This window comes from Diceros bicornis, chromosome 27, assembly GCF_020826845.1.
Source record: "Diceros bicornis minor isolate mBicDic1 chromosome 27, mDicBic1.mat.cur, whole genome shotgun sequence".
Lineage (NCBI taxonomy): Eukaryota > Metazoa > Chordata > Mammalia > Perissodactyla > Rhinocerotidae > Diceros > Diceros bicornis.
Genome location: NC_080766.1, coordinates 28158902 through 28230990, shown reverse-complemented (window position 1 = coordinate 28230990; position 72089 = coordinate 28158902). Strand labels below are relative to the sequence as shown.

General features: G+C 37.2%; 1 non-coding gene across 1 annotated transcript; it reads left to right on the top strand.

Annotated features, from left to right (window-relative positions):
- Positions 1-40627: 40627 nt before the first annotated feature.
- On the top strand, positions 40628-40734 carry LOC131393044 (U6 spliceosomal RNA). Its single transcript, XR_009215835.1, has one exon. It is a non-coding gene; the product is annotated as a U6 spliceosomal RNA (small nuclear RNA).
- Positions 40735-72089: the final 31355 nt, after the last annotated feature.

The following is a 72089-nucleotide window of genomic DNA, read 5'->3' as shown; positions in this document are numbered from 1 at the left end:
GGAAAGAAAATGTGGAGATGGCATATCTTCAAGCCACAAGTGACCCACACTTATTTCTGTTCACATTCCATTGGTAAGAATTAGTCACATGACCCCACCAAAATCCAAGGAAGCCTAGGAAATAAAACTCCTGGATAGGATGTATTTCCTACCAACAGCTATTGGGGGTTGAAAACTACAGTCTTGGGTCAAATCCAGCCTCTTGCCTATTTTTGCATAGTCTGCAAGCTAAGCATGTGTTTTACATTTTTAAATGGTTGTTACATAAGTAGCCACCTTGTGTCCTCTATTTGCATACCAGCCTGCAAAGCATCGCATATTTACCATTTGGAATTTGGCAGAAAAATTGGCTAATTCTTGTCTCCACTAAGGGAAAAAATCCTGCCTTGGGTTTTTTAGCCCTTCTAGCCTCAAAATTTCTATGTGTAGACTCCTTCCCACATAGAGAAGCCTCACGCTTCTCTCCAAGAGAACCACCTTAAGGGCCGTCCAATTACAGCATCTCATTCAAAGTCTAGGATCTCTACCTCCCAGTCCGGATACGGCTCCTCATGATCTGGGAAATCATAAAGTATAAGTTATCATCCCGCCTCCACTCATTTCCCCACAGTCAATCTAAAATGATGGGGCGGGGATAGCACAACAGCTATTATAACCCGTGACAAGGGAAAATAGGAGACTCAGCAGTAGCACACACAGAAATAATGGAAAGCCACCTGCAGGTATTAATGCTCTAGCAGTGGAAGCATTTCCTTGAGTAGACCCTGAGGAATGCCCTTGTCCATTGTTTTCTGCAGCCCTTTGCTCTGACCTCTGGGAAGTTCTTCCTTAAGAATATTCTCCATGGCCACATCTGAAGTGGGCATGAGGAAGTATTGCCTTCCTGCTAGGCTTCTCAGATTTTCCAGCTACTTCTTTCTCATGCAGTTTGGGGGGCCCAAGTGTTCAAAGGCTTTGACAGTCAAAGATTTATTTTTCATTTGGGCTCATGGCTTCTTCATAATATAGTATTCTTCAAAACACTGAAGCCCTCTGAATTAAGGTTGCCAGATAAAATATGAGACACTCAATTAAATTTGAATTTCAGATAAACAACAAATAATGTTTTAGTGTATGTCCCAAATAGCATATACTGTATTTATTATAGAAAATATTACAGGGGACATACTATAATATTTTCTATAATATAGTATATGCTATTTGGGACATACTTATACTGAAATGTTATTTGTTGTTTATCTGAAATTCAAATTTAGTTGAGTGTCTCATATTTTCACTTGCTAAATCTGGCAACTCTACCCCGAATTCTTTGCATCTATGTTTCAGTAATAATATCCAAAGTTCTTTCTGGATAGTATCCTCAAACCTGATTTATCTCTTCGTTGCTTATACCCAAGAGCTCTCCTTTTCAAGTGTGCCGTGGCTACATTGCTACCGTACCAATAGCATGGATGAGAAGATCTGCAATGAATATGATCTTTGACACAGTGCTGAGTCTTAATGGGTCCTTGAAACTAAATTCTTTTTAGGCCTTATCTCCACCCTTTTGGGCAATGGTGGCTTTTCTAATGCTGAGAGGTCTCAAATTCCTGCCCAATTTTTATTCTTTTCTATGTATGCTTTCAATCAAACCAATTATTTCCTGAGCTCATCTCTTTTCTTGTAATAACTTGCTAAACTCAGCAAAATGACAATCAACACAAGCTATTAATATCTGACTTTTCCCAAACTTTTCCCCTGGAAGCTTAGTAAACAAGTAGTTGGCGTTCAAATGTATTATGGGCAAAATTTAACCCAATGTTTTGCCACTACAGAACGTGTTTCCTTCTGCAGCGTAAGTTTTCCCTGACTGCTAAGCCAGTGCCATACACTGTAGGTTTTCACTACAGAAACACCCAGTGCATATAACAATTTGTTTACAACTTAGAATCATACTAGCTACTCTACAAATGAACCACATAATTTCAGTGGTTTAACACAGGAGTTGTTATTTCTCAATAAGTAGCAGTCCCCTGAAGATGTTTTACCAAGAAGGCTGCAGTGAATGACTGAAGTGTTTCTGCTTCATTCACTCACTTAGGGAGTCAGGTGGATAAAAGGGCCATGATCTTCAGTAAGAGGTTGCCTTGGGCTTTGACATCCAGGACCCAGAAGGGAAAAGAGAATGGAGAAGGCATACATGCATCTTCCATCTTTGGCCAGGAAGAGGTACCCCAGCATACTCTGACAAGGGGAAATAATCAAATGTCTCACTTAGATGCAAAGGGACTGGGACGTGTAGACTCTCACTAGGCAGCTATGGAAGATGACATATGAACTTTTGATGGGTATTTGGTGGTCTATACTACAAAGAGTGAAAACATTCTCCTTTCTCATGCCAAATAGTCATATGCAGCAACAGAACATTTATTGAACTTCTACAATTTGCAAAGTACTGCAATGGATGGTAGAAAAATCAACAATAAACAAAAAGCCATGGTCCAAGCTAAACACTAGTTATATGCTGTATTAGTTTGCTAGGGCTACCATAACAAGATACCACAGACTGGGTGGCTTAATCAACGGAAATTTATTTTCTCATAATTCTGGAGGCTAGAAGTCCAAGATCAAGGTGGCAGCAGGATTGGTTTCTTCTGAGGTCCATGAGGGAAGGATCCATTCTAGGTCTCCCTCCTTGGCTTGCAGATGTCCTTCTTCTCCCTGTGACTTCACATGGTCTTTCGTCTGTGTGTGTATGTGTCCTAATCTCTTCTTCTTGTAAGAACATCAGTCACGGTGGAGTAAGGCCCACTCTAAAGACCTCATTTTAACTACATTGCCTCTTTAAAGACTCTATCTCCAAATACAGTCATATTCGGTGTACTGGAGGTTAGGAATTCAACATATGGATTTTGGCAGAACACATCTTAGAAAATATATTTCATTTTTTCCTTATTCCTTTTCCTACAGGGAATGATTTCTATGACTTATCCCTCCAGTTTAACATCTTGTGATGGTTAATTTTGTGTGTCAACTTGACTGGACTGAGGGATTCCCAGATAGCTGGCAAAATATTATTTCTAGGTGTATCTGTGAGATTGTCTCCAGAAGACAGTAGCAGTTGAATCAGTAGACTGAGTGTAGAAGATTGCCTTCACCAATGTGCAATGTGGATGGATACTCAATCCCATGAGGGCGTGAGTAGAACAAAAGGCTGAGAAAGGGTGAATTCACTTTCTCTGCTTGAGCTGAGACATCCATCTTCTGCCTTCGGACATAGGTGCTCCTAATTCTTGGGACTTCAAACTCAGACTGGGAATTGTACCATTGCCCCCCCCCAGCACCCCCACATCACTCTCACCCTGATTCTTGGCAATTTGGACTCAAACTTACATCATTGGCTTCCCTGGTTCTCAGGCCTTCAGACTCAGACTGAATTACACGATCAGCTTTCCTGGTTCTCAAGCTTGCAGATGGCAGTTCAGACTGTGGGACTTTCCAGCCTTTGTAATGATGTGAGCCCATTCCTACAAGAAATCTCCTCTTGTATATATACCCTATTGGTTCTTTTTCTACAGAGAACCCTGACTAATACAATTCTGAAGTCATTCTTTTTAAATCATTGAGAAAAAATTTCTTAGAGAAGAGAGGAAGAATCTCCCTAGAAAGAATAATTGAATTATGACTAACTCAGAAAAAACATAACAGACCATAATGTAAGTTATTGTCACTATACCTTTAGGACGAAAAATATTATTAAAACAGTGTAAACATATAGAATGTTATTAGGAAACAAAGTTTGACTTGTCCACATAGAATAAATACAATTAAGTGATACATTAAAAGTATTCTATTTAACAGGATTGTTTTCATCCCTTTTAGTTTGTACTACATGTAAAGAGTAGACTTTCTAAGATGTTATCAGGGATAATAGGTGCTTCTGATGTGTAGAATATCTTTTATGTTAAACATTTCAGATGTTAAAGACCCTGAGAGATTCCAGATTTTGTGAACTTTCTCTGTGCTCTTGAGTTCCAGGATGTATATAAAACATGGTCATTATGACAATATCATGAAAATCACTTTTTAAAATTCAAATGGGATTACAAAGTCCATACAACCAATATGTAAACAATTTAAAAGCAGAGAAGTCAGGCAGAGAATCCAAGACTATATTTAAATTTCCCTCAGACATAATGTAATTTAATTGCAATTAATCCTTAAGTCTTTCCAGAAGAGTGATAAAGAACTCTTAGGCCAAGCGGGAAAAAACATCTGGGAGAGAAATGTAAAGGAAAATTCCATGTCTAAAATTAAAATTTAAAAACAACCGTGCTGGCTCTCTTGCCTAAATTGACTGTGATTGTCCCACAGTAATTAGGGCATGCATCTTATGTTTTTTTTCCAGTCATCTTAATGAGTCTATCCACTTCCCATCATCTGTTTCCTTTTTACGTCCCTGGTCATACATATCCGTGTTTCTGCCCTGACCCTTAGATGTAGGTGTCAGATCTGTGGCCATAAAATAGTTTCCTTGTGGCTGAAGCAACCTTGCCTACATAGGGAGGAAACCCACAATTCTGGTTCATGTAAAATAATCTCTAGTGTGCAAGGCTATTTGGCTCAATCTCTGTAATCAACAAAGACAAATGAACAAAAACAACAGAGCAGGTGGTTGACAAGGCCCTCTTTACATGGTACAGCATTTATTCCAAAAATCTTTAAGAAGACCCTACTTTATGCAGGGCAAATTGTTTTAACCAGTGAACGTAAAGGAGTGAGACATTTTCTCCAAGCTAATAGGAAACTGACTCAGAAGTGAACTATAGTAAGAAGCTTGATTTGGCACTTAAAAAAGAAACTTTTCTGACCACTCAGCCAGAATCCATCTTTTCACTGCCAGATTTAAAAAATAAGGATCATAAGAGGTACACAGGTGCTGCTGGTGGGCTAATTATAGGTGCCAAGTCACATGAGTCTTCTCTGACATCAAACTGGTACAACTTTATGGTACCTTGACTCAGTTATAAAAATACATCCTTCTATTAGCAGGCATGTTATGCAAAATGTGCAACTCAGTACTCTTTGGAGCTTAATTCGTCTGAAGTTTACCAATTAACTTTGCACCTTCCCAAATTAGGTAACAATCATATTGTCCAGAGATCCACAGACAAATCTGCCTTTAATAAAGCTGCCATTAAACTAAATGAAGATTTCTCAACCTTAGCACTATTGACATTTATGGACCAGATAATTTGTTGCTGTGAGAGGCTCGACTGTGGATTATAGGGTGTTTAGCAACATCCCTGGGCTCTATTCAATAGATGTCAGTGGCACGCCCTTAGTTATGACAATCTAAAATGACTCTAGATATTGCCAAGTGTCCACGTGGGGGAAAATCACGCTAGTTGAAAACTAATCATCTAAAACAGGCGTGCTACACAAGAATACCTACAAAATTTCTGGGGCCCAATGCAAAATAAATGTGTGGGCCTCTTGTTCAAAAATATTACAAATTCCGCGATGGCTACAGCAGAGCGTTAAACCAAGTACTGGGTCTTTCTAAGCATGACGTCCTGTGAAGGTCATAAGCTCATGATGTTAGACCTGATGCTATAATAGGCCACCTATTTTCAACATCACAATATTAATAACGCACATTTGTATAGTTTATAACTTACAGTGGCAGAGTTCACAGCAGTCAACTCCCCACGTGAGTCTTCCACGTATGCAGCAGATAGTTGCTTTCACCACCACCTTAGTTCCAAACCATTTATCTAGATTCTATTCTGTTTACCATCCCCCCAAGTATTCACCTCATTTCTTGCCCTCTCATTTCTTCACTCATGTGGTCATTGGAACAGGACAAGAGCTGCTTACTTAATGGCCAGTTCCCCTTCAACCAAGACTCTGCTGCCAACTTTCCAGCCATTACCAAACAAATAGATGAGCTGTCTTGGGCAACTTCTTATCCCCACTCCATGTCCCCCTATCTCCCACAAAAGGCTATGTGCATCCTTACATCCCTACTACATCCCAGGGGACTCCAAAATAACTCATCCCAATCAGCCTGATGAACACAATTCCACTAATGTGACCTGTTTGTTTTGACCGAAAGCTGCCACTTACTGAGTTCTTTCTATGGTGGTAGCCTTTAGCACTTGAAGTAATATTACATCAAAATTTTGCAGATGAAGAAACCAAGGCTTTGAAAAATTTAAAAGAAAATCTAAAACCTGCCCAAAAATCACACAGTAAAACTTAGGATTTGAGGCTATGTCTATTAAACTCCAAAACCCTTGACCTTAATCATCATCTTACCTCCCCCTAATGTTTCTCATCATGGAGTGAGTTTTATTATGGATTCCTCCTCATTACATCCATTACCTGTGAAGATGCTTTTCAAAACCAAAGGAACACCATTAGAAAATTTTTGGCATGGTATTAGTGAGTGACTATTCAACAGGAAGAAAATATTGTGCTAGGCAAGTCTGACATTGATGCTGTATTATTTTATCATTTCTCAGAATAGAAAACAAAAAACTCCAAGGAATCTCAAGGCTGGTTTTTTGAAGATATCAGCTTTCTTTAACAAAAAACTTCATTTGCTTCTATTCTACAATCAATAAGCATTAATAGTTGGTTTCCAAGTATATGTTATAATGAGCTCACCCAGGAATATAGAAGTAATTTTAAAAATGAAACATATTCTATTACTAGAGTAATCACAATTTCTAAGATATAACTTCCATTTATTTGATTTAAAATATTAGTTTATTCTATTTTTTCACTCTCAATTTTAGAACTTTTCTTAATAACTTTACCTCAAAAGTCTTTACACTGTCAAATGAGACATTTTCCTTTCTGAGGTATATACGTATCAACTTTCTGCTACAATTTATGATTCCCCTGTTTATACGTGAACTGTGTTTCAGAAGTCCATTCTGCTGAAATAAATCTCTGTACGCTGAGCTCCTGTGCCACCAATCATTTGTGGTAAATGCTAACTACTAAATTTAGCCGTTGTAAAACAATCCCACGAGAAGAGAAGGAAAAATGTAGAATAATGTAATAATGAACATCTTTGTACTTTTTTCAATTTATTGAATCTGCCACAGCCCTCTCTGGGTCACAGGCCCCGCACGGAAAAAACACTACATGTTCCAAGAATGTGTGAGAAAGTAAAGCCATTCAACGTCCAGTGTCACAGGAGTCATTTGTTTCGTGCATATAGCCATTCCAAAATCTTGAGCAGTCAGGAAAATCTAAGAGGAAAAGAAATTCTTTTGTCCATTGAAATTGTTAAAATGTGAGAAGAGTCTATAAGCATGTGAGGGAAAGATGTCAGCTCATAGATCTCTCCATTATAACAAAATGCATGGTTGTATGTAGAGAAATTAAACTTGGGAGACAACTGACTAAGCAATATTCAATTGTTTTGGATAAATCATTGTAAATAATGAAAATGCAGTCAGATATATCATCATTTATATGGTCAAGAATAATAAGAAAGAAAAAAGCAAGAAATAAAGTAACCAAAAGCTACTTTTTATCCTTTTAAACTTTCAAATAGAATTTGAATACAGAGGAAAAATTTAGTATCACTCTCATAGTAGGTGTGTTAAGCCATTCACTTTTTCTGTGAATTTCATCTACTTCTATTTTCCAGAAATTGTTAACGTCTCCCTCTGAACCAACTTCCCATTTCTTCAGCATATTAATTGCATTTTAGTTTGCATAATTCTGCTGTTCTAAAAAGGTAAATGAAAATTAAAGGCTTTTCTCTCTTTCTTTCCTTCTTTTTACAATAGAATTTCTACAAAGAATACTTGGATTATCACTTTTTTAAAACTCCCATTTTCTCCTCAACCAATTAAAATCTGGTTTTTGTCTCCATCATTTCTTAAGTATCAAATTCCTCTGTAATTCTTAACTTTTTTATTACCCTTATAGTTTCTGATCGATAGTCAATCACAAAGGCTTTAGCGGTAGTCCCCTAGAGTTAAAACCCTGGTACTGATACTTTCTGGTAATTTTCGACAATCATTTAATTTCTTGAAGCCTCAATTTAGAGGTAATAATAGCAAACTGCTAGGATGGTTATGAAGATTCAGTGAGGCAGTGTGAGTAAAACAGCCATCATAGTCCATAGCACAAAACTGCAAGAATTATTGATGGTTTTGTTAATATTATTATAGTTAATAGATTACTAGTAACCATTACTATTGAGACATTCTTGCTCCTCCCTTTCTAGGACAATAAACCTTCCTGGTTTTTTTCCTACTTCTCTAGTTATTTCTTCATTGTCTCCTTTGTTGCCTCCTCCCTCTGCTCCCTCTTAACATATTGGAATTTGTCAGGGCTCTGACCTTTGAGCATCTTCTTTCCACTCTGTCCACACCCTCCCTGGCCCCATATACCTCCTAAATGCCTCAACTACCTCCTAAAGGCTGATGACTGTCACATTAATATCCCAGCCTCAGTCTTTCTTCTGAAGTCTGGACCTATATATTCAACAGACTAAGGGAATCTCCACCTCAGAGTCCATGGGCTCCTTAAACTTAACACAGTCAGGACTGATCATATCCTCCTATTTCCCTGCCCAGGAGAAGATTATGCCTTGTCCCTAGCCCCTATTACAGAGAATGGCAGCATCGTTCTTCTGGTCTCTCCAAATAGAAATATGGCCCGGAGCAATAGCAGTCATCCAGAATTCCTCTCTCCTCTGCAAACCCCCAAACCAATAAATGATACAAACCACCCATCTCCCCTTTTGACGTGTCTCACCCCTCCTCCCAGTCCTGCTGCCTTTGCTCAGCTTTTCTTCAGCTTTACCCAGTTGAGAATTCCCTCACCTGTCTCTCTGTCTTTGGTCGAATTCCCATCCAATTCTGTTTCCCTGTTGCAGCCAGAGTTACTTTTCTAACACCCAAATCAGATCACAGAATTTGTCTTTTTAGAAGGTTCAGATATCTTCTTATCCCATAAGATGATATAGCAAATAAAGCTATTTCTGGCCTGGGCCCTATTAATCTGTCCTCCCTTATTTCCTCCCACCCTCCCAGCTCAAAGACAATCTCATCTGTGAAACGTGGTTCATCTTCACAGGCTTAGAACTGCTCGTATGTGCCATATCCCCCAGCTAAGATGGAAGTGGCTAAGAGGCTTCAGAATCTTGGCTGTAATACTTAGCAGCTATTTGGCCTTAAATGTTACTTAATCTATCTGTATCTTATTTCTCATTTGTAAAATTGATAGAAGTTGTATAATAATTATATATATAATTATATAAAATAACAGCATCTATCTCTAAATAGGTTCTGGTACCAATTCCAACGTAGGGGGTGGTTCCCTACACCAATCAGCAATTCTCGAGACACCAGCTGGGTGTCCTACAATTCAACTTAATTCTGACGCTATCTACCTGGAAATAACATCAGATCCCACAGGTTAAGGGTTCAGTCCTACGGGACTACCCCCCTCACCTCAGATGCCAGTCGTAAACCCAGGTTATTACCTGTGCTCGTAACTGACCAGCTATAGATAGGAGGTTCCAACAACCTCCTCCTTGGACTTCTGACCCCAGTCACAAGCCCAGATGTTACCCGTACTTCTGACTAACTGGCTATAAATCAGAGGTTCCCATAACCCCCTTCTCAGGTTCAATTAATTTGCTAGAGTGGCTCACAGAACTCAGAAAAATATTTTACTTGCTAGATTATTCATTTATTATAAAAAGATATAACTCAAGGACAGCCAGATGGATGAGATGCATAGGGCAAGATATGTGAGAAGGGGCTCAGAGCTTCCATGCCCTCTCTGAGTGTACCACTCACTCCTAATCTCCACATGTTCACCAACCAGGAAGCTCTCCTAACCCTATCCTTTTATGGAGGCTAAATTACATAAGCTTGATGATTGATTAAATCATTCGCCAATGGTGATTGGTGCAACCTCCCGCCAATCTCTCCACCCGGGAGGTCAAGGGTAAGGGACTGATAGATCCAATCCTCTAATCACATAGTTGGTTTCCTTAGCAACCAGCCCTCATCCTCATGCATCTTCCAAAAGTCATCTCATTAACATAACAAAAGACATCTTGATGTTCTCATCACTCAGGAAATTCCAGGGGTTTGGGGAGCTCTGTGCCAGACTGGGGTCTAAGACCAAATATATACTTCTTATTATCAATCATGATATCATAATCTTATAAAGTCATTCTGAGGTGTAAATAATGTAATTCATGTAAAAGAATTAGCACAATGCATAACACTTAATAAGAATTTATCAAATAAATATTAGTTGTGATAATTTTCATAATGTTTTGCCTATTCTCCGTGTGTCCTCTGCAAGTAACATACTGTCTGGCACATAATAGTGACTCATCAAATGTTTGTCGAGTATGTGAATGAGCAAACGGATAAATGAGTCAATATGTGAATTCACAAATTCTGGGTCAACAAGTAGAAATCAAATATTTGGTAGGTGTCCAATAAGTCTTTCATGTACTTCATTATTGACTGCTAAGATGTGTTTGAGTCCTAGTGTTTATACAGTTCTCCTGCCTCTCTGACACAAACCAAGAACATGAAAATGAGCGGTGGAAAAAGATAACCATTATCCTTCTCTCACTTAGGAATATGGTGACAGAATGAGAGTTTAATGAAGACCCGCCAAAATGTAAGGGGTCTTATTTCCAAAATCTGTATTAGTCAAGGTTCTCCAGAGAAACAAAGAGAGGGCAAGAAAGAATGATTTATTTTAGGCTCATGAAATTATGGAGTCTGGCAAATCCAAAATCTGCATGGTAGGCTGGCAGGTTTGGGACCCAGGGAAGAATCCATGTTGCAAGTTCAAGTTTGAAAGCCATCTGGCAGATGCTCAGAAGGACCCCGTTAGAAGGATTCTATTGGCCTCTTATTACAAACTGAGAACAATCACAAAGCCAGTCGGCAGCTGAGCTGGAATTCAGCCCCTCATCTCACTGATGACCAAACGTGGTCACTGTCCATGAAGCCACACAGCCATTCTCCAGCGATTTCTAAACTCTCCTGAAGAGAAAAATATACGCAAATAACTTTCACAAATAGTTTTATAAAAGTAAAGAGACCATGAGCTTTATTTCTTTTGTACTTTCTTTGTTCCTAAAGGAATGGCTATAAAATGCAAGCTATTTCTGGCATGTTAACTCCTTTGTGGAACTTGAGAAAAAAAGGAGAAGCAGAGGGAATTTTCTCTGCTCTGAAAGTGAAAAAAAGACATGTAATGAATGTCTCCGTGGTTTTGACTTGTAAGATGTAAAAAAATAAAATAGAATCCTGACCAAGAATCTCCTCAGCTTTGCCCCTGAGGCATCTTTTAGCATAAGAAAGAAGAAGAAATCTGTTCTTAATCTCCAAAAAATGATCAGGAGGAATAATATATTAAGTCTTTGGGGCCATCCAAATTTTAGCATGTCGATTACGGATCATGGTCTCTTGGTGATAGACAGCAGGGACGAGGCAAGCCCATTAGCAGAAGCAGTTGAAAAGTATGAGATCAAAAAGGTCTCTGCCTGAGCATTTTGCTTAAGGCTAGCCTTGCTTGTATTTTCCAATATCTTAACAAACTATGAGGTTTGTTTGTCCCAACTTTCAATAATGGCTTTAAACCACATTGTGCAAAGCACAGTTGAATCGCATTCCCTACGTCAGCCTGCCTTTCAGTCAAGTCAAATATTTCTGTCTCTGCAAGGGCTTCTATACGATTTGGAAATGCTGGATGGAGCAGAATATTTTGATTGATCTCTTACATACAATTATTCGCCTCTACCGATGACATTCTTGTCTCTTTCCTTGTATTTTTTATCTAGGATATTTGAGGGCTCAAGTGTTCAATCTTCCAGCCAGGTGACATTCTTTCAAAAGTCATTCACATCTTTGTTGATTTGGAGGGGAGAACAGTGTGAGGCTTAATCAATGAGGTGTAAACTAGAATTCAGACACTGAAGCTAATAGAGAACCAAAGAGAACTACCTTTATTAAATGATTAGTCTTTCTAGCAAAACCTTCCCTCTTGCTATTAATGAGTTCTGTAGTTAGGGTTGCTTCTTAGCCACTCAGCATCTGATTAAGACTAGCGATTGCAAAATAACTGAAACAAGCATGTAGGTCCAGAAAAGAATAATAAAAATACACTGCAAATACAAAAATACACACACTTAGCTGTTCTCACCAACTTTCAGCCAAAGTACGGAAATTTGTGCTGAGATTTGAAAACTGGAAGGACGTTAACCTAAGTTCCTTTCTCACTGATAGAAACTTAAAAGAACCTATTTACAGCTGACAGAAGGAAAACCAGAAGAGGAAGGGCCACCCAGGAGACAAGTTGATGTGTTCTGTATCACTATTGAAATAGCAAGTTAAAAGTTAGCATCATTAGAGTGAAGTTGTTTGTTTGGTTAACCAGCATAGGATGCCTGTCACAGTGAACAAAATGCACGTGCCACCTCCCCATCATGGTGTCACAGCAATAGACCTGTTAGCCTGTCACCAAACTGCATGACGAGATAGCAAAATCAGAAGGGAAGCGATTTCCAGGAAGTAAGATTAACTTCTTGAAAGTACCTCACTTCTTTTCTCAATAGTTGTGCTTAAAGCTTTAGCTAGATCTCATTCAATCAACGAAGTAAAATAATTATTGTGTTCAAATAATAGTGATATTAGGGTTTAACTCATTCATTCCGTTTTTCCTTTTATAATAATCATCTCATGGAACAAGTTCAATAATATTAATTAGGCATAAAACAAAAGATGTGATCTATATGCACTCTACAGGTCAGTAGACTAAACGCTAAAAACAAAAATGACTGAGAATTTCAAAAATAAGATTCTACTTTAGGATGTGGCAATGTGGCAGCTATCTCTCTTTAAGGAGAATTTGGAAACTGTAAGCAGGGAGGCCCAGATTCTGGGAAATGCCCTCTGGGACACAAGCAACTTCATTCCTTTTTAAGTATGTTTACTACTGAAGGGACGACAACAATCCATTTCCAAATATTTTAGGATATTTTTAGTTGAAAAACATCAAATATATTTTATGCCTGTCCTGGTGGATCCCTTCACAGAGACAAGCATTTATTGATCAATGATGTGGTACTACATGAATGCTAGGTGCTAAAAAACTCAAGGCAAATTAAGCGTGATTGTGTCTTGCTCTCCGAGAGATTGGACAGAAAAGATGTTTCCTCCAGAAGTGGACGCCAGGACAAGACCTTGACAAGTGTGATGGTGTGTATACTCCTAAATACGTGCTCTTTAGCTTCTCTTTAGCTTCCCTTTAGGAATTTTGAACAAATGTGGGTGGATGGATAGATAGATAGATAGATAGATAGATTGATAGATAGATAGATAGATAGATAAACATTCAAATGTATATTGTCGTTCAAAACATTGCCACGTGAGGTTGTATATATTTTAATAACAGTGTCTGCTCATCACACATTTGTAATTCTTCTTTGGGAACTGCCTTCCAAGCAAACTTATTAGCAACAAAACATACTTTCTATTCACAAATGTAATTTTGGACCCCAAAAATAACAGTATCCAAATTAATTATCAATTTAGTTTATCAAGCTTCACTCCAATTGACTTTTGTACGTTAAAGGAAAATCAAATCTATTCTTGAAGAACAAAATATCCGCTTGTTGAAAATATTCAAGAGCAATGTGAAAGGCGATTCTGAAATGGGAATTCATATATATTTTTATTATTGTTTGAACAATGGCAGAGGTATCAGTGTAGTAAATATAACACCTCTCAAAATGATTACTCAAAAATAAATCACCACTTATTTAGAAGTGCCATTACAGTACAGGGATTAAAAGCACATGTGGAACCTTGGGCAAATTCTTTTATATCTTGAGCCTTAATTTCTTCATCAATGAAGTATAAATAATTACACAGACATCTCATTTTATCTCATGTGAGTATTGAATGAGGAAATATCTTTTAGTGGTTCCTTCTCACCTACGAAGCATCCAATGATGCTCCCTATTATTATTTGATAATATGTACCTTGCAGCAGGTTTATTTTTAGGTCTACTCTATTGTTTTATAGTCATGCTTCACACAGACCATGTATCAAAATTCATGCAAATTATAAACTCTGTAAAAGGTCATAAAAGGCACATTCAGTTATTGAAAATGAATAAACAAAATTAAGCGAGGTGTTTTGGACCTCTACAGCTGAAGTTTGGGCAGAAAATCTGAGGATGGGGCTTCCTGTCACCGTGTTGGGACTGTTTGATCCATCAGGCACTGGCCTGTGCTGTGAACTGGACTTTGTCCATAGATTTTGTTTTGATTTAACTATGTATATATGCTCTAACTGTGCAGGGTTTCTGCACATGCATATGCACACACTTTGTTAATTAATCACATTTATTCATGCACATTGTCTTTTTTTTTTTTTTTTTTTTTGCTGAGGAAGATTCGCCCTCAGCTAATATCTGTTGCCAATCTTCCTCTCTTTTGTATGTGGGTCGCTGCCACAGCATGGCTGCTGACGAGTGGTGTAGGTCCTCACCTGGGATCCGAACCCAGGCCACTGAAGCGGAGCATGCTGAACTTAAACACTAAGCCACAGGGCCAGCCCCTTAAGTCATTTTTTAAAATTTTCAGAATTCTACAAGGCTAGTTATAAGAAAGAGTAAATGCTTTATATTTTCCAGAGACATGCATAATAAACTCTTTTAATGGATAATTTCTATATTTACACCTGTGGTGGTTAATTTTATGTTTCACCTCGACTAGGTCATGGAGTGCTCAGATTTTGGTTAAACATTATTTCTGGGTGTGTCTGTGAGGCTGTTTCTGGGTGAGATTAAATTTAACTTTAAATTTAAATTTAAATTTGTAGACTGAGTAAAGTAGATTGCCTTCCCTAATGTGGGTGGGCATGAGCCAATACTTTGAAAGCCTGAATAGAACAAAAAGGTGGAGGAAAGGAGAATTCACTCTCTGCCTGACTTCTTGAGCTGGAACACCAGTCTTCTCCTGCCCTCGAAAGAGGACTTACACCCTCATTACTCTCAGGACAACAGACTGGGCTGGAACTACACCACCAGCTTTCTTGGGTCTCCAGCTTACAGATGGCAGATGGGACTTCTCGGCTTCTATAATAATGTGAACCAATTCCTTATAATAAATCTGTTTTGGTTCTGTCTTTCTGGGGAACCCTGACTAATGGTTTTGTTAATGGTTCTGTTTTTCTGGGGAACCCTGACTAACACAGCATCTATGACTAAATACTATGTTTAAATGCTAATTAGACATTTTCAATTGACTTTCCTTCTGGGAAAAATGAAGATTGAGTTTGTTCACATTCATTCACCCCATAATCCCACCACACACACACAAACTTCACTGTTCTCCATCAATCCACAATAGTTATATTGTAATCTTCTTTAGTTCAATATTCTGTGTTATCTTTCATAAGCTGAGTAATGTAGAAATAATTATTTTTTCCTTCTTGCAAAACATTTTTCTTTCCCTGAACTTTATATTTGTCTTGCTGTTTTGTTATTTAGTTTAATTATCCTCTTATCTTTGATTTATTTCCAGATGCTGTCCCAAACATATAAATCTCCTCTCGATATGGCACACTTAAACACATTAAGTATCCTAAAAATTTAATCTTAAAAAAAATCTTTCTCAGCTCATTCTGATGTGCTCCAAATAGAAAGTGGTTGATCTAGGCCTGCTGCAAAGCTACAGTCTTTGGACTTCTTTCCCATCTTCCTGGGAATTCCTGTTGCCTCCCTCTTGAGCCGGATCCTATGGCTTCCTGTCTTGTGGTTTTCACCCTGACTTTAGCAGAACACAACCTCTTGGAAAAGTTGCATAGTTATGGAAGATTTTTTTTCCAGTTCTTGCATAACTTAAATTGTCTTACCCCTAAACTCACGCTGGATATTTGGTTTAGCTGGTATAAACGTTTTGTTGTAGATCATTTTTGCAAAGATTTTTTTTTTTTTTTTGCAAAGAATTTTGAAAGTATTTCTCCAGTGTCTTCTGGTTTCCAGTGTTCCATTAAGAAGTTTGATGACCTTCTGATATTTCACCTTTTACATAAAACTTTCTTTCCGGAAGCTTCTAGAGGATTTTCTTTGCCTTAATTGCTCTGAAATTTCACAGTTATGTTTCTTGCTCTGGGTCTATTTTCACCCATTGTGTAGAACACTTGGTGAGCCCTTTTAATTAGGAAATCTCTATTCTTTAGTGTTGAAATTATTTTAAAAATATATTCCTTTGATAATTTACTTCTCTCTATTATCTTCCTTTTCTCATTCTGAAACTCCTATCATTGGGATGTTGGGGGTCCTAAATTGATCATCTAATTTTCTTATCTTTTTTATCCTATTTTATATCTCTGTCTCTTTGCACTGATTTCCAGGTTTCTTCAGCATTATCTTCTAACTCTTCTACTGAGTTTTTCATTTCTGTGATAGTAATTTTAATTTCTAAGGGCTCCTTTATATTTTCTGAAATGCTTCATAGTATACACTTCTTGGTCTATGCTTGATTATCCCTTTTAGAATACTAATCATATTTCTGAGATTTTCTTCTAATACACATGCATTGCTCATTTACTACTTGTCTCTCTCATTTCTTTTTTCAAAATTATATTGCTATTTATCTGCTCTCCCTTTATGTCTTTGTGAGTTTATTGTTTTTCAAAAAATTTATTTGACTGCCATTTTTTAAGAGTTTGAAAGGAACTCTGGGCCAATTTATGCATTCATCCCTCCATATTTAACCAACTCATATACACTTGTCTCAAAAATCCTTCTCCTAGTGTAATGTTTCAGAATTCAAATTCACATTTATCTCCAGGACAAATAAGCTTAAAACAACTTGTATGGACCTCCTTTTCCTCTTTCTTGGGCAACTCAATCCCCACTACTTAGCTGAGTGCATGATCTATTTCTTTCTTTTTCTTCTTCAATTTGTACCCCTAATCTCATTCAAATATCTAGACTTATTCCAGAATGTTCTTTCAAAGACATGTTTCCACTTGCAAATGCTTCCTGATTACCTGTTATGTTTTATGCCCGTGCTATCTAATAGAAACTTAATGTGAGCCACAAATGTAAGCCACATATGTAATTTAAATTTTCTAGAAGCCACATTAAAAAAAAGTGAAAAGAACAGATGAAATTAATTTATGAACAAAATTTATTTAATTCAATATACCCAAAATATTATTTTAACATGTAATGAATATATTAATGATCAATGAGATATTTTACTTTTTTCATACTAAGTCTTCAAAATCTCAGGTATATTTTACCTTTACAGTGCCTTTCAATTTGGACCAGGCACATTTTAAGTTCTCAATAAACGTGGAACTAGTGGCTACCATATTGGATCTCACAGTTTTAGGCACTTGCAATATAAAATCTAACAAGTCATGGTACCTGCCTCCAAATAGCTTGTGGTCAAATAAGTAAGACACATAAGTAAAAAACAAGGGGAGCACTATATGACAATTACAGAGATAAGGATTTGTCCAGAAAAACAATGCATCTAAATAAGATTCCAGCTGCAGGAAAGGCATTCTTGAGAAAGGAATGCTTACTAGGAGTACTTAAAGTAAGTTCATCTTATTAGAGTAAAGGGTACATGCAGGACATATTGCTGGAGAGTTAATCAATGACAGATTTCATCAGCATTGCAAGCTAGCCTAATAGTTTGAAATTTAACTTGAAACCATAAGGAACAAATAAATACTTTTAAATGTGGAAAAGTTGTGATCAGATTTATGTTTGTGAAAATATTCAAACTATACAGGAGAGACCAGATGGGAAAAGGACCAGATTGGAAGCAAGGAGTCTTGGGAAGTCAGCTGGTCAAGAGGTGGCATGAAACTGAATTGCAACAGTGGTTGTCGGAGTGGGAGGTGAAGCAGATAGAGACCTTTGAACAAGTAGACTCACAACTTACTGACCGTTTGAGTGGGGTCAAGGAGGGAAGCAAGAGGAAGTGAGGGAGGGACATTATTATGACCCTTCGTTTCTGACTTTGGGAGTGGGGAAGATGGTTTCATACTCCAAGATATGAATTATAGGAGCAAGAAAAGATGATTTCAAGTTAACAATGCTGCATAGCCTTTTGGATATGATTTCCTGTTGGAAAACCAAGTAGAAATGCCCATTCAATAACTAAACATGGGTCTGGAATTCAGCAAAAATACAGAAAGATAGACACGAAAGTAGTCAGTATACACATACAAGAATTTTCAGTGACCTAAAATAAGCTAGGATCTTAGACACAAAGTGGATGTTTTTGAAAGGGAGAAAAGTGGAATGAAATGAAAGGATACTATATGAGTCTTTTTTAATGCAAACACTAAACATATATGTGCAACAAGATAGAAATGAAACACTCTACCAACGACTTGCATGTATATTTTACTTGGCAAGATATTAAATTTTCCATGCTGACAATATAGTAGATAAGTTTCTTAAATAAACTCAGGACACGGCCAAAGTACTATTATTAAATTTTCTCAAAAGATGATTTAAAAGCTATTTATACAGTTCACCAACATGTGTTCAAAGCAAGCCTGTATAGCTGCGTGAGGGGAAGATTTGTTAGCTGTTGTCACCTTGTGTTAGCTTTGTGTCCCTCTGTCCTGTGTTCACTCTTAACAATTTACACCAAATAAGAGAGTTTTTTTCCTCCTGACACCAAATATGTGGTATCTTTCCCAACTCCCTGATACTACTTACCTAGAATTAGCATCAGATTCCACGGATTTAAGGGCTCAGTCCCACAAGATTGGCCCTCACTTCAGATGCCAATTGCAAGGCGCAGGCCTCCCATACTTCTGACTAGCCAGCTATAAATCAGAAGTTCCCACAATGGCCTTCTCATGTTCCGTAGTTTGCTAGAATGGCTCACAGAACTCAGAAAAACACTTTATTCCTATTACTGGTTTATTACAAAGGATACAACACAGGAGCAGCCAAATGGAAGAGATGCATGGGACAAGGTACGGGGGGAGGGGCACGGAGCGTTCATGTCCTCTCCAGGTGGCCCATCCTCCCAGGACTTCTATGTGTTCACCATCTCAGAAGCTCTCTGAAGCCTGTTGTTCATGAGTTTTTATGAAGGCTTCATTACCTAGGCATGATTGATAAAAATCATTGGCCACTGGTGATTGAATTCAATCTCCAGCCCCTCTCCCCTCCCTGGAGGTTGGGCAGTAGGGCTAAAATCTCTTACCATCTAATGACAGGGTTGGTTCCTCTGGCAACCAGCCCCCATCCTGAAGCTATCTGGGGGTCCATCAAGAGTCACTTCATTAGTGTAAACTCAGGCACTTATTATGAACAACAAAGACTCTCCTCTCATCCCCTATCACTCAGGAAATTCCAAGAGTTTTAGATGCTCTGTGTCAGGAATTGGAGACAAAGACCAAATATATATTTCTTATCTCAGTCCCCCTCATCAAGTTCTCTCTGGTGCATACTTCAACAAGATTTCATTAGCTTGCAAAGTTCAGTACATTGATAATCTCCCTCCAGAGGCAACAATAATAGATTTGAAAACATTTAGAATAGTTTACGAGCCTAATTATGTGAAATGGCTTAAGCATTGCTTTCATTACTTTAATTATGTAACTAAAGTTAAAGCAATAATAATAATAACAAACATCAGTTGAACACATACTACATGCCACGCATATAGTGCCATATATGTGCCTCATGCAATTGAGAGGGTTGAATCCTCACAACAAGCCAATAACGTAGGGACTACTGTTATGCCCCTGTGCAGCTCTTTTGCAGTTTGCTCTCAGATCATTCCCCGCCTCTTCCTGCTCTGCTCTGTTTGACAGGAGGGCTGCATTTCCTAGGCACTGCTTCAACTGGTTCCTGGCTGAGTTCAACGGATGGGAGGCACTGCTGTGAGATTGGAGGGTGGATTGAAATTAAGCTAAGACAATTCTTCCTATTGTTGCCTTAAGCGACAAGAGTCTCCTTTCAAGTTGCAGCTCTGCCTGGGTACACCTTCTGTGCCACTCACCGGCACCCTCCATGGGACGGCCACCGTGGGTCCAAGATCTGGAGTTTGGTAATGCCACGTCCTCTTGTTGCCCTTTTATCCCTGGGGCCCTTGGTGGCTTCCTGCTGTAGCTAATCTCCATGGTGCCTCAACAGCTCTTGTTTGGCTTCTAAGCTCTTCCACTACCTGTGTAAAGTCCAGTACCGTATGTATGTAGAATGTTTCTGCTTTCTGACTTATATACTTACGTATGTATACATACACATACATTTATATATAGCTGTATGACTTATATCCTTACTTTCTAGGCAAGAGAAGGGAGAATGAGCCTTAGAAAATTTGAAAGCTTAAAACTAATAAGTTCCCACAGCTAGAAAGTAATTGAAATAAGATTTTATCTCAGGTAAATAGGTTCAGGATTCTACACTCTTAGCAATATACTGAAGTTAACTGAACTAGTCTAAAATATACTAAATTAAGTTAAGCTGTATAATAGAACACACTAAACTACACTGTACTAAACTCTGAAGTGATAATCACATCTAACATTCATGGGACACTTCCCCATAATGTGTCAGACATTATTCCAAGTGCTTTATATGTAGAAACTCATTTAATCCTCATTACAATCTTATGAGGTAAGCACTACATCATCTCCTTTTTGTTATTTTTTTTTTTATGGTAGTAAAGAGTGGACACCATATTTCAATAGTGCTTTCAAGTTCAGAGAAGTACTTTCACACACCTTGTCTCTCCCTCTTTTTTTTATTGGTCATAATAGTTTATAACATTGTGAAATTTCAATTGTATATTATTGTTTGTCAGTCACCATATAAACGCATCCCTTCGCCCCTTGTGCCCGCCCCCCAACCCCCTGCCCCCTGGTAACCACTAAACTGTTCTCTCTGTCCATGTGTTAGTTTATCCTCCACATATGAGTGAAATAGTGTGGTGTTTGTCTTTCTCTGTCTGACTTATTTCGCTTAACGTAATACCTTCCAGGTCAATCCATATTGTTGCAAATGGGACGATTTTTGTCTTTTTTTATGGCTGAGTAGTATTCCATTGTATATATATATACTGCATCATCTTAATCCAATCATCAGTCAATAGACACTTGGGTTGCTTCCACTTCTGGGCTGTAGTGAATAATGCTGCAATGAACATAGGGGTGTGTAAGTCTCTTTGGATTGTTCGTTTCAGGTTCTTTGGATAAATACCCAGTAGTGGGATAGCTGGATCATAAGGTATTTCTATTTTTAATTTTTTGAGGAATCTCCATACCATTTTCCATAGATGCTGCACCAGTTTGCATTCCCACCAGCAGTGAATGAGAGCTCCCTTTTTTCCACAACCTCTCCAACATTTGTTATTTTTTGTCTTGGTGATTATAGCCATTCTCATTAGTATAAGGTGGTGTCTTAGTGTAGTTTTGATTTGCATTTCCCTGATAATTAGTGATGTTGAACATCTTTTCATATGCCTATTGGCCATCTGTATATCTTCCTTGGAAAAATGTCTGTTCATATCCACTGCCCACTTTTTGATTGGGTTGTTTGTGTGTTTCTTGTTGAATTGAATTAGTTCTTTATATATTGTGGAGATTAACCTCTTGTTGGATATATAATTTGCAAATATTTTCTCCTAGCTGGTGGGTCATTTTTTCATTTTGATCCTGATTTCTTTTGCCTTGCAGAAGCTCTTTAGTCTGATGAAGTCCCACTTGTTTATTTTTTCTTTTGTTTCCCTTGTCCAAGTAGACATGGAATTTGAAAAGATCCCTCTAAGACTGATATCAAAGAGTGTACTGCCTTTATTTTCTTCTAGGAGTTTTATAGTTTCTGGTCTTACCTTCAAGTCTTTGATCCTTTTTGAGATAATTTTTGTGCATGGTGAAAGATAATGCTCTACTTTCATTCTTTTGCATGTGGCTGTCCAATTTTCCCAGCACCATTTATTGAAGAGACTTTCCTTTCTCCACTATATGTTCTTAGCTCCTTTGTCAAAGATTAGCTGTCCATAGGTGTGTGGTTTTATTTCTGGGTTTTCAATTCTGTTCCACTGACCTTTGTGTCTGTTTTGATTATTATAGCTTTGTAGCATATTTTGAAGTCAGGGATTGTGATGCCTCCAGCTTTGTTCTTTTTTTTCAGGATTGCTTTAGCTGTTCAGGGTCTTTAGTTGCCCTGTATGAATTTTAGGATTCTTTGTTCTATTTCCATGAAGAATGTCATTGGGATTCTGATTGGGATTGCATTCACTCTGTAGATTGCTTTAGATAGTATGGACATTTTAACTATGTTTATTTTTCCAATCCATGTGCATGACGTATCTTTCCATTTCTTTATGTCATCATTGATTTCTTTCAATAATGTCTTATAATTTTTGTTGTATAGGTCTTCCACCTCTGTGGTTAAGTTTATTCCTAGATATTTTATTCTTTTTGTTGCAATTGTAAGTGGGATTGTATTCTTGAGTTCTCTTTCTGTTAGTTCATTATTAGAGTATAGAAATGCAAGTGACTTTTGTAAGTTGATTTTGTACCCTGAAATTCTACTATAGTTGTTGATTATTTCTAATAGTTCTCCGATGGATTCTTTAGGGTTTTCTATATATAAAATCATGTTGTCTGCAAACAGGGAGAGTTTCACTTCTTCATTGCCTATTTGGATTCCTTTTATTCCTTTTTCTTGCCTAATTGCTCCTGCCAAAAGCTCCAGTACTATGTTGAATAAGAGTGGCAAGAGTGGGCACTCTTGTCTTGTTCTTGTTCTCAGGGGGATGGCTTTCAGTTTTTCCCCACTGAGTATGATGTTGGCTGTCATATATGGCCTTTATCACGTTGTGTCTCTCCCTTTTTTGACTGGTCTTAACGTCTCATTGGGCATTAATCATATGGTGCTATGTTAATTTTCCACTGCTGCTGTAACAAGTTACCACAAATTTAGTGGCTTGAAACAACATACATTTATTATCTTCCAGTTCTGTAGGTCAGAAGTCTGACAAATGGTCTCCTTGGGCTAAAATCAAGCTATTGACAGAACTGCATTCTTCCTGGAGGCACTTGCAGAGAATCTGTTTCCTTATCTTTTCCAGCATCTGGGGTCTGTCACATTCCTTGGCTTATGGCTCCCTTCCTCCATTTTCAAATCCAGCAACAGCAGATCAATTCCTTATCACTTTGCATCACTTTGACTCTTCTTCTGCCTCCCTCTTTCACTTTTAAAGACCCTCTTTCAGTTTAAAAGACTCTGAGCCCACCTGGAAACTCCAGAATAATCTCTCTATCTTAAGGTCAGCTGATCAGCAACCTTAATTACATCTGCAAACCTTAATTTCTCTTTGCCGAGTAATACAATATATTCACAGTTCCCAGGGTTTATGACATGGATATTTTTGAGGCAGTGGGACATTATTTTGCCTACCACAGGTGTCTTGTATCTTTTTATAATGAGCTGATTATTTCCCTACTAGATTATGAGCTCTTCATGGGTATATCTTACACCTCTCTGCCTTGCACAATATAGGTAATCAGTAAAAGTGAAGTGCCTGCTTCCTTTGTTGATGTTGGTCCACCAAGAACTTCTTGTATCCTGTGCAATAAGAAATTCCAACAAAAGACATGGAAAACTTGAGGTAAGGTGTGCTTTTTTATTTGTTCTACACAGATCAATCAGAAATGTATGCAGAATATAAATTGTTGAATACCTTGAGCTATTGCTGAAGTGTGTCAGAAGGAACTTTAGTACCAGCCCATGAAATGAGAGAGAAATGAAGAAAAGAGTCCATTACGTGAGGCTAAACTATAGATGACAAGGCAATAAGGCACCAGCTTCCATGTGACCTGAATCACCCCCGAACCCCAGGTCTGGAGAATTTTATTTACGTCTTCTGAGATCTCTCTTGATGTAGATCTCGGATGTTGGAACTTCCCATTTCTCAGCCCCAGAGCTAAGATGTTGGAGAACAATCTGGTTTAGCTCTTCTGGGTACAGTCTAGTTTGTTAATGCTTTTAGGAAACAGTTCATTTGGGGCATGATGGAAAAAGTATGTAGTTGAGGAATCTACATTTACATATCTTTCATATGCAGTTTAATGTGTACAGTAGGCTTGTGACACTGAAGAAGAATTAGAAAATAGAATATGACAGCACAGGATCATTTAAACCATTATGGGGAAGAAAGAGAAAAGAAGTGAAAGAAGCAAAGGGAGCTGTATTTTTGACTCACAAACCCAACAGGCAAGCCAAAGGCCTCCTGGGAAATTTTCAGAACATTCGTGCAAAAGTTATAAAAGCATGAAATTAGCCTAGAATTGACAACATGTGAAGTAAGAGAAATAGCAGTGTCAAAATGAGCTACCTCCATTCTTCTGCAAAAGTTATGGTTTATGTCAGGCTGAAGAAGAAATTTCAGTGTGCTGCACTTCCCTGTTACCTTGTGGGATGTGAACCCAACGGGAAGGCTGAGAGCATCCATTGTCTTGACGTCATATGCTATTGAAGCTGGCAAGACTTTACAGCCTTCTGGTCCAAAGTCATCACATTACAACTGAGAAGGTCTAGAGAGCTCGTGTTCTTGCCAAAATTTACACAGCCAGTTTATGACAGAGGCAGGCAAAAGACTCAGGGTCCCTAACCTTAGAGCTCCTTTAGCTACTTTCTATCCTAAAATAGGTTTCAGTTATGTAAAAAACTGCCAGCATCTCAAATGACTTTATTTATAAACTAGTCTCTGAAAATCCACTCAATGCATATACCTGGTGAAAGGGAAATGGTCAAAATGCAACATAGTCTGGGATAGGATGGATATAAACACAATAACAGAACAGAGGATTGCCTTAACTGCAGAGAACACACTTGCTTAAGCTGGTGATTATCCCTCCTTGCTGTGGTGTTTATCGATCTGGTTTTCTCTTATGGGATGATCTATTCTCTGTTAATTCTCAAATTAAGGGCCAAAGAACCATTGTGTTCATTAGGTTTTCAAACAAATAGGAGCAAAAAGTGGGAAATGATTCATTACAAAAGACAGTCTATTTTCTTCTTGGTATTCTGTAACTTTTGCCACCGTATCTCTGGCACTTTATTCCATCCCAGGCTCCTTGGACCTTGATTGCTGCTACGTTGCCCCAAGAATAGAATTTCCTTCAAGTCAATCCAACTGTACTTGGCTTCTGCTCCTGGCATTGATTCCTGGAACAAAATGAAATTGGACCTTCCTCAAGGCATCTGATGTTGAGAATAGAATCTGACACCTTTGGGTTAGCATTGATCCAAACTGCTGGGTGCAGAGGAGGTAAATGACACTCCCTTACTGTTGCTGAAGAAGACCTGACACTGCTCACCAGTATAGGAGGCCGGAGAGGAAGGGGATTTCTGCTCCCCACAGACACCTCAGACCTCGATCCTACAGAGCATGGTGTTTAGTCGAGCTTCAGTTGATCTTGAACAACACATGGCCCAGCAAAATGGGCCCACTTTCCTGCTTAAGGCAAAAATCATAGGCATAAGTTTATAATTTTGACTTCTGGAAAACACATTAGCCATTTTCCCTTAAGTCACTTAATTGCTCCCACCTATGTAAGTAATATTATTATAAAAAATGATCCACATCACTAGAAAAATAAACCTTCTGAGGATGGTAAAATGGGAACCTATAAGGAGCTGTGCTCCTTGATGATATGATTAAACTTCCACAACAATCCTAGGCCCTCCATCTCTGGGCTTCTTATTAAGCAGATAATTGTTGTCCTTCTACTATAATCCACTGCTATTGTTACTTGGTTTTACTTGCAACTGAAAATATTCTTAATTGACACTGGGTATAGGTAATAAATAAATATAACTCTTGGATTTTATATTTATAAATAATTATATTTTTTATTTAAAATTTGATATGTAGCATTCTTATTTTACGGCATAGATATATTTATGCAATAATTTCCGTAATAGTGAGTAATAATTTCTCTTTTCTATTTTAAAATAATTTAAGTCACTCTTCATACCCATGAGATAGAAATTAGAGTATTTTGGAAAATACTGTTTTAGAGTGTTAGAATATTTAAAAAATTGAAATATTTTGGTGACAAAAACATTAAGATGATGGAGTAATAGAATTTGCTAAAAAATCTAGAAGTGTAGTGCCTACTGACTCATTTACTTTTTGTGTGTGTGTGTGAGGAAGATTGTCTCTGAGCTAATGAGTATGCCAATCTGGCTCTATTTTGTATACGAGATGCCACCACAGCATGGCTTGATGAGTGGTGTGTAGGTCTGCTCCTGGGATCCAAACCCGCGAACCCAGGGCTGTTGAAGTGGAGCACCCAAGCTTAACCACTACACCACAGACTGGCCCCTCATTCACTTCTTTTTTACAGTGCTTTCCTACCTATGAGACAGATCTCTTTTCTTTTTCACTGTTTACCAAAGTTCATAAGAATTTCTACTATATTTCATTTTTCTAATCTCTCATGTAAGCTTTTCAAAGCTCTATTTCTCCTTTAAGTAAACTAGTAGGAATTCCAGAATGAGAGAAGAAAGAAATAAAGAGAGAAAACTATTGAAGAAATAATTCAAGGATTCACCCAGAACTGAAGGATGCAAAGCTTCAGTCTTAAAAGTCCTACTCAATGCCTAGTAAAATAAATTTTAAAAGACCACACTGAATCACACCGTCATAAAATGTTATAACACTGGAAATACAAAGAAAATTCTATCTTACCCTGTCAGGGTACTCAGGTCACATGCAAAGGAACAGCAATCAAAAGTTCCCTGGATGCTAGAAAACAATGGAATAATGCCTTGAAAACCAAAGGGAAACTTATAGTTAAGCAATGTATAGTACTATGGCTATTCACAACTAATCTGATTCTCCTCTCTTTCTAGGCATGGGGTAGGATCGCTCTTCCCTGCTTAACATTAGATATGGCGTTGCCACTTGCTTTTGCCAATTAAATATGATTGAGAGTCATATGTATTACTTCCAAGTGGAAGGTGTATGGTATGTCATGCTCCCTATCACCCGCCTTGATAAGTATGGCCATGTGACTTTCTTGGCCAATAAAACATAAATGGAAATAACATGTGTCACTTCCAGATGGCCCTTCACAGAGCCAGTGCACAACATTCCCTTTTCCCTGGCTTCGTAATCACAGAAGCATTTGTTGAGATGGAGCCTCCCCTGGATTGGGATTCTGACTATAATGAGCAGAGTTCCTTTCCAATCTGCACGGGACATGCTGCTTGAGTAGAAAAAATTTTTTTTGTTTTTTTTTTTTTTTTGCTGAGGAAGATTCTCCCTGAGCTAACATCTGTTGCGAATCTTCTTCTTTTTTTTGTATGTGAGCTGCCACCACAGCACGGCCACCAATGGACAAGTGGTGTAGGTCTCCCCCTGGAAACTGAATCTGGGCCACTGAAGCAGAGCGCACGAGCTTAACCCCCAGACCCCCACCAGAGGTGGCCGCCAAAATAATTTTTTATGTTAAATCACTGAGATTTGTGGGCTGTTTGTTAAAACAGCATAATCTAACTTATAGAGGCTAATATAACCAAGTAATCTCTACCCAATCAAACTATTGGTGAAGAATGAAGTAGAATAAGACATTTTCAGACACAAAAATAATCGGAAAGCTTACTCTCATTTATTTCTTCTTAAGAAGTTACTCAAGAATGTATCCCAGCAAATAAGGCAATAAACCAAGAAAGGGAAAGACATGGTTTCTGAACCAGAAGAGCAATGAAAAGAAATCTTAAACATCAGTAGTATAGCTCGACTAAAGAGCAGCCAGAGCAGATTGGAGAAGACGGCAAAAAAAAGAATTCCATCATAAAGTTATCTGGGAAACAAAAGAGGATTCTTTGTAATGCAATGCACGAGAAAAATACGATGTCGGCAAATGATGCAGCAAAAGAGAAAAGCAGTTAGAAATTCTTGGAAAAACATTTAAAAATTTGCACACAAACGTAGAATCTCAAATGTGAAACAAATTAAAATATTGAATCATTTGAAGTAATTAATGAACTGTACAAAAAGAGAATGTATCTGACTTTGACCTGAAAACATTCTTTTTTAAGTGACTCAGGGCTTGTGATAGTGAACTTGTAAAGAATCATGTGTAATGCTAGAAAATACTTGGACTAGAATTAAACAATATTTATTATAATTAGTACATTTACAACGGGAACTCGTGGGATATGTTCAAAAGGCAATTTTACTTTTTTTTTTTTCTTTTGCTGTTCTTTTAAAAAATTGAAGACAATGTTCTTTTGCAACTGGATGAAAAGCAGCAGTAATGCCATTACTCCTTTGGACATTCTCAAGTCATAAAGTCAGAAGGTCTCTCTAAATTGTTAAGTCGCAAAGTATAATCTTAATCCAGACATTAGAATGCTCATAATGTCAATCATCATCGTTTTAATTTCCTTCCCAATGTAAGACTTCCTCTCCAGCAGTACCACCAATAGTTGGAGCTACCTTGAGACGTGAACTTGCATCCAGGACGGTGAGGAGGTGGGATGCTATGTTCTTTCTCACTCACCTCTTTCTCCACTCCCTGTCTCTTGTTACTGAAATCTCTGGGGCTGGAGCATCAGAAGGTCCAAGGGTAAAGGATGGGTCAGATGATTCTTTGTTTGGCTGATATGGTTGCCAGTTATCTTCACGTTCTCGAGGTTTGGCAGATGTTTAAAGCTTACTCTTTATCTCGTGGACACTTTTGTGAATTCTTCGGAGGCTGCCTTGCTGGACCCATCCAATTATAACTTCTTCGACATAAGCGGTGCTGATTGCATCTGAGCTCTAGTTTTGCAGGAGTTTACACAGCACTCTTTATTGGAGGAGATCCTCTTTGGCAGAGAGAGACCAGCTTCAAGCTGGCTTGCTCTTCTATTTGGACCACAGTTAATTAATGGGACGCATTCACTTATCCTCAGCCCTGCGCCCAGAGGACAGTGCAATTTCCCCTGGAGTCCATTACAGGCTCATTAACTTTCTCAGGAAAACATCACGGCCTCCAGCTTTACGCCCGCCAAGCCCTCTGAGCAATCCTCCTGAAGCCTTTCTCACCCCACTTTACTCAGGCAGTAGAGGCCGGAACTTTCATTTTTGTGAATCAGGTGGGACTCGCAGCTCTCCTATAGCTTTTTCAACAAACCCTCTTTATAAAATCTATCCTTCAACTCAGAAAGTCTGGACCTTTTCACATCAGGAGTTTGGGGGTTGTTTGGTTTTGGTTGCTCGACAGATTGCAAATGTTAACACGTGAGAATATGAAAGTCAAGGTTTGGTTAATGGAATGCGGTATGAGGAAGAAGAGAGACAAGATGCAGGAAAGAATAGGGAAAATAATATTCCTGTCTTAAAATGAGATGTAGAAAGCTAATGGAAAGAAGAAATGGAGGCTTATAGTAGTTACAAAGCTAACCACTTGAGGAACAAAAAATAATAATATAGCTTTTAACATCTGGAGGAAAAGATGCAAGATGAGTAAAGTTTTTGAACTAAATCATCATCATTCCTACTCAGAAGCCAGTAGATTTTGTCTGGACAAAGTGGAGAAACCAAGCAATAGATGTATAGAGACCAAGATCACATTGGAAAATAAAAGCACAGACCAGTAAAGAGGCTTCCTTTGTCTTGTGAGACTGCCAATTTGTGGAGGGAGGAAGGAGCCTGTTGTTCTTATTCATACTCTTCTGTGTCATTGGATGACTTAACATGTATATGTATTGATTTGATAAAGAACAAATTTTAGAAAACAGGCACGGATACTTGCTGAATTCATTAATGGAAATTATTTTCTTATTTAATTATGATTGTACAAAATAATCTAAACAAGAGAATCTCATCTTTTTGGGGACAAACCATTATGAATCAAAAAATTAAAAAAGGACAAATCAGCCAATGAGAGTTATAATGGTTATTTCATTTACATGTAGGAATCTATTCAAATATATTGGGAAAAGACTGACAGTCTCATAGTAGACTTGGTAAAAAAAAAATACGCATAATACATTTACACAAAAATATATGTGAGAATTCCACAGGTTCATTAAATGCATTACTCTAACAATGTCCCATCTTTGGATTTAATTTAAAGTTGAGTCCTTTTGGAGTCATCTACTCAAATCCTGGAGATAATTGGGAACACATGGTGATATGGAATATGCTGATCTAATGTCTGTGTTGGTGGCACCACTCTGCATTCCTCATCTTCTAGAAATCCTGACAAACTGCAGGACAATGGGCCTGATGGAGGTGGAGAAATTGGAACTGGCAAGAGGACCATGGCAAAGAAGGAAAATGGGGCAGTACTTGTCTTAAAGACCTAATGAATACAGCTCCAAGATTTACTGATAGATCTTGATCCACTAAATTGAAGATCTCTTTTTAAAAAAGTATCAAACTGTGATTTCTGGAAAAAAAAAAATCTATTGTTTCTGTATTCCCTGCCCTTTCTAACCAAGGATCTACCCCAACCCACTTTTTTTTTTTTTTTTTTGCTGAGGAATACTGGCCCTGAGCTAATATCTGTTGTCAATCTTCCTTTTTTTTTGCTTGAGGAAGATTCACCCTGATCTAACATCCATGCCAATCTTCCTCTATTTTGTATGCAGGTCGCCACCTCAGCATGGCTGAGGTCCATGCCTGGGACCTGAACCCAGGCCACTGAAGGGGAGTGTGCTGAACTTTAACCAGTATGCCATGGGGCCAGCCACCCCAACCCAGTTTTTTATTGGCCTGTTTTCTTAAGAAAGAAGATAGAGATGATGATTGTGAGGGACATAGTAGGAATATATTTGACAAAATCATGTGTCTTACCTGAAATTTGAAAGAAATTGGAGTGTTTCAACAATCTCACAGCATCAGCAATAATATTTGTGAGGTCACTATCCTCCCAGAGAGAAGTGGAATGGGAAGTCCACCAGCTCACTTCACACAAGTCACAAACCTGCCTGTCATAATTTATGGTTCTTACACCACCGAATAAAAGTAGAATCAATGACACAATTGACCATCAGTCGTCAGATCATCTCCCAGGACACTTTTTCTTTGCCTTAGAACTGATACAAAATACTGATCATACTTTGTATTCTATAAAATTTATTTTTCTTAAGATAAATTTTCCTTTTTTCTCAAACCAAAAGAAGTCATAAATCTCCTAACAGCCTCTATGTCTGTGGGGAATGTGCCTGATGTTTTCGCTGAAACAAGGAAAATCTGTTTTCCATGAAGGACTGGAAACATGGTCCAAAAAGTTTTGACAGAAGAAGGAAACTTTGCTCACCTGATCCTAAGAGCTTAGCATTCATGTTAGGAAGAGCTATAATAAAAAACTTTCTGAAAGACCTCTGAACCACTTAGGGGGCTGTCTGACTCTTCTTTTGTATTTTCAGCAGTACCAACAAGAGTGCTGAATTCATAAAATTGCTCAAAAAACACTTCATTGAATGAAGTTCACATAAAAATTATATGGTTAATATAATTATATGGTTAATAGTATATAGAATTAATATTATATTAATGTATCATATGTATTTTATGAACATAATTATGTTCATAATGTACATTTTAATATGCATATAATTATATATAAAATTTCCTGTCAGCAAAAATCTGCTAATGAGGACTATGTCTGTACACAGGGATGTTTTGCACAGCCTTCTTACTTAATGTGAAGTACTCAGTGATGTAACCATCTGGTTATATAACTTAGTCATGAACTTATGACTATTCTGTAGGTTACTACTAATTTAATGTATCAAAACATATGTGCCCTTCCCATACAGCTGAAATTTCTCCCCAACATGGGGTGAATGTGAGAATTTGTGAGCATTAGTTTAATGCGGTAGCCAAAGGACTAATTATAATGTGGTTTCACCTGAAAGGCAACCCTGAGGCGTGAACTCCCGGGACAGAATTAGAAAAAGATTCCAGTGTTTGAGTTTTCCTTTTCTTCTAACATAAATCAAAAATGACTGAGCATAGTATTACAATTCCCCCTCCCCCACCCCGAACTAAGTTTATCTTGGAATGGAGACAAAACAAGAGTGACATAGGAACTGAAGGACATTTTCCATTTTATTCCAAATGTATGTAAACAATTCTCTTCAGAATGAGACTGAAAATCTGTATGCCTTCTTACCTAGCCTTAGGGAGCTAGCTCATTGAAGCTGTTGGCTACTACATGGAAAATAGCCAAAATGGATTGGCCCCTTGGAACAAAAGAAGCAACCTTATAAACTCAAGTGACAAGCAACAAGATCTCATAGAGAGCAAATTCCTTAAAAGGAACTTTTGAAATCCCTCTGTGCTAGCTCTATCAGCACGGGGAGCTTGATTTCATGAAGCTTTAGACAGCAGGAATATTGTAGCACATACTCTGCTAAATTCAGATCTCTTAATCCTTCTAAATTGCTCTGTCTTGTTTAGAAAGATCTGCTTACAACCGTCACTGTGCGAATGTAAACACAAGAGCTCTCAGATCCCTTTTTGTGCTTCAGATCTGCCAGACATCATTCACGTCTCATTTTACAGGCAAACCCTTGGTACCACCACAGGCTTCTTGAAAAAACCAAACCCTCACGCAAGGCGCATGTACAAATCTTTGCATGTCTGGGTTTCCCTATAAGGGCATTGGGTTTTATTCCCATCACAATTCTTGTTTATAGCTCACTGAATTTATAGCCATCCTCTTAAACATCTGCAGTCATCATTTTTTGTCTCTTTTCTCAGGAAAAGCACAACTCTCTCTATAGGATATAAAGCAGGTATTTTCTCCTACTAAACCTTAAAGGGAGATGTTCTTTCTGTGTTTTTACCACTGGAGTAAGTAAAACATAAGACTCCAATGCTGTCAAGAGAATTAGGATGAAGGACTTGACACTAGACTTGTAATATTTCTGGAAATTTCCATTAGCTGCAAGTCAGGAAAACAGGATTCTAAACCCACAACTTACATTAATTTGCTGTGTGGCTGACAGCAAATCTCTTTCATTTTTCTGTTCTTTGTAGAAACACAGACTTTTAAGGCCAGGAGGAACCTTAGGGTTTCATCGAAAACAACACTCTCATTTTAAAGAGAGGGTCCCATATCCCAAACCACTAATTCAACCTCCCACAGGGAAAGAGATGGAACTTCTCTCCTGATCTTCTAATTTAACAGTGCACTTACTGCTCTCTCCACTGTGCAATGACCCAGTTTCCTCAGCCAAGGCTTAATGACAGGTTTCCTATCACAAGTGCATTGTAAGAATCACACAAAATATTTGACCTGGAAGTTTATTGAAAACATATTAAGTGTAACTCACATGTAAGCTGTTGCATATTTTAAACTTAACAATGGCTATAAAATGCAAGTTCAAGTAATCCCTTTAGAGTCACTTTCAGATTTTTATAATAATGCATTGTTATCAAGAAAGAGATTATCTGTTATGTTGCCATCATTGACAAGAATCTATAATATATACTCCATATGTATGGAATTGCTAAGAACTGAATTGTGTTCCCCCCGCCCCCCAATTCATATGTTGAAGCCCTAAACCCTAATACGACTAGATTTGGAGATTGGGTCTTTAGGGGGTAATTAAAGTTACATAAAGTCTTAAGGGTAGGGACTAATCCGATAGGACTGGTGGCCTTATAAGAAAAGGAAGATTCTCTCTCTCTCTCTCTCTCTCTCTCTCTGCCCATGCGTGCACAATGAAGAGGCTATGTGAGGACACAGCAAGATGGCAGCTGTCTGCATGCCAGGAAGACAGCTCTCACCAGAAACTGAATCAGCTGAACCTTGATCTTTGACTTCTAGCCTCCAGAACTGTGAGAAAATAAATTTCTATCATTTAAGCCACCCCATCTGTGGTATTTTGTTATAGCAGCCCAAGCAGACCAATACACTATTTCAGAGTGAACTACAGAAAAATATAATTTAAGAAATGTTACACTGGAAAATACAAATTTCATGCTAAAAAGGTTTTGGAAATATCTAAAAAGTCAGCAGTGCACGTTTGTTTTTAATAATTCTTTTCCCTATCACTTGTGACACATCTGGCTTTTAAAGGTTACCAATATGACAATTCAATTAGATTCTTATCATCAAGATGACATTCAAGAGAAAAATGCGGCATGCCTTATTCCAGAGCAATAAAAAATGTTGTTATTGTGCTGTTGTTCTTACTTCTAAAAATATAACAGTCTGGTGGCTGGGTATTGAGCCAGTGAGGGGAGGAGCTCATTCTTTCATCAGTAAAAAACAAGAATATCCTTAAAGTGAAAAATCATCTTTTGTGAATTGCTTCTCTCAGTGAACTCTGGACTGGTCCCTAGTTGAAGCTGGTGACAGGATGCCACAAGATTCCAACTCTTTCACCCAGTACCACGCATTGTAACAGATGAAACAGCCTGAGTATTAATTATTTTCAAGGAGTTCTTTCCTCCTTCCTCTCAATCTTTTAGTTTCAAGTATAATTTTTTTCCGATGCTGTTTTTCTCTTTTTTGTTGCCAGAAAATCCAAGCTCATTTTCAAAGATTAGATTACCAGCCAGTGACTTTCCTTTGTTCAAAGGAAAGGTTTCTAACAAAGGAGATGCCTTTCAGGGTACAACAAGATGCATTAAAGCATTGGGTCCCAAGGTTTAGATATTGGCAAACTTCATAAAGCTAAGCAAACTTGTACGCTATTTTATTACAGATTTTAGTACTAATTTCAATCTTCCTTCCTGAAAAAAAAAGAAAAGAGAAGAAAAGATCTTTTTATTCCCCAATCCAAAAAAAGAACAGTGATACCAATAACAGGGTTCTCTAGTTTAAAATTCAAAAGAGCTCTTTACCATGTTATTTAGTGAAAAAAAATCTGAAAATATTTTGATCATACATCAAATAAATTAAATAATTTTCATATTCACACTCCACCAATTAAACTCTCGATTATTTTCATCAGTTTAAATTATGAAGCAAAATCTAAAAACAACAGTGAAAACATGTGGGCAATGTAGAATCTCCTAGAATCTCCTTGTACTTTTCCCCACATATTTATTGCAACCACAAAAATGTTAAAGAATATTTCCCTTAGTATCAGGAAGCACATGTTATTAAATTAATACATATCAAAAGACTTTCCCTCTGTACTGTTTATTGCCTTGCCTGGAATTGATTTGGAAGAGAACTGTGGAGTACCAAGAAAAAATAAAAGAGGAAGCTTGGTATTCATGCCAATTTCCTTCGGCTGATTCTAATAGAAGATGGTTCATTCAAGGTCCTGTCTCAACAAAGTGGAGAGGCCCGGTACAGTGGGGTCTCACAATCCATGACTGCTTTGATATGACGCATGACCCTTGCTCTCCTGCTCATGTCTGCACCCTTGGTTCCCACAGCTCCTGCTGCCCCACCCCCATCACAAAGCCATCCCTTAGCTCTCACCTGAGCATCCACTCTCTGCCTCCCTCCCCTAACAACAACCCAAGGCTCACACAACATTCACTCTGCACTCCTCCTTAATCACTTTTCCCTAAACCATTGCGCATGGTAATTTGAACTTCCAACTCCGTGCTTCCCTAGACGACCATTTTCTTAATCCCATGTCTATTCCTTCCTCCTCGGGATCTATCCTTTCAATGTCAGTGCTGCTTCCGACTTGGGCTGTCTCTGGTAGGCCCACAACTGTCTCAGACCCTCAATTCTAAACTTCGATCCATTTCCATCCTCATCCCTGGCAGACCTTTCTCTCATTCTTTCAAGATCTCTCCTTTCTTGCAGAATTGTGGGAACCCCATGTCTGTTTGCTCTTCACCTGTTCACTCCCTAGTCCTACTCGCTGACCGTCTCAGTCCCTTTGGGCCAGGGATGGCTTTGTGGGGCAAGCAGGAGCTGTGGGAACCAAGGGTGCAGTTCTGGTAGTCCTAGATTCTGCCTTTTAATTCTGGAGGTAGGTTTTTCTGTCTAAGACCATGGTCCTTCCTAAATTTTCACTTTTATTTTCTTATGCGCTAATTTTCCTTTAAAATTAATTCATCTAAGCCAAAAATATGTCATTTTAAGAAATATATAAATATCAGGACAAGTTCTCTAAAGGTAGGGTACAAATTATAATTGTATAAAGTCTGAGACCCACCAGCATGATGAAAATTATGTTGAACTTGGAGTCACAGGACACTGGTCCCATAAAGGATTAGTTTGTATTTGCTGTTTGAACCTAGTTACTTAACTTTCTTGAGTCTGCTCAGATTGTCTGTGGGCAACAAGTCTTCATTATCTCCAGCTGCTTCTATGTCTCCTGTGCATCCCAGAGAAGAGGCCTGGGACTACATTTCCCAGAATCCTCTTCTCAATGTGGTTCCTGGCTTCTGCCTGATAAGGACAGGCAGGCACTCACAGCGCACTGTTTGAGGAGAGTGTTTGGGGAGTGTTGGAGTGGATTTTGAGGCCAGTATACAAGAGGTGCCTGTCTGATATATGGCAGTCTGTTCTAAGCTGTGGTTAGGAGGCACCCACCAGCCCACTAGGCATGACAACTGGTTACTAATGTCAGGTTTACATGTATTTGTAGGTGGGAGAAAGGGGATCACTTGCCAGCCGCCTTGAAGTTAGGAGAGGTCATATAACTACATGTGGCCCATGTGTGTGGGTGGAAGTCACTTGTAGAAGATCCAGCAGGTGTTTGCTTTTCTTTCCACCACAATCAGCAAGCTCCAGAAAGTGGAGACAGGGACCCTGAGTGAGAATGGCAACCTCACTGAGGATTTAGTATGAGTGAGCAATAAACCTTTTTGTTCTATTTTTTAATCTTTTACACCTTTTTTGAGGTATAATTGACAAATAAAAATTATATGCATTTAGGGTGTACAACATGATGATTGAGTACAAATATACATTGTGAAATTATTACTAAAATCAAGCTGATTAACACATCCGTCACCTTGCATATTCACCTTTTGCGTGTGTGAGTGGTAACAACACTTAAGATCTACTCTTTTAGCAAATTTCAAGTGTACCATAGAGTATTATAACCATAGTCACCATGCTGTACATTAGATTCTTAGAACGTATAAAGGAATGTTTGTACCCTTTGACCAACATCTCCCCATTTCCACCACCCACCAGCCCTTGGCAACCACCATTCCACTCTCTGATTCTATTAGCTCAACATTGCCCAACACTGGATATTTACATTATAGAAAACCAGAGAAATTTGGGACTCATGGACACCAGTCACATTTGAGGAAGGGGTAACATAGTAAGAACCATTAGATAAAGTGAAAGTCCACACATTAAAAGGCAAGACCACAGTAGATCTCTTTACAAACATCTCCCCAAACAAGCAATCGGGATTATAACTTGTAGAGAGGAAATGAGCAGCTTTGTCCCTGGAGAAAGACATCACTTAGTGAAACAGCCAATCCAGATTATCCTATAGGGAAACCACCAATGAACAGAGTTTCCAACCATATTGTGGCACCCCAATCCTTAAATATGAGTTAAAATTTTTTAAAGAAACAGAAATAATGTGTGGAGCAAAAAAAAAAAATTCAAGAAAAAAAATATCGTGGTTGAGTTTCACAGCAAGTTCCTTGGAATAAGAAAAGGACGGTATAAAAATAATGAGAACATGTAGCAACAACGAATATTTCTGGAAACTAAAAATACGATAGGAGAGGGGCCCGACCGGTGGCACAAGTGTTAAGTGTGCACGCTCCGCTGCGGTGGCCCCGGGTTCCCTGTTTTTGATCCCGAGCGTGCACCCACACACCACTTGGCAAGCCATGCTGTGGTGGTGTCCCATATAAAGTGGAGGAAGATGGGCACGGATATTAGCCCAGGGCCAGTCTTCCTCAGGAAAAAAAGAGGAGGATTGGCAGATGCTGGCACAGGGCTGATCTTCCTCACAAAAAAAAAAAAAAAACCATAGCAGAAAAACATTTGGGTAGAAGAGTTGAAGATAAAGTTTTCAGAGAAAATTACTTCTATCTAGAATTATCTAGTGAGCTTAACTCTCCATCAGGAATGAAGGTGCAACAAAGACAATTTTGGAAAAATAAGATCTCAAAAAATGAATTACCTCCTTTCCCTATGCACACTTTTCACAAATCTAAGACTATGCATTCTGCTAGTCGAGGAAGGAAACCTAGAAGAGAAAGACATAGATTCAGGACGATGGTATTCAGAGAAACATCTCAAAGATATAAGCGTATCTACCTCTGTGGAATGGGAATCAAGTTTGCTGCAGAGAAATTCTTTTTTTCAGAACTTTCAGAACTTAGTTTTGTTATAAGCAATAAAGAACAATTTAATTTTGGACATTACACACATTTTTATTTTTATCTTTTTAAAAACTAGATGAAAAGTATATATATTTTTAAAAGGCCCTGAGATGAAGTGCAACGTGGAGACATTCCAGCGCTAAGAGAGGCCCCCTAGGGGAGGTAGCCAGCAGGGAGCAGAGTAAGGCCGGAGCCGCGGCGCTGGACCAGGCATGCAGTGTTTTGAAGGACGTGATAAAGATTGAGGAATTTGCCTTAACAATAATGACATGACCACCTAAGTTCTCAAAAAAAGCCAAAAAAGGTAAATCTTTTTAATTATTTTAACTAATAAAGATATTTATCAATCATCTTAGAAACTCTCAAGAATAAATGAAAGCTAGATGTTCTTTAGGAGGGTTTCTGAGATTTTTAGCTGGGACTTAAAACTCACAAACCAAAAAAAGATGGAGTATTGAAACTGTAGGCTCCTAATTTCTATATTCTGATTCCATATTCTATCTAGTGTAAATTGACAAAGTAAGCATGTTCAGGAAAAAGTGAGACTCCAATAAAATATGTTGCTTTCTACATCTGCCCCCACGGAGATTATTTTTGAGAGAAGTAAGCAATAATTTTTTTCGGGGAGTGAATATTACCTGTAACTTTTAACGACCACTTTAACTCCACTCCAACCCAAACAACATTTATTGCTTGACTGATGTTTCACCTCCCCTCCTTGATTCAAATTTTGATTCCTTGTTTTCAAAATAGTCTCTGCGTATCCTAGAGCTAGAACTGACATAAGAATGGCTGGTCTAATCCCATCATTTTTCAAATGAGGTTCAGATAGGAAAAGTGACTTGCCAAAGGCTATATATCTAGTTAATGGCAAAACATGACCCCAATTCCTTTTCCTAATTCAGATCTCTTTCCAATACGTCAACTCAGGACTATTTTATTTACTAGGTAATATAGTCACATGGACTGAGACCCCCTAGTTTTCCAAGGACGTATAACAATGTTTGAAACCCGGAGTTGGGGATATTTATTGACTTAAAAATATTTAAGAAAAGTACAAAACTGAAATCCGTAAATATATCATTAAATAACTGTACAACATTAATTTATATCAACGACCAGTTGCAGCATGACTTTTACAATTTTATATAGCTATATATGAATGTTATTAAATGAATTACACAATAATATGTTTATTATTATGTAAACTCAGGCCTACAAAAAATGTAAAACTGATCCTGTTGTATAAGTGGATTAAAAAAAGATTTTCCAAAATCGATGCTAGCAAAAACATTCATGTGTATACGCGCACACACACACACCCCCCACATATAATTTTTCCAGGTTGTGCGTATAGTGGTTAGTAAAAACTAATTGAAGTTTTCAACTGTGTCTATACCAAAATTCCAGGTAATTAAAAGTCATAAGTTTGTTTCTTCTCGTCCTCAGTTTTTCGGTTCTCATCCCTAAGCTGGGGTGTTGGGCATATACCGCACACAATCTCTCAGGTTCCTTATGGCTGTAAATTTCCATAATTCTGTTATGATCCTTCCTTTCTGAAGATCAGTCCTTCTCCTCTAAAGATCCATCTTTAAGAAAAGAAAAGTCTTTTGCTGAATTCCTGAAAGGGCCATGGGTGAGTGGGGTCAAACACTCTCCATGTGTATTGTTTTTGATGTCCTGAGTTCCTTCCTCTACATTACCTCATACATTTGCTGATGTCAGGACTTTGACTGTGGATCATAAACTGCAACCACCGCAGATTTTCCAGATGTTGACATATTAGGCAAATGTATTCTTTGTGGGAGCAGAAACTGCTGTGGGAAGAGAAATCTTGGAAGCACATTCCAGTTGCAGCCTGATTTAACTGAGGTAGTAAACACCATGGGAACAATGGTTGACACTGGCTGGGCTCCACCATAAGGAGGTGCACAGAGTCACAGGAGAACCAGAGGGAAGTGTGGAAAATAAGGCAAAACATATGAAACAGTGAGGAGAGAAGGGAGAGAGAATTCCATGAGATCCGGACACATAACCAAATGAGTAATACCTTTCATTTGTTGTTCAAATGTGAGTGTGTGTGTGTTAAAAGCTCAGAGAGTAATTTACGGAATAAAAGAGTCTACAAGTTGTTCTCTTTGAGTTTTTAAGACCCTAGGAAGATACCTTAACATTATTCTAACATGCTTGTTTTTCAATCCAATTTAAAAAGGATTAATTTACACAATTTACAAATTACAAAAGCATTTACACAATTAAATCACAACATGTTCACCAAGTTAATTTCATTGGCTTCCCTTAGTATATGTGACTTTTTGTAGCCCATTAAAGAGCTCCCTTTGGTGCTTGCTTCGGCAGCACATATACTAAAATTGGAACGATACAGAGAAGATTAGCATGGCCCCTGCGAAAGGATGACACGCAAATTCGTGAAGCGTTCCATATTTTTCTACTGGGGCTTTGGGGGGAAAAATAAATAAATAAAATCTTTAAAGAGATCCCTTTGTTCTCAAGGCAGCAATAAACTGAACAAGATGCTAAAAAGATTAAACTCAAGTTTAATGTCAACACTTTCCTTCCACCAATAATGTTTTGGACAAGTTAACAATATTTGTAGATTATGAGTAAAGTTGTTCTAATTCTCCACTTTCAAAAATCCCAGTACGTGTAACATTCATCACACGTTCTTACAACCAATGTTATCAAAACCCTATTTTTTCTTTGCTTTGGTGCTTTTATGTCGTGCTATGCAATAGTCTTGAAACCTCATATCTTATTGCAACTCTCCACATATGATGAATAAGTAACTGTTCACACAAGGAGTTTGATAGTTGTTTTGCCCTATCTATTCAAACTTCCCCAATTTCTCATGTTCTATCTTTCCTGTGTTTCTAAATATACAAATACTTCAACTAACAGATGGCAAATGGAAGCATCAATGGGCACAGAAGTCAATCCAAAGCTTTTAAGCATGAAATGTCCCTGAGGCAAGCAGCAGAAGGAAAAAGAAAGGGAAGCTTGGATATTTTCAAAGGGAAGAAAAGACTGACTGTCCTTCCTTGTAGTTTGGGGAACTATTCAATAAATCGGGCAAATCAAATTGACCAATTGAGAATGAAATCATTTTATAGTTGTATCATGTTAATAAATCACATTGAAAGTGGTCGTGGGGTTTTGGGTAGTCAACACGGTAAAAACTAAATGATAGACTCCTGTCTTGAATGCTATTATGTTTCATTGAAATGAAAAGCAATGCATTACTCTATTTTGAAGGATTTCTGTGAGTTCCTATGTTAAAGCCTTCCAGCCTCTGGGTTTTTAATATTTTTGGTATGACATTTACTCAGTTTGTGGAGTCTTTGCAACTGTTAAAGAAAACATGGTAGCATAATTCTAAAACATGACCACTCAGTGATCTCTTTTTCTCAATATTCACTCAGCCCTGATGACTCTCTCCTTAATATATGACTATGAAGATAGTGAAGTAAAACAGTTCACACCAATGTATTTTAAATAATTTCAAGTGTCTTTCAGGCTGGACATAATGACTGGCAAAGGAGAAAAATGTGCTGTGTTCCTTTATCAGCTAAGAATCCAGTTCAATCTTTTGAGGGTTATTTAAATTTTAATTGTAATGTACATTTCATATTACAAAACAAATTAATTTCTAAATTGTTTTTCACAATGTAAAATTGAAGGAAAACATAAAACTATACCAAAAACAACATATGAGCAGAACTATGGTTCTGTAAGGAGAATTAAGGGCTTGCACCTGACATTGATTTTGACTTGCTCTTTGTTGTAACTCTTTACTGCTCTTTATTCTAAATACTACTTGAATTTTTTTTTCTATTCAGATTGCATCCTCTAAAACTACAAAGAAATTTTGATAACAAATGCATTAATATAGAATGTTACTGACCAGCACAGTTCAATGTCGTTGGCAGCATGGTACAGTATGGATCCTTGGGCTACAGGTTGAATCTTGGCTTAACCAGGCAGTAAGAGAGGCAGCTTAAAAAAAGCAGCAGCCCGGGCCGGCCCCGTGGCTTAGCGGATAAGTGCATGTGCTCTGCTACTGGCGGCCCGGGTTCGGATCCCGGGCGCGCACTGATGCACCACTTCTCCAGCCATGCTGAGGCCGCGTCCCACATACAGCAACTAGAAGGATGTGCAGCTATGACATGCAACTATCTGCTGGGGCTTTGCAGAAACAAAGGAGGAGAATTGGCAATAGATGTCAGCTCAAAGCCAGTCTTCCTCAGCAAAAAGAGGAGGATTGGCATGGATGTTAGCTCAGGGCTGATCTTCCTCATAAAAAAAAAAAGAAGAAGAAGAAGCCCAATAATTAAAATTATATGAAGTTAGAAAAGTGCTCTGAACCTAACAGAGGGTGAAGGTATCTAACAAGGGATTAGGGGAGAGTTTATTAGATAGAGCTTCAAGAAAAACAAAAGGATGACATGAGGGTCAGCCATGAGAAGAAAGGGCGTGAAAACACGCCAGCAGAGAGATCAGCATGAACAAAAACCTCAAGTGGATGAGAGAGCTTCACTTGCTCCAAGAGCTAAAAGAAGCTCAGTCTGGAGCTCTGTAAACAGCAGAGCAGCATGAGGCGGGAATAGAGCAGTAGGCAGTGGGCTGTTGACTGCATTGTTAGCCACAGGGAATTTTGTATTGAAAGCGATTTGAAGGGTTTTAAGCAAAGGAGTATGTATTGGTTTTCTATTTGTATCTTCCAAATACCCCAAAACTCAGAGGCTCAGACAACAACATTTATCATCTCACAATTTCTATAGTTCAGGAATCCAGGTGCAGGTTACCTGGGACCTCTGGCTCTCAGGGTCTCCCACGAGGCTGAAATCAAAGTGTTGGCTGGGGCTATAGGCATCTCAAGGGTTGACTGGGGAAAGATCCACCTCCAAGCTCACTTATGTGGTTGCTGGCAGGATTCAGTTTTGTGTAGACTCTGGAACTGAGGGCCTCAGTTCTTTACTGGATGTTGGCTGGAGGCCACCCTTGTTTTGTTGCCCCATGGGCCTCTCCATGAGGCAATTCACAAGATGGCCACTTGCTTCATTAGAGAGTGTAATTGAGAAAAGCCGGAGAGAGAGCAAACAAGATAGAAATCACAGCCTTTTGTAACCTAAGCTCAGAAGTGACATCCCATTATTTTTGTCATATTCATTCATTAGATGCCAATATGCTCACCCAACTCTCAGAGGGAGGGAATTGCACAATGACGTGAGTATCAGGAGATGGAGATCATTGTGGGCTCTCTTCGCAGGCTGCCTACTACCAAAGATCATGGTTTTGTAATTTAGAAAGATTGCTAGTTCTGTGTGAAGAATAGACTGTAGGGATCAAAAGTGAAGTCAGGCAGTCATTTAGGTACAGCCTATAGTATTTGCTGATGGTTTAGATGCAGAGAGTTGGAGGAAGAGAGAATTCAAGAATTTCTGGCTTTAGTAACTGAGTTGATGGTGATGTACTTTTGAATGAAGAAAATGAATCAAGTCTAGAGTAAAAATCAATTAGCAATTTGTTTATGAAAAATCAAAACACATGTTTAAGAAATGTTCATTGGACACAATATATTGCCTAAATCAAAATGCACTAGATTATTTTTCAATCTGATTTTACCTAGAAGACCAAAAAACATTGTAAACCACCTAAAAATATGTGTATCTTTGCCTAAAATTAAACTTTTGTTCTATGTGGCACCACAGGGAAAAATTAAAAACAATAAATATAAATTAAAGGAAAACAGATTTTAGATTAGCGTAAGAGTCTTCTAATAACTTAATAGAAGTCTATGAAAATTTAATAAACTATCCCATAAAATAATGAACTTCCCATCCCTAGAGGTGTTAAAGAGCACTTAAAAAAACCCACAAGTCAGAGGAATTCTTGGTCAAGTAGAAGCTGGATTAACTTATCTCTAAAGATTCACAAATCTTCTGTTCAATAACTCCATAAAATATTGTGCAGAATTAAAATAAAATTATAAATCATTATATAAGTAGTGTATCTTGCATTTTAAGTAATTTCACATTCATAAATTCTTTACATATGGACCTATTATATGCTACGGTCAGGCACAGGCTTTGGTTGTAAATGAAACGATAGAATAACACAACACTTTCACTATAACTTTCCCCTAAGCATCATCTCATGTGAAGTGAAGTGCATGATAATGGGCCTCAGGATATTTACACATACGCATATCACTGTGCTCCATAGTCACTGAGAAGACTGCTAACAGTTCTACCATCAAGCAACTATATTTCAGGCCAGTGATCCTTTCCACACCAAGTTCACTTCTAAAATATTCCTGAGGAATGGTAAGGTCATTTCCTAGAAAATAGTAGGTATAAAGGCCCAAAACGTCTGCACTTACGCAATTTGAGAAGGTGAGAAATTTGACACTAGGAATAGAACGTATTAGCACCATATCTTGACAGTCATACATCCTCATCTTTTAAATGTGAAAGAATAAGAATTACACTGCAGCTACGACATATTTCTTTTCTTTTTCCTTTTTTTGTGGGTAATTACAATTCATTTCATGTCTTATTTTCTTTTTTGTGCTAATTTTTTTATTGAAGCATAACATACATAAGTTGATATTGAAATATCACAAAATATCCCATGATTGTGATTGCCTTGCATTTATTGTTTTGAGGATATAGTTGACATATTTACAATAATGAGTCTTCCAGCTCATGAAAATGTCACGTCATTCATTTATTTTTTCCTCATTTCTCTCAAAAATTTTAATATTGTAATTATCTATATAGATGTTTCTCACGTTTCATTTGATTTGCTCATAGGCATCTGATTCTTTTTGATAATATTGTAAATGGTATTGTAAACATAACGAGCACTCCAGAAGACACAGTAGACACAAATTCACAGTAATTAGCCCACCAAGATAACCACTGTTGTGACTTCCAACATTGTTGATTAGTTTTACTTTTTTTGGAATTCTATATAAATGGGATCATAGAGTATAGTATATGTTCTGTCGTGACCGACTTCTCACAATCAAACTTATAAAGCAACTCACCCATGTTGTAGCCATGAAAATAGTCTCCAATTTTGGATGGAAGCGTTATTAATTTACCTTTCACATTTAGATCTGCAGTCCATCTGGAATCTTCAATCCATCTGGAATTAATTTTTATATATGGTGTGAGATATACGAAAAAGTTTAGTTCAATTTTCCTTCCATTTGAATATACAATTGACCCAGCAGCTTCTGCTGAAAATGTAAAGGTTTATTTTTTTTACCATGGGGTTACTCAATTTATCTAGCATCATATACTGAAAACATGAACCTTTCTTCGCTACATTTCAATGGCACCATTGTTATAAATAGTGTGATTGTTTATATGCTTGTTTCATTCTGGATTCTTTCTGGGGTCTCAACTGGACTATTTGTCTGATAGTGTCAATACCACACAGTTTTACTGTAGCTTTATAATAAAACACAATATCTGATAGTTGAAGTCCTCCCGTTCTTCTTTAAGATTGTCTTTTCTCATCTTGACTCTCTGAATTTCCACACACATTATCAGTCTACACACACACACACACACACACACAAGCCTGCAGGGATTTGGATTATTACTGTGTTGCATCTACTATTCTGGGAGGATATAGTTGAAATCTTTAGATGATGAGTCTTCCAATCCATAAACATTGTACATTATTGCATTTATTTGTTCTTTTTCCTTTCTTTCAGTAATGTTTGTTTTGTACTTTTCTGTGTAGAGGTTTTGCACATCTTTCATATGATTTATTCCTAGGTATTTGCTATGTTCGATGCTATTTTGTGTGTGTGTGTGTGAGGAGATCAGCCCTGTGCTAACATCTGCCAATCCTTCTCCTTTTTTGCTGAGGAAGACTGGCCCTGGGCTAACACCCGTGCCCATCTTCCTCCACTTTATATGGGACACCGCCACAGCATAGCTTGCCAAGCAGTGCGTCGGTGCACACCCGGGATCCAAACCGGTGAACCCCGGGCCACTGCAGTGGAGCATGTGCACCTAACCGCTTGTGCCGCCGAGCCGGCCCCTGTTCCATGCTATTTTAAAAGATAATATTTGAATATTTCATTTTCTATTTGTTAATTCCAAACCCACCCCAAATCAGTCAACCAAGAGAATCAAGAGGAAAAACTATATATATTTTTAGTCATTGAGTTTTGAGATGATTTTTTTGTCTACAATAACCAACTGACACAATGTCCTTTATCGGTGTATGAAATTCTCCTCTCATACCAGATTGCCAATAGATTTAAAAAATAGATATTGATTTTATCAATAGTTTTCTGCATCTAACCAGATGATCCTGCTTTGCTCCTTTATTTTATTAATGCAGTAAGTTATAACGATTGATTTACAAATGCTATACCACTCATATTACTAGAACAAACACTACTGTGTGCATTACTGGATTAATTTTGCTGATATTTCATTTCATATTTTTGTGTCTATGTACATGAAATAAATTTACTTCCAAATTTTCTTACTTGAAATACCCATGCCTTGTTTCGGCATCAACTTATATTTGTCATTAAAAAGTTTCGGGAAGTATTCCCTCAACTTCTATTCCCAAAAGAGTTTTTGTAAAAATGATGATACCGCTTCCTTAAATTTTTAGAATAATTCAAAGTGAGGTCAAAAGAGTTTTTGTAAAAATGACGATACCACTTCCCTAAATTTTTAGAAGAATTCAAAGTGAAGTCCTTGGAACGCGGAGTTTTCTTAGTGGAAAATTTAAATTGTGAATTCAATTTTTTAAAAGATAGAGAACAATTTACATTTAATCTTCCATCTTGTGTCAGTTTCAGTAAGTTGTGATTTTCAAGATATTGGTTCACTTAATATAATTATAATCCTAATATATTTTCCATGTCTAGCAGATACGGGTATATCCTTTTTATTTCTTTGATATGTTGCACTATCACTTTTTTTAAAGCCGGAATAGTTTTGTAAGGTTATCAATTTTAATAGTATTTTCAAATAATCAAATTTTGTTTATTTTCCCTAATATCTATTTGTTTTCTGTTTCATTGATTTCTGCTTTTACTTTTTATTATTTCCTTGCTTCCACATTATTTAGTTCTTTTTTCCAGCTTCTTCACATGGAAGTTTACTTTGTTAATTTTTCAGATTTTCTGCTTTTCTTATGAATGTATATCTACTAATTTTTCCTCTAAGCACAGCTGTGGCAGCACCCTAAAAGATTTTTGTGTAATATTGTCGTTATATTTTAGTTCAAAATATTTTCTAATTTCCACGTGATTTCTTCTTTGGCACATGGGTGATTTATAAATGCATTTCTTAATCTTCAAAGTTTGGAGATTTTTCTATCTTTTTATTTTTGTTATTTGGTTTTTTGTTTGTTTGTTTCTTTTGGGTTTTTTTTGGTGCGAAAGATTAGCCCTGAGCTAACATCTGTTGCCAATCCTCCCCTTTTTGCTGAGGAAGATTGGCCCTGGGCTAACATCTGTGCCCATCTTCCTCTACATTTTTATATATGGAATGCCCGCCACAGCATGGCTTGATAAGTGGTGTGCAGGTCCGCACTCGGGATCCAAACCCGTGAACCCTGGGCCACCAAAGCAGAGCACATGAGCTTAACCACTATGCCACCGGGCCAGCCCCTTTGCTATTTGTTTTTTATTTTCAGCTTAATCATATTTTTGTCAAAATATACTCTCTATGATTTCATTTTCAAATCCTGTGAAATTTGTTGGGGTTTGCTTTACGGCCCAGCACACGGTGACCTATTTTGATAAATGTTCCATGTACACTTGAGAAGAATGCATTTTGCAGTTGTTGAGTACAATGTTATATATATATATATATGCACGTGTGCGTGTGTGTAGACAGAGAGAGAATTACATATATTACATAATATATATTACATATTACATCAAATTGTTTAATTATATAGTTTAAATTTTTGATACCTATACTGAATTTTTGTTTACTTCTTCTATTAGTTGCTGAATGAAGTGTATATAAATCTCCAATTATGACTGTGAATTTGTCTTTCTATCTGTTTGTATGAGTTTTAAGAATATAGTATGAGTTGTATACAAATTTGGGCCTTGTATATTTTTCTGTTGAATAGCTCTGTTAATAATCATTTCCTTAAATATTTGACATTACTATAGTTTTACAGCTTTATGTTGGTTACTATTTGCACTAGTCATCTTATCCTTCCTTTTTTTTTTCAACTATTCTGTGTCCTTATATTAAAGATACAGCTCATGTAAGCAATATTGTTGGATGAGGTCGTCAAGGGAACATGACCACTGGTTGACCCTCGAGCTGCACCCAGGCAACAGGAGGCTCCTCACCCCAACTCATGTCCTTGGAGCCTACATTCTCTCCACTGTTCCCACACTAGGAGCTGTTTCAAGGATGTAGCCCTGAGAGAGTAATGTGCTGTTGAGCTTCTGAACTGAATACGTGACTGAAGCCAGTTAATACCTCTATGAAACCTTTTAAGATTCTGGTAGGTGGGTGCAGAGATCTACACATCTTGTGGCCACCCAAGACAAGCCCCTTATGTAAGCCCCCTTGCTTAGTAAACCTGCAACTTTCCAATCCGGAGTGATCTGCCTCCTTCTTCGGTCTTTCTTTGCCTTCCGTGTACAGGAGCCAATTTCAGATTTCACCCAGGGACCTCTCAAGGTTACAAACTAACAAATATATATTGTTGTTTTATTTTTAATCCAATCTTTATAATTAACATTGTCTATTAAATTTAGATTTATTTCTACCATCTTACTATTTGTTTTCCAATATGTCCCATCGGTTCTTTGTTTCTTCTTTTCTCATTTCTTGCCTTTCTCGACAAATCAAGTATTTTTATTTTTCCACTCATCTTCCACTAGCTTGTTAGTAATACATTCTATTATTATTATTTTTTTGTTGCTGTTAAAGTTCTTTTGTTTACTGTGGTAAAATATACATAACATAAAATTTGCCATTTTTAAGTATAATTAATGCCAGTTTTGTGGCATTAATTACATTCACGTTGTTGTGCAACCATCAATTTCGAGAACTTTTTTCATCTTCCCAAACTGAAATTGTGTACTCATTAAACAGTAACTCCTCACTCCCCCCTCCATCCAGCTCTTGACAACCACCACTCAATTTTTTGTCTCTTATGAATCTGACTACTCTAGGTACCTCATATAAGTGGAATCATACAGTATTTGACTTTTTGTGACCGGCTTATTTCATATAGCATAATGTCTTCAAGGTTCATCCTTATTGTAGCACATGTATCCTTCCCTATTGAGGCTGAATAACATTTAATTGTATGTATATGTCACATGTTGTTTATCTATTTATCCATCAATGGACACTTGGGTTGCTTCCATCTTTTAGCTTTTGTGAATAATGCTATTATGAACATGAGTGTACAAATATCTGTTCAAGTTCCTGCTTTCAGTGCTTTTGGGTATATACCCAGAAGTGGAATTGCTTGATCATATGATAATTTTATGTTTAATTTTTTGAGAAACCACCATACCATTTTCACAGCAGCTGCACCATTTCACATTCCCACCATTAATACACAAGGAATCCAATTTCTCCACATTCTCATCAACACTTGTTATTTTCTGCCTTTTTGATAATAGCCATTCTCATGGGTGTGAACCGGTATATCGTTGTGGCTTTGATTTACATTTCCCCAGTGATTAGTGATGTTGAACATCTTTTCATGTGTTCACTGGCTATTTTTACATCTTCTTTGGAGAAATGTCTACTCAAGTACTTTGCTCATTTTTTAATTGGGTTGTCTTTTTCTATTGTTGAATCGCATTATTATTGTTTTCATTGTTATGTTAGAAGTCACAACATGCATCCTTACCTTACTTAAATTAAATTAAATTCATCCTTTACCATTTTCTAGTCAATGTAATGACCTTATGGCACTTTAATTCCATTTACTCTCCTCAACTTTTATGCCATTTTATCAGGAATTTTAATTACACATTCGTATAGTTTAAAAAATGTTAGAAATATTATTATAATCATTATTAATGTATTATTACATTAAGCAGTCAATTTTAATTCAGATTTACCCACTTATTTATCATTTCCTGTGCTCTTCATTTCTGACTGATTTACTATGCTTCCATCTGGGATAATTTCAATTCTGCCTAAAAATGCAATGCAGTATTTCCTTAGTGTGGGTGTTGAGCTGAAAAATTTTCACTGTTTTTCTGAAAATGTCTCTACTTCACTATATTTTTTGAAGCATATTTCTTTTTGGAAATAGTATTCTAGTTTGGTAGTTATATTTTTTCAGATCTTTAAAAGTGACATTTCAATGTTTTCCGTCTTTCATTGTTTCTGTTAAAAAGTAGATATCAATCTTATTTTTGATCCTTTGAAAGTAATGGATTCTTTCCCTGTGGCTTCTTTTAAGATTTTCTCTTTGTCATGGTTTGCAGTAATTTTCCTATGATGTGAATAAATATAGTCATTTTTTAAAAAAATGGTTTAGGGTTTATAAAAGTTTTTGAACCCATGGCTCAAGGTTCCTAATCAGTATTGAAAAATTCTATACCATCATTTATTAAAATATAATTTTTGCTCCATTCTCTGTCTCTTCCCTCTGGTGATCCCAATTGTATGTATATTATAACTTTTCATTTGAACCCACATTCTTCTTATGCTTTTTTCTTAATATTAGTTATTTTATTTTTTTAATTATAGAACTTTCATTTGATACTTTTCTGATAAATTCCATTCTCTGGTGTTATCCTCTATCTTTTCATCAACTTTTTGAATGTATTGGTGACATATTTTTTTAATTCCATGTCTGATAACTTCTATTGCTGAAGTTATATGGTCTGTTTCTCTTGTCTGCTTTGATTCTACATTTTCTCTCACCTCCTTTCCCTTCATTTTCAGCAATATATCTAGAAAAGGATGATTTGGATATAAAGAATTTTAGCAAAGACGTGTAATTGTAAAGAATTTTTTAAAAGAGTCTGGATTTCTGAAAGACTGGCTCATCATTAAACAACAAACTAACAAAAATCCACCACAGGTATTTAAAGGGACTGGGGATAGGAGGAACCACAACAGAAGATTAACAAAGTCGCTAAGTTTACAATTAATCTTTCTGTCATGAGAAATAAGCAACATTCTCACATGATTACCGTACATACAAGAAGTATGTCTTCACATATCACCATTGCAAAAGGCAGAGATAAAGTCGATTCTATTAGGGAGTCAGAAATTACAGGTAGAGTCCCAAGTATATTAGTCTAGGCTCTCCAGAAAAACAGAACTAATAAGATTTATCTATCTATATAACTATCTATCTATCTAACTATCTAAGGAAACTTACTATAAGGAAATGGTTCATGTGAGCATGGAGGCTGAGAGGTCACAGACCTGCAGCTGGCAAGCTGGAGGCCCAGGAGAGCCCATGGTATACTTCTAGTCCAAATCTGAAGCCCTGAGAACCAGAAGAGCTGATGTTATAAGTTCTAGTCTGAGTTCAAGCCCAAAGGCAGGAAAAGACCAAAGTCTCAGCTCAAAGACAGTCAGGCAGAGAGAAAGCATTCTTGGTCTTATTCAGTCTTTTCTTCTATTCACGCCTTCAGGAGATAAACACCCTCACGGACACACCCAGAAATGATTCAACCAAGGATCTAGGCACCTGTGGCCCAGTCAAATTGATACATGAAGTTAACCATCACACTAAGGTTTTGGGTTTTTTTTACATTTGTTTTTACTTTTTTGAGGTGTAATTAATAAGGTTTTATTTATTTGGGAGGAACTAGATCTGGGAAGCACAATCCCTTTATATTCGTTTGCTTTGTTTTGTTTTGCTTTGATCTCAGGGTGTAAAGTTGTTTGTTGGTCAGTTTGCCCTGATTAGAAGGTGATGAGCACACTGATGCATTACTCATTGTGAAGAGACAGCAAGGCGTTAGTTTTGCTTCCACACACCATTTATAAGATTCCATCTGGCCCTGGAGCAGGGTGTTGCTGTGCACTACTAATTGACCCATTTATAGTACATGACAATTTTTGACCATGACATCATTAACACTCTAGTTTACTAGTTTAAGAGTCATGAAGGGTCCAGATTAAACATTATGTTGATTGCTACTATTTCTGTTTTGCCGCCAAGACTTCGTGCCACATTGGGGAAATATTGGGGTTTCTCTGCAAAACAAACACCAAAGCTCTGTTTTCAAATATCTAAGTTATAAAAATATTTACGAAAAAAAACCAAAAGGAAGCAACATTATGGTAATAGTACATCATGCTAAGATTATCTTGCCTTAATGAAATAGTTAAATTAGGTGAATTTAAATTAAATTAGGTCAAATAGTTAAATAAATTACCTTTTATAAATTACCTGTCTCAAAATTGAAAGTATTTCATATACATATTAAATATATATTTTATATATTAAATATATACTTTTTTATAGAATAAATATATATATTTAAACTTTAGAATATTATTCTTCTATTGAAATTAAGGAAATTTCCACACTTCAGAATGAGGGTTCTTTATCTTATGGAAGAATATAACTGTCAAAGTTGTTTCTTAAAATTATGTTTGAAAGGATAAAAATGTTCCATGATGAAATCACAACAAAATTTGCGCATTAGAAATGACAGCTCCTATGTAAAACATTTCTGCAAGAATTCCAAAGGCTCTACTAAAATGTTTGGAATTTCTGTAAAGCCCTAGTAGATATTTCTGGTATAACATAACATTACCTCAAGGAATTCCATAAGCTGTCCCTCCCCACATCTGTTAGCAAAGTTCCTGTCAACCATAGGTCATGAAATGTGGTTCTGAGAGCTCCAACTCTTTCAGTCAAAACTGGTGATGTAAAGTTGTCATCTATTACAAATGTGTCCCCATGAGGGCATTGGGAGAGTAATATTTCAATCCCTTTAAAATTCCAGATGAAGAAATAGATTTAGAGAAGTGAAGAGATGTGTTAGGTTCATACAGCTAGTTAGTGGCAGAACTAGTCCCCAAACAATGCTACTCATTAGCTTTCAAAACTTTCCCTCAGACACATATTTAAAACAGAGAAAAAACTTAACCCCGAAGGTCTAGACATGAAAATGGTAGTGATTCACAAGAAGCAGAAACTTTCTTGAAGTCTCTAGAACCATGTGAATTTTTCTCTAAAATATACCCACATCTCTTTTAATGTAAAAATAATGTCTTGTATTACTTACCAATAAAACAAGACAGGAAATTCAGGCACAATTAAAGAGATCTAATATAATACAGTAGGCACAGAGTCCAGTTTTTTTTTTTTTTTTACCCCTAGCAGACTAATATGCCCTCCAGAGAATACATGTATCTGAGTTTTAGAAGCAAAGAATGACAATCTGTTTCCTATGTCATTAATTGGATGAAGTGGGAATGTGTCTGTGGGATAGGGGTAATTTTAAGAAGTCTAGGAAACAGCATAAACAATGCCAGATTTCAAAATAGGCATGGCAAATCTAAAATGTCACAAATTTTTATTAAATTCTACTATTTCATTAATAAACTCAATTACTTGGCACATTTTTCTCATAGCATAAGCACCAAGATATAAGGGAAGAATGGAAGTTTCTAGCAATGGCTAGCCCACTAGCCCCAAGCAAAACGCTTAATACCCATCCCCACCACTCTGTAGTTCTGTACTCAATCCTGCAGGGTCCAGCACCCATCACTCCACATTTTCTTTTCAGCTTTACAAGGCCTAAAACTTCAAAGAGGCACCAAGTTGTCCTCCAAGTTTCATGGTTAGAAACGACCTTTTCTCTCTCTTTCTTTCATTAAAACTTCCTTTCTTATAGCTGCGAATTTCACGTAGATATTAGGAAGAAAGCAATCTGATTAAATAAATTCAAATAAAACATGTATAGCTAAATATAAGATATATATAATATATCTAATATAAGATATATATTTATATAAATATAAGATATATATTTAGCTGTATATATATATATATATAGCTAAGATATTTAGCTATATAAATATAGCTAAATAAGCATATAAAGCTATATGTAGTGTGGTTAAACCTTCCCAAGTTTAGCTGTAATCTGAAAGGAGGGCTTATTCCTAGCTCGAATGAATTTGTGATTAGCAGAGAATCTGGAACTTCAAACACAGTAGTAACAGGAGGGGGCTGGGAATTATGTATGGCTGTCTTCTTGCTTCCGCTACTCAGTCAGCTGTTTTGAGTTGTCATCAGCCGTAGCTCTTGAGGCTGTCTCCCTTGACGCTAGTTTTCACACCAGGATAAGGTGAAGGCCAAACAGCAGGACTGTCTCAGTTCCAGAATTTTTTCTTTTTAAGATCTCCTTGTTTCTCTGTGTGATTTGCTCCTGCACTATTTCAGTGCTTGTGAATCATGGTTGCCTGCATCATTACCCTGTAGACGTTTCTTGTGAGATTGCATTTCCCAATCTCTTTCAACCTGGTGTTGCTCATGGCCTAGGGGATGAGAAAGTCCAGGTCATTTGAGGAAGAGATTCTGAGCAAGCTATCTTCATGTAGTAGTCTGGCTTTGCCTCCAACTTGTCCGAGAAGAGTTATCATGGTGTCTTGGATGGTTTCACTCTTGTAGCCTTTCAACTGCTTACCAGGAATGATAACGATTAATTCTGTTTGTAAGATGGGGGCAGCTGGGATGGTTCACTTGATGTAAGTTTCCTCTAAGGAGAGGTTATTAATAATAACTGCTGATTTGAGTCCACATATATTCCTTGAGGAGTTAAGTAATTTCACCTGCTAACTAGTCAATATGGATATGGATAATTAAAAGCAGGCAGTTCACAAAATATTAATAGTTAGCAATTTGAAGCTTGTAAGAAGGGTGTTGACCTATCTTCACAATGTTTCCGCCCTTTAGGTACCCTGGAGAAATTAAGAAGAAATATTGGCTGATACTGATCCCTGCTGTAAAGAGCAACTTTTGTAGGTTACTCTGCCAAGAATCTGTTGTTTGAAGCAATTCACAAAGAAGGCCAGATTGGTATGCATTCTCCCTACTTAAGTATTTCTGGTTCAAATTATTCCTTGCAGCAATCAGTTCTGGTGGAAGGGTAGATTTACAGTGTACTGGTATTTAGATAGTGGGAGTGGGAGACTGTTTCCAATTCCAAGCTTTATTGAGGAGTAATTAGGTGCAGTGGAATAGATCTTTTCTGAGATAAGGCCGATGACTTCCTCTTTAAAATGCTTTTCATCAGCAAGAATGTTTTCTTTTAAATGTGGTCGATCACCAACCTCTTTTGTGTGTATGTTTTTTTCATTTCCAAACCCCAACAACAACGACTTTTTGAAGGTTACATTTAAAATAGATATTTATTTACATATGTAAAAGTACACAGTTATGGGGCCCGACCCGTGGTTTAGCGGTTGGGTGCGCGCGCTCCGCTACTGGCAGCCAGGGTTCGGATCTCAGGCGCACACTGATGCACCACTTCTCCGGCCATGCTGGGGCCTCGTCCCACATACAGCAACTAGAAGGAGGTGCAGCTATGACATACAACTATCTACTGGGGCTTTGGGGGAAAATAAATAAATAAATAAAAATTATTAAAAAAAAAGTACACAGTTATACTTGTAATTCAACACACCAATGTACAGAAAGATTTTATCCTACAATTTGGGGGGAAATCTTATTTTTGATTCTATATTTATATAATGGAGACTATTTTAAAACTCTTTATTATTCATCTTTCTCTGCAAGAGAAATTTAGTGACCTACTAACATTCTTGCACCATTAAAGGAGTCTTATTTCCAAGAAATTTGGATCTTACCCAATTAGCAATTACTGAAAATAAAACTATTAATTAGACTTTTTTTAGATGTTATGACAGTATCATTTTCTGAAAATTAAGCCACTTACGTAAAACAAAAAACCCAAAGAGAACCAAATTTTTACCATTCTTTTGGAATCTGGGTTTACAAAAACCCTAAGATGGTCCAATAACTACCCTCTAGAGTTGAAGATTTCATCACTTTAATCTTGGCCTCCTCTTCACAGAGAATTCAGATAAAGTGAACTACCAGCAATATTGGAGCTCTAACTTGTCCACCTGAAATTCTTATTGTTGCTGAATTATTTACACTTGAAATGTAGGTGTTTGAATTAGTCATGTCAGGAACGTAATTTTTTCTCCCAGTGCTTTCTGCAGACATCAAACCAACTGAAATTTTGCATTTCAACATAGCCTATCATCAAAGTAAAATTTAAAATTTGCTAAGCTTTGATTTTCTACCAACTTTACATTTATCCATCATAATCAATCTCATAACTCCACAGAAATGATGCAGGGATGCCCTGAAGGTTGAAATATAGGCTGAATTTATTGGCCATCTTATCAATAACCAAAATAATTCCAGCAATAACAATTAACAACTAGTGAAAATAGATTTATTATTAAACTAATTTCTACCAGGTTTTATGTTAAATATTGTGCATACATTTGTATTTAATCTCCAAATAATAAAGAAAAAGTAAAGTGCAATTTTAGTCTTTTCTCCTTTAGACTGATAGACTGAGCATCAGAGAAGTCATACAATTTGTCTAAAGTTTTACAGTTAGTAAGTAGGAAAGGAAGTATTCTGGGCATATTCCTCACCACCACACCATCAGATTTTGTGTTCGTAAAAATATTGTTCTTTATTCTCTCAACTAATAGAAAGTCATCAGTGAATTCCAGAAAAAATAATATATATATGCACATAAAATATATAGCTATATATTAATCCTCTAAATAAAAGAAGTGGTTACAAAAGGAAAGAGAGAGAGTAGGTCTTAAGGAGAAAAACAATGCAAGGACCAGGAATAAGGAGAGTCTGGCTTGGGATGGGGACTTCCATTTTAAGAAGAATGGACTAGAGCGGCCTCATGGAGAAGGCATCCTGTGAGTTGTCATATGGCATTGAGGGTGGAGGGGAAGATAGCTGAGGGACGGGAAACTTTCAGTGTAAAATCCCTAAGAAGCAAGATTCCTGGAGTGTTTGAGGAGCAGCAAGAAAGCCAGTGCAGCTGAGGATTAATCCATAAGGATTGGATAACGGAAGATGAACTCAGAAAGGTAAGAGGGGAGGCAGACATTTATAGGACTTTGTATAAGTCATTGTTAAAATTTTGGCTTTTATTTGGAGTGAAATGTGAAGCCATTAGAAGGATTTGAAAAGAGGAATTATACGATGTAACATATCTTAACAGGATCACTTAATAGCTGTGTTGCAAATAAACTAGGAGATGTGGGTTAAAGCAAAAAGAGCAGTGATTCAGCTGCTATCACTGTCCGGTTAAGAGATGTCAATGTCTTGGATCAGGGTAGAAGCAGTGAAGATGGGCAGAAGGTTATTTGAAAGATGAGCTGATGGTATTTGTAAGTGCACTGTGTCTGGGATAAGATAGCAAAAGAAGAGTCCAGTAGGTGAGGTGGGGTGGGGTCTAGTGCACAGGCAGAGGGTTTGGTGATAGGTAGGTTCTCCCTTGGGGGTGGAAGTTTGTGGAAGTTCTTTTCTGATTGCTTCACTTTTTCTCAGTGAAATAGGAGATCATCAGCTCACTGTGAAGATAGGTTAAGAAGTTTGATAAGTTTAAGATGAGAGAAGACATGAAATGATCATCTGGGAGCGTGGAGGAGTAAATGGAGCAGAGAAACACAGTGTGATTACTCGATAGCAATAAGGGGCACCTTGAAGTTAGGGATCATGAATTTAACATGAGATCAGACAGCCCAGTTGTGTGTTTGATTCTGGGCCCATTGAGATACAGGCGGGATATAAAGCATTTGGAGTGTTGGATTTCACCAGGGTTGAGATTTTGCTGAAGAGTTGATTACGGGAAAGAGGGACAAGGCAGTCAAAAATTACAAAAATATGTAAAGTAATGCTTTTAGTTGAGTGTAGAATTTAGGTTGAGTGAGAATATTAGGTAGAATAACCATATAATTTATTGTTTAAACTAGGGCACTATTAATTATACTGCTGAGATAACAGGTTTAAACCAAAACTCTCCTATGCAAACTAGAACGTGGGGTCACCCTAACATTAGGGGATGTGGGACAAGGAACAGGCAGTAGGATGAATGGCTTGTGAGTCTATACAGGGTCAAGGATTGTTTGAGTCAGGGTACTGGAAAGAATGAGCTGGAAAGGTATGCAGTGGTACCAGAAGGTGGTACACTTGAAATTGACAGCATGGAAGGTGTGCACTTGCTGTTAACAACAAAATCATGACTGTGCGAATGGGTGACTGAGGTAGGCAGAGGACAGGATAAGTAGAAAGGAAGTCAAAAACAGAGAGGCCCATCTATGGAAAGGTCTACCCAGACGATGTTACTCACAAAAAGTCTGAGAGGGATACTTTGGAGATAGTAACATTTACCTAGGGGCTAAAATCTTCAGGGAATGAAGGGGTTTGTCCTGGAATCAGCAGACGCTTGCCCAAGGAAGAGCAAACAGTGTTACAATCTGAAGACATGAGATTTAAAACTGGGGAAATTTAGAGAGGAGGAAGTAAGAATTGCCTCAGCTTCAAAGAAGCAAAGAGCATACCTACTTCACGTCTGGGCCCATGATAGCAAGTTTGTTGGAGATACAGCTGCCACTTGACACCACAAGAGGAAAAGTTGTATATGAGCCAGGTTTCAGAGCAAGAAGGTGAAGAAAACTTTCATAAAAAGGCTGAGGATATAAAGGAATTAGCTGCGTCTTCAAAACCATGGAAAGGATGAAAATAATGCTAAGTGGGAGGGATCAAAGTAGGGAGTGAGAGATGGGATGAGAATAATAATGTACACTGAGATTAGAAAGAGGAAGATGAGTTGACTGACATCTCAGAGATGAAGGGCATGATGAGATTGGGCCTCTTAGTCCCAAGGCAGATAATGACGGCCAGTCCTTTACTGCTGGGAGGAGGTGTTTTCCAGAAAATGAGGCACACTGATGGAGATGTGGAGGATGGCAGGTAGGCAATTTCAAGAAGGCCTGAAGGCCCTGCCTTCTTACTAATGTATGGCCTTGCCATCACCATAATATACTAATTGGTCCATGTTTTCAAAAAGCAATTTCAACCTTGTGTATTTTTCTGTAATTCTTTCCAGTTAATATATTAAGGTAAAATGTATTAATGTTAATAAATTGAGAATTGATGTCCTTTCAGTTGGTATTTTTATTTAAAATTAAATTTTATTCAGTTAAAATAGAAACATGTTCTATGATGTTTAAAGCCAAATATTTTCTGGAAAAACACATCTCTGAATTTATAATAGTGGCCTTTGGAAAAATTATACAGAAAAACATTATATGTTGCCATATATCTAGAAACAGAAGCTTTACAGTAATTGAAAGAGTCTATTTTGTTTTATTTTGTATTGTCTTTTAAGGAATCTTTAAAGCTTTTTTTGTTTTTTTTTGCTGAGGAAGTTTTGCCCTGAGCTAACATCTGTGCCGATCTTCCTCTATCTTGTAAGGGGCCACCACAACGGCATGGCCACCAACCAGCAGTGTAGGTCCGCACCCAGGAACTGAACCCATACTGCTGAAGCAGAGTGCCCCGAACTTAACCACTAGGCCACCAGGGCTGGCCCAAAAGCTCTTATTTTTTAATCTAAGAAAATAATAAGAAATTTTTAACTTCGGGCAGCATTGTTATCTATTTAAATATTTTAGTAAATATAATACTACTGGAAAACCATTTTAATTAACATATGTTTGAATAGCTATTAATTAACATACACCACTGCATAATAAATTAAATTTTTAAATTAAAAAACTCTACCATTACTTAATAGTTTGTTACTTATTTTAGCATATTGAAAGCTATTTAGACTAAAACCCTAACTCAACGAGAATGCAAATATTTGGATGACTAATAACAGCAAAGGAAAAATTTGGTTTGGATACCTCTGTTTTTTCATTTATTTAGACAAACAGAATGACAAAAATAAAGCCCTGTCTGTGTAAATGTATGGTTATTAACTCATTTTTAATTACTCTTCGGAATAACTGATTTTTTTATCTCTCTGTTTTTTATCTCTTGAGGGGAAAAAAACAAGAAAGAAATCCAAGTCATGTAAATAATCAAAGCAAAACAAAATTCACATATTCTCATAAAAGGAGAATAAATGAATCTGCACATCTGGTTGGGCAGTCTCATCTCCAGTCAATGGCTGAAACCAGTGATTCTGCCTTCCTGTGGTTTTCCCTCTAACATTGTTATTTACTCTTGACTCTACATTTACCGTATTTTTTCTACCTTCGCTGTTTTCATAGATCTTGCTAATAACGTAAGAACTGTTCTGCCAGCCCATAGTTACAAAATTAGAGTGGTAGTCTAATATCTGTTTCAATAAAAATGAATATGAAAACACATTGACTGAAAGTACCTTTCTACTGAATTCCCCACCCTAACTAGTTACATGGAGGGTTATTCTGAAGTATTTACAGATGAGTACACTCTTTTTAAAATACGTGTTTTATTACACTTTAAAGAGTAGAAGGATCCTCTTAGATGCTGTCTTAGTACCAACGCCAACAGGAATTGCTTGTGGCTGTGGCATTCCTTCCCACACAAGCCCAAATGCTAGGGCAGCTGTGTCTATAACAGGTTAACACATCTCTAAAATTGTTCTCTTGTTCTGAATGGCCAACATGAAGTTTAAAAAGAGTCAGAGTAGGATGTGGGAAAGCAACAGTACCCAAAAAAACAAAAAAAGTCATGTAAACAGCTTCCACTCTCCACCTCATTTCAAATGCCCAGCCTTGGTTCACTGCTTCTTTTCCAGTCTTTGATGAAGAGAAGAAAAACTGACTGTCAATGGGGTTCTCCCAAGGAATTATGGAAAAATTCCCTTCTCAACCACTTCACATTTGGCATGCGCTTTACTGTTTTACGCATGTTTTATAGATATGGCACCCAAGACCCATCTGCATCAGAGGAAATAAATTTTGCTCTAGAAATTCACCATGGAAGCCATTGTAAGAAAATTTCACCCTTTATCCTTTGTTTGTGTGTTGGGAGGGGCTTTCTGCTAGACTAAGTCTCCTAAAAAGTCCTCAGTAGGAGAGGTTTCCCATCCTATTTTACGATCGCCTCCCTGAAGAAAAGCATGAAAATAAGAGAATATGTATTCCCAACAGTTGGCATAGCCTTCATCTTTTGGGCAAGATTCAGCAGCTAAACTGTTCCCTGTTTTTGAAGGTTCTCAGACCCCTCATATTAAGTTAGGTATGAATGTCCCTGAGTCTTCACTGAGTTCACTAAGTTTTTTAATATAAAGTTAGAGAAATGGATAAGGCACTGGAAAAACATGTCTCATTACCCATAACTTAATCATGTGAAACCTCTGAGTAGGACCTCTTAGACCTGTTAGGAAATGGAAACATTGCATAAACTCACCCAACTTTCTTAGTTAAGAACACATTCCTTTGCACAACCTTCCCCTACACATACACGCTCACACACACACGCGTGCGCGCGCACACACACACACACACACACCCCTTGTATTTCGGTAATAAATGTTCCACCCCCCCACTCAGATTTTTCTAATTGCATATGTCAAAAAACAGTTTCCTCCCTGAACTAGTTGAATTTGAGTATAAAGGGGAAACATTGTCTGATCTACTGACTTTGGCCCAAGTACCTCTACCAACTTTTAAAAATAAGATCACTGTTAATGACTACATTGGTTTGCTAGAGCTGCCATAACAAGTACAGGTGTCCCTTGGTATCCACAGGCAATTGGTTCTGGGACCCCCGGGATACCAAAATGCATGGATGCTCAAGTCCCTTAGACAGCCCTCCATATCCATGGGTTCCACATCTTATACTACAAACTTGGTGGCTTAAACAAGAGAAATTTATTGCCTTACAGTTCTAGAGGCTAAAAGCCCCAATTCAAGACATTGGCAGTGTTGGTTTCTACTGAAGGCTGTGAGGAAGAATACACTCCATGCCTCTCCCTTAGTTTCTGCTGGTTTTCCAGCAATCTTGGGCCTTCCTTGACTCTGGCAGCATTTCTCCAGTATTCACATAGGTCCACCACTGTGTGTCTCTGTCCAAATTTCCCCTTTTTGTAAGGCCATCAGTCATATTGGATTAGGGGCCCACCCTACTCCAATATAACCCCATCCAAAATAATTACATCTGCAATGACCCTATTAAGATCACATTCTTAAATATTAAGGGCTAGGAATTCGACATATAAATTCTAGAGGGACAAAATTCAACCCATTAAACTGACCAATAGGTTCTTGGAGGTAACAACTCCTTGATTCAACATTTGATATTATTTCTGGTTTCCCAAATTCAAGTTTCTCCATTCATGTTACTTATTTACTTTTTGAATGCACAGAGGTCCAATGCATTTTCATCTTCTTTTTGAAACCAGAGCAGTTATTTATTTATTCATTCAATAAACATATATTTATTAAGCATATATTATCTTCTAAGTACAAGGGACATAGTGTAAAACAAACACTAATTCTCCTCAGCTATGATTGACCTACAACGAAATTAGAAAGAAACAGTCAAAAGAGAATAGAAAAGTTCACTATCAAGAAATTTTAGGTATTAAAGGAAATAAATTATTCTTCTTCTTGGTACAGAACACTAAGGAAGAAGTCAATAACTTGTTTATTCTTATCCTTGTGACTTCCCCAAAGCCTAATTTTTCATGTTTAATTATCAGTTTAGGGGACAATCTGACAATCTAAAGAGATTAGTTCCTAGCAAGAAGCAAAAGACTCCACAAAAGTGTATTTCGAGGGCTCACTGAAAATCTGAGGGCCAGCAGCCACAGACAGATTTTTTTGCTTGGGTTATATCCTTAAGACTTTGAGCAAATACTGCTCAGAAATATGAATGGGTAAAATTCACTATAGAAATGATTTTCCTTTTATGCTTTGTTCTTTGCCACAAGGAATTTAAGCAAACCATTCTTCAAGAGGCACACTGGGATGAGATTCAAATGGACCACAGAGTGGATGAAATTATGCAAATGAGGAGAAATGGGAGGAACCCAATAAGTACCTAAAATAGCAACAAGGCTACAAAGAAGCTAGTTAAGAATGGATTCTTGGTCTTCATGGGGACAGTGGTCCCAGGAGAACAGGAAGATCCAATTCTTAAACCAAGAGTAGGCAGCTTAATACCACTACCTGTCATGTATTATTAGGAAACATCTGTATGAAAGATAAGCTTCATTTTGAATTTTTCGTTGTTGTTTACCATAAAAAATCTGACATCTTTAAAAACTTCAAAGCAAACAAGTTTTGTTCTTTAAGAAAGATCTAGGAGGGCCCATGTGTCTTGCTTCAATGGTATTAGTAGTTTCAGTGCAAGGATATCTTTCCAATTTTTAAGAGTCTAATGCAATGAAGGGTATTCCAGGACACAAAACCAAGAGCCTACAGAAATCTAGGCTGAGAGCAATTAAGAGATGTTTGCCCTCAGCCTGAAATGGAGAAATGTTAAAAAGTCACCACACTGGTGGGAGAATGGAGCCATAGATTAACTTGACTAGGTATTATCATTTTGCTCTGCAAAAAGGATACAGCAGGCTTCACTTCCACCAGAAATGCATGGTTTTTATTCTATGTGGCTGGGGACATGTGGATACTTCTGGCCAATGAATTATGGGTAGAAAAGCCACATGTCATTTATTTGCCAATACGAAGCCCCATCACTCCATCCCACTCCATCCCCACCCTCGCTGTCTGCCCAGAGAGCTCTCCTTTTCCTGCGGCATGGTGATCAACAATGTTTAATTGGTTGTGCTATATCAGCCTGGGTTTCTGAGTGTAATTAACAGAGGCCAACTGTTGACACTATAATATACATATCGCATAAGCAATAAATAAACCTTTGGTGTTCTTAGACACTGAGAGTTTGGTGTTATTCCTCTTCATAGCTTATGCTAGTTCATCCAGACAGGTAGATTTTATAACCACACCAAGATGTGACATTAGCGGGATTTGTAATTTTTTCCAGTCTTCTATATCTAAATTTATATCCTATTATTGTTTTACTGTGCATTTCTCTGATACCAAATATTCTGTTTATCTTATCATATGATTGTAACATTTTTGTGTTTCCTCTTCAACTTGTCTGTTCAGAGATACTGACCATTTTCTATAGCTACCTTTGTATACCATTGATTTTCATGAATTCTATTCATGTTTTGTATTGACCTCTTTTCAGTCTTAGATATTGCAAATATTTTCTTCTATTCTGGAAACTTGTCTTTAACTTCTTCTGAGGTGTCCCTGTTGGAAAGGAAATCATTAATTTTTATGCTATCAACTTGTCAATAATGTTGCCATTGATATTTTATTTAAGAAATCCTTTCCAGTCTCCGGGTCAAACAGATAAATTCTTACTTTTTCTTCTAATATGTTGATAGTTTTTTGCTTTTCGTATTTAATTCTTCAATCAATCTAAAGTTTTGCTTTCTTCCATAGAGACAGTAGTTTTCTCAACACCACGTATTAAACAATCCGCCCTTTTACCATTAATTTGTAGAGCTAGATTTCTTGTATACTAAGTTCTCATATATTTGCAATGTGATCGTTGACTCAAATTTGTTAAATATTTCCCCTTGGGGATCTCATTTGGAAAGAGCACCTCCTTCCTATGGGGCTTTGCATTTTGTGACTGGTAGTCGCTACCCACAAGAAGTGGGAGGTGTACAGATGAATACAAACACTTCCATCATTGAATAACCAAGAGCATTTGTAGATCCTCCTCTGTACTGGATTAAATAAGTCAAATGAACACCATAATTTCATGAATCTTATATATCATATTGGGGAATGGAGAAGACAAAATATCCTAAGAATAGGGTGTTTGGTTTGGGTTCCTTAGAAGCAGACCCTGACAAGAATTTGTATATAAGGCATTTTTTCCTAGAGGTAAAAGAGCCCTGGTAGGAAAGTTGGGAAATGGGATAAATAGAGAAGGCAACTAACCAAAGGTATCTACCACTATTGGGACTAGAGCTTAACTCCATTGGGAAAACTCTGGGATTCAATGTAGAACCCAAGTTTTACAATTATCATACACGAGAGGTGAGGGAGCTGGGTATTTCCAAACAAAAATCATTGTTTGAGAGCCTCATTCTTGGTCTTCTGTGGGCAGAAAAGGAGCTGCAGCATTAGGAGAAAACTCTCAGGCACAGATGCTGGCAGTGGGTAGTGTGCAGGTACATGGTGTGCATTGAGGAGGCAAGGGCGACGGGAGACTGATGGACCACCAGCAGCAATTGCTCCCATGGTGAATGGAGATCATTAGTGGATGGTCATATTTAATAGAAAAGGAAATATGGGACCTTAGAGCAGAGCTTCTCAAGCTTAATTAATAAATGGACCCCGCTGAAATCTTCACAAAAATCCTACAAAGTGGATACAATTAATATTCCTATTTTATGTATGAAAACACTAAGACGTAGAGAAGTTGGGGAAATTTCCCAAGATTTCAGGGCCAGGTTTTGTTTTTACTAATTTTTTCAGGAGTCCAGGTCACTGGGATATTGAGACTTTTGATATAAATATTTCATTCTTTGTCTTGATCCCCCATTGCATTTGCAAAATGGTCTGTGGAAAAAATATAATATGTCAATAACAAAAATGTTTTGTTTTTACAAAGTGAAAGAAACAAATGGTAAGATGTGAAATCAAAATGTTGAATTATTTTATGGTTGAAATGTAATAACACAAACAGGAAATGTTATCCAAGCAGTGAGTGGACCTCGTATTTAATGTTCTCTCTTCTTATTTCCTCACATTATCCACAATGAAAATAATATTGCAAAGCTCTGACCTGACAGGGTTTGCCACATTCTGTCCTTAAAATCTCCCATATCAAACCTTGGTTTTTAACTTTTTAAATTTAAACACAATGACAGATGCTACAGTGTTTTTGAAATCCCATTTTCCCTCATTCTAATATTTAGTCAAAATCATTCACTGCTCTTTCTTAAAAAGAATAAGGTAGTGTAGCAGATTGTCACCCTGTTTATGTGGCTTGATATTCTATTTTGGATCCACCGCCAGTCTGTCTGCAAAATAGTCCATGTTAGACAGTTTAGGCTGTTCTTCTCCAGCACTTTTTCCCTTGGGTTGATAGTAGGTTCTAAAATTCTTCTCTAGGATCTATTATTTAAAAGGTAATAAAAGAAGACATGTACTATTCTTAGTCATAAAAAAAGCTTTTAAAATGGAACGCTCCAAAATTTCATAGATTTATGAAACAATTCCCCTAGGGAAAGTGATGTTTAGTTGTCAGCATTTCACTTATTGCTGTCGACACTCATATGGCATGGCCTCCAAGCCATCAAAGCCAGGCTGTGGTGGCATCACACACACAAAATAGAGGAAGTTTGGCACAGATGTTAGCTCAGGGACAATCTTCCTCAAGCAAAAAGAGGAAGATTGGCAACGAATGTTAGCTCAGGGACAATCTTAACTTCTTTCCTTGGTTGCTTGTTATCTCTGAATCAAAGTTGGTAATAAGTGATACTTGATCATTATAAGACAGGGCCAATAATTTTTTAAATAAATTGAAATATTCCATTATCTAAACAAATTAATCCAAATTTTTCCCAGCAAAACTAATCATTCATCAGATTTGGAAGAAATGAACTCGTCCTGACTCTTTCCAACACTTCACTGTGTACAGAAAGTGTATCCCGAGCAAGTAATATTATTTGTTCTGGGCAAACCTAATTCAAAGATCATTCATATATTTCACAAATAATCATAGATTACTAAGTATGTGTTTTATATTCTAACAGGGACAGTAGACAAAAAGGTCAAACCTCTGCCATTGTGGAATTTACAGCACAAGGCAGGAAACTAGTCAAACATATAACTCATTTTCTATGATCAATAAAAATTTTAAATTCATGCATTATAATCAATTCCTATAATTTAATTCACTATGATATAATTCATTATGACAACAAGAATGATCTATCAAAATAAGACACAAGAGGGGCTGGCCCAGTGGCACAGCAGTTAAGTGCACACGCTCTGCTGCGGCAGCCCAGGGTTCACAGGTTCGGATCCTGGGCGTGTACCTATGCACCGCTTGTCAAGCCATACTGTGGTGGTGTCCCATATCAAGTAGAGGAAGATGGGCACAGATGTTAGCCCAAGGCCAGCCTTCCTCAGCAAAAAGAGGAGGATTGGCACCGGATGTTAGCTCACGGCTGATCTTCCTCACAAAAAAAAAAAAAAGTAAGACACAAGAATCTCACAGCGATCAAGGCTTTCACCATGGCACAATCACCTTCTGCCTCATAAACTGCTATCTCATGGCTAACTCCTGCATCACATCCTCCCTATGGAAGTCAGTAGGTACGGGGTTTTAGAATTGAGAGGCACCACTGCAACACTATGACTGCATCCTCCATGTCCCTAGAGTTGAAATCAAGATCACAGTTTCTATGGTGAGAATTTCCTTGAGTTGAGAAATATCAGTATGCTCAACTCAAGAGGTGATCAAAGTTTTGGGGGTCTTATAGAATTGTGGGAGTCTTCCCTCAAGAAAAAGAATATACACTTATGAATACAAAATTTGATAAAGGGATTTGGAAGATGCTACTGCAAAGAGAAGCTCTGAAAGTCAAGCTTCATTAGCTTCACAATAAACGTTTCCATTAATAAATAAGAATAGTGTGCAGAGTCCCTCACATAGACACACTTAGATACACACAATCAAGTGTAGGACTCTCTCACCTACAAATAAAGTTATGAAAATCCTGTGACAATCTTAGCAGATTTAATCCAGCGGTACATTAAAAATACATTATGAGAAACTGCAAAACTGTCTTCCACAGTGGTTGTACCCATTTTGCATTCCCACCAGCAATGAATAAGAGTTTCTTTTGCTCCACATCCTTGTCAGCACTTGACGAGGATGTTGTGTTGTCAGAATTCTGGATTTTGGCCATTCTAACAAGTATGTAGTGGTATGTCGTTGTTGTTTTAATTTGCATATCCATGATGATATATGACATGGAGCATCTTTTCGTGTGCTTATCTGCCATCTACTTTGGTGAGGTCTTTGCCCCATTTTTTCCATGGGGTCATTTGTTTTCTTATGGTTGTGTTTTAACAGTTCTTTGTGTATTTTGGATATAGTCCTTTATCAGCTATGTCTTTTGGAAATATTTTCTCACAGTCTGTGGCTTGTCTTTCATTCTCTTGACAGTGTCTTTCACAGAGCAGAATTTTGAAATTTTAGAGAAGTCTAGCTTATCAATTGTTTCTTTCATGTATCATGTCTTTGGTGGTGTATCTCAAAGTTTATCACCAACTCAAGATCATCTAGATTTTCTCCTATAACATACTCTTATCATACTATCCAACAATCATGCTCCTTAGTATTTATCCAAAGGAGTTGATAATTTATCTTCACACAAAAACCTGCGCATGGATGTTTATAGGAGCGTTATTCATAATTGCCAAAACTTGCAAGCAATCAAGATGTCCTTCAGTAGGTGAATGGATAAATAAACTGTAGTATATCCAGAAAATGGAATATTATTCAGCACTAAAAACAAATGACCTATAAAGCCATGAAAAGATATGGAGGAAGTTTAAATGCATATTACTAAGTGAAATAAGCCAATCTGGAAAGTCTATCTACTGTATGATTCCAATTATGTGACATTCAGGAAAAGGTGAAACTATGGAGACAGTAAAAAGATCAGTGGTTGCCAGGGGTTAGGGGATAGGAAGGGATGAATAGGCAGAATATGGAGAATTTTTAGAGCAGTGAAAATACTCAGCATAATAATATAACAGTGGACACATGTCATTATACATTCATTCAAACAGATAGAATACACAACACCAAAAGTGAACCCTAATGTAAACTATGGACTTTGGTTGATAATCATGTGTCAAATGTGTTAAAGTAGGTTCATCAATTGTAACAAACGTACCTCCCTGGTGGGGAATGTTAATAACGGAGGAGGCTATGCATGTATGGGGGAAGGGGAGATCCGTGAAATCTCTGTACCTTCTGCTCAATATTGCTATGAACCTAAAACAGCTCTAAAAGGTAAGTCTATTTAAAAAATACATTATAACTATGTACAGTTTATTCCAAGAATAAAAGACTGCAAGAATTATTTTAATTTAGAAAATATATAAATTTAAGTTACTATATTAAATACTGAGAAATATGACGTAGGATCAATTTAACAGTTGCCAAAAATCACTTACAAATTTAAACAGCCATCCCTGATTTAAAAAAAATAAAAGTCTTCTCAGCAATCTAGATTTATTCGATAGACATCTACTGGAAGCTCATAAATAATAATTAAGAGATAAATTTTAGAAGCATTTTCGTTAAGTCAGAAATTCAACATTTTACTAGAATTCTTGGGCACAACAATAAAACAAATGAAGGAAATAATAAGGCACACATATCAGGCTATAATCCAATGTAGATAAAATGTATTTGCATGTGTGCATGAAATGTCCAGACAAAAGGTCCAGAAGAAGTCAAGGTAAATTATTGACAGCAGTTGCCTCCAGGTTGACAAGTGAGATTGAAGGTTTGGAGAGGTGGGACATTAGGTGGCCTCCATGATCCTCATCTCTTCTTGTTCACAGCCCCACCCTTTGAATATGAGCCAGACCTTTGATTTGCTTTTAACAAATAAAATAGGGCAAAGGTGATGGGTGTCATTCCTGCGACTATGTTGAATTATGTAAGACTCTGCTAGCTGACTCACTCTAGAAACTCTCTATCTCCCCCTTTCTGCACTTTTCCCTCCTCCCTTTCTTCTCCTCCTTTCCCCTTTATGCCGGCTTTGAAGAAGCAAGCTGCCACTAATCCTACAACTGCAGGAAAATGAATTCTGCCAGCAAACTGAGGGAGCTTAGATGTACATCCTTCCCCAGTAGTCCGACTTCTGATGAAACCACAGCCACAGGACCTGGATTGCAGCCTGGTGAGTCTCTGAATCAGAGAACCCAGCAAGGCTGTGAGGGACTCACAGAAACTATGAGATAATAAACATGAGTTATTTTAAGTGTGTGGTAATTTGATACACGGTATAGAAAACTAATACACTTTACGTTTTACTCTACATATGTATTATTTATATTTTTACATGGAAAATGTAAATAAATGTAGCGGTGGAGCTAACGCTAAAAACCACAGTGTCCTTATAGACTTAGACTTATGTCCGTACTCTGAGAAGCCTTGTGATTCTCATATGTGTTAAAGAGCAAGAGCAGATGCATCAGAGCCTCAGGGAATCCTGCTACAACTAGGAACAGGGTTCTTACCTTCATAATAGCAACCTACCACATGGTTTAGGAAGAAAATCTGCCTTCTTCAACTCAAAGGGAAAACAGAATGGGGAAAAAAGAGAACATTTTTTCTCACAATAGAATGACAACTGATACATTTAGAAGAAATGGTGAAATTTGGAAGTTACAATTTTGCAATCATAGGAATAACAAATAATTCATCCAAGAAACATCAATAGATGCTAAAACTGGGTGAATGCTTGATGAGGAATGGGATATTTACATAGTCTCCATGTACCTCCTCCCACACACACGCAAAACCTTTTTAATTACAAAAAGAAAAAGAGTAACTTATATATTAAAGAAACTTAACAGTCATCACCTTAATCAAGTGACCAAAGGTAACCGCACCAGTAATGAGACAAATTGAGGTCATGTACCTTCTGATAGAAGGCAATAAGAAGAACAAATTATACATTCTGTGAAATTCTTGCCAAGAATGCAAAATCCGGTCTAACCGTGAAAAAAACATCAGAAAAACACAAACTAGGGGAATAGAGGCAGGCATTCCCAAAACAAAAAATATGTTCTGTAATCCTTAAATGTGCCAAGGTCATGAAAGTCAAGGAAAGACTAGAATACTCTTCTAGAATGAAGGATATTAAAGAAACATGACAACTAGATGTAATGCGTGATCCTGGAGTGGTTCCTTTTGCTATAAAGGACATCATTGAGACAACTGAAAAATTCTGAATGAGGTCTGAGGATTAGAAAGTAGTCACGTATCAGTGTTAATTTCCTGATTTTGATGATTATGTTGTGGTTATGCAGGGTAATTTCTTTGTTGAAATTATACACTAAAGTAGTCAGAGGTGATGAGGTGTCAAACAGCAATTTATTGGAAAATGGTTAACAGTAAAAAATTTTTTTGTTCTATTCCTGCAACTTTTCTGTAAGTTTGAAAGTATTTCAAAATAAAAATAAAAGTGATTGTTATGAATTTTAACCAAATCAAGATATTTTCAAAACAGCCATATCTGTGAATGTTTTCATTAAACTCTGTCAATTGGGAATTCGTTCAATTCTAAACCAAAGATCACTATTATTAAAAAGTTCAGTTTTCCAGCCTGAGTCTCTTTCAAAATGTTTTGCTACTGGTGAGAGTTTACATCATCATCCATCATGGGGGCTAATAATTCACTTGAAAAACAATGAATTGAGTCCATGTATTATGAGTGTCTACATAGGAAAGAATTTGGAATTAAGGCGATTGCCTGTTTACTTTGACATAACTGTAGGTTTGAAGTAAATATGTTCTTTAACTAGAATCATCCAAATAATTGATGTGTCCACTCCTCTTCTATTTTGTTAGTGTATCTGGCAAATTTGTAATAAAACCATTTTTTTCAGATTCCAAACACACTGATGTACACACACCAATACACACATTCATATATACCCATTACCCCTACAATTGTAA